General features: G+C 39.6%; 2 protein-coding genes across 2 annotated transcripts; one reads left to right on the top strand and one right to left on the bottom strand.

The window, feature by feature from the left end:
* The first annotated feature begins 20,194 nt into the window (after positions 1-20,194).
* On the top strand, positions 20,195-42,767 carry LOC131245681 (uncharacterized). The gene is made up of 5 exons (XM_058245285.1): positions 20,195-20,578; positions 23,071-23,227; positions 23,535-23,585; positions 30,124-30,216; positions 42,467-42,767. Exons 1-5 carry the CDS (start codon positions 20,430-20,432, stop codon positions 42,530-42,532), a joined length of 516 nt encoding a protein of 171 aa, XP_058101268.1. The 5' UTR covers positions 20,195-20,429; the 3' UTR covers positions 42,533-42,767.
* Positions 42,768-44,104: 1,337 nt separating this feature from the next.
* LOC131245680 (ribonuclease 3-like protein 2) lies at positions 44,105-71,106 on the bottom strand. The gene is made up of 2 exons (XM_058245284.1): positions 70,062-71,106; positions 44,105-44,547 (listed from the first exon to the last, which is right to left on the bottom strand). The coding sequence occupies exons 1-2, from the start codon at positions 71,003-71,005 to the stop codon at positions 44,373-44,375; spliced, it is 1,119 nt and encodes a 372-aa protein (XP_058101267.1). The 5' UTR covers positions 71,006-71,106; the 3' UTR covers positions 44,105-44,372.
* Positions 71,107-72,089: the final 983 nt, after the last annotated feature.

The following is a 72,089-nucleotide window of genomic DNA, read 5'->3' as shown; positions in this document are numbered from 1 at the left end:
TGGATCATGTCCAGTCCACGCGTTCTCAGGTACTTCTCCATTCAATGGGGTTGATGGAGACCTGTTTATCAGATACACTGTCGTGTGCATTGCTTCTCCCCAGAACGTCTTGGGCAACTTCGCATGTGATAACATGTATATGATTCTCTCAACAATGGTGCGATTCATTCGCTTAGCTACACCATTATGCTGGGGGGTCTTGGGAATCGTCTGTTCATGCCGTATACCTAAGAACTTACAATACTCATGAAAGTCGCCAATGTATTCACCACCATTGTCAGTATGGATGCACTTCAATGATCTACCTGTCTCTCTCTCAACCATAGCATGAAATAATTTAAACATACCAAAGACCTCGTCCTTGGATTTCAAAGTATAAACTCAAACCCTCCTAGATGCATCATCTATAAAAGTAACAAAATACAATGCCCTACCCAAGGTTTTTGTCCTCATAGGACCACAAACATCAGAATAAACCAAATCTAATACATGCACTTTATTAACATGAGAAACAGATTTAATAAATGAAACTCTGTGTTGTTTCCCTGATAAACAATCAAGACAAGTTTTGAGAGGCATACCTGCTACATCTGGAAGGAGCCGTTTCCTCGCTAGTAGCTGAAGCTCTTTTTCACTCATGTGGCCTAGATGCCCGTGCCACATGTCAATAGCTGAATCTTCCGCTGCGTTCAACCCACCCTTACACACAATGACACTTGCCTTGTAAAGGGTGCAACACTTCTTTCTTTTGGTTGCGATCAACGAACCCTTGATGAGCTTCCAGCGCCCACCGGCAAACCGACTTTCATAGCCATCATCATCCAACCTTCTCGTCGACATCAAGTTGAGGCGAAGGTCTGGGATATGCCTCACATCCCTGAGAACCAATGTACAACTCACATCGGTCTTCACACAAATATGACCGACTCCTACGATCTTCGATACGCCAGAATTTCTCATCTTCACGGTCTCATAGTCACCAGACTTGTAGCTTGTGAAGAAGTCCCTACGTGGAGTCGTATGAAAAGAAGCTCATGAGTTAATCACCTAGTCGGTGTCCTGACTCGTAGCCGTGAGACAGACATCATGATCTGCTGAAAGAATAACTACAACGTCACCATCTGAAGCGACCGCAGTGGAATCTGATTCATCTTCATTCTCCTTTCCTTTTCCTTTCTTATCGTTCTTCTTACCACGACATTCATGCTTGTAGTGACCCCTCTTGCCACAATTCCAACAATCAATATCCTTTCTATTACTCGACTTGCCTCTTGATTTATTTCGAGTCTTCCCACCCTTCTTGTTCTTTCCTCTCCCCCGTTCCTGTGTCACAAGGGACTCTTGCTGTGTAGACCCCTGAGATTTCCTCCTTGTCTCCTCATTGAAGAGACAGCTGGTAACCTATTCCATGGATATCTTTCCGTTTAACGCGGAGTTGCTTAAAAACACCACCAATGTATCCCAACTATCACGTAATGAACTAAGTAATAGTAAAGCCTGCAATTCATCATCTATGACCATTTTCATAGCAGAGAGCTGGTTCACTATATTGCTCACCTCATTCATGTGCTCAGCCACAGAACCAGCATTCTTGAACTTGAGATTCACAAGTCGCCTTATCAGAAAAATTTTATTACCGGCTGTCTTCCTCTCATACAACCCTTCTAATTTCAGTCATAGGCTAACGACTGAGGTCTCTGTAGACACATGATGGAACACAGAATCGTCCAACCATTGTCTAATAAACTCCACCGCCTTTCGGTCTATCTTTTTCAATCATCATCAGACATATCTTTGGATTTTGCTGATATACTTAAAATTAGAGAATATAGGTCCTTGCAATAAAGCAAGTCCTGCATCTTAGCCTTCCATATGGTCCAGTTAGAACCATTGAAGCTGATCATCCTTGATGAGTCACCTTCCATAATTCAAAACCGATCCTACCTGTTCATTGAACTTAGCTCTGATACCACTTTGTTGGGGGCCTTCCACAAAACCTTAGGATCTAGCCTCCCGAAACAAAGCAGAATTATGAAATAATAACGCAATGAAATAAATCAAAGCATAAACCACATTATACAAGAGATTTTTACGTGGAAAACCTTCAAAGAAGTAAAAACCACGGGACCTCTCCAGATCAACAATTCACTATGAAGTAGAATGTTATAACCTTTTTCACTCACGCACGAGTGGATAAACAATGAGAGAATAAAAGAAAAAAAGGAGAGATCTCACCGATTACGAGGACGTAGAAGCGCTGAGATATAAGTTGCACAGTAGATAATTTCCACGAGTATAACCTCCCTTTTACAAGCTTCCTCTCTTTCTTTCTTTCTTTCTCTCACACCCTTGATAACCCTCTTGTGTTTTTCATATCATTAGAAAAACCCTAGGATCCCCTATTTATAGTTTTAGGAAACTCTTTTCTGCATCCCAGTTGCGAAAGGACTCAGATTTCCGCAATCTGCAAAATCGTGGAACGAATCTGCGTAACTATGACCGGTCGAGACAAAGCCACGACCGATCGAGCACCACCCTTAATCGGTCAAGCACCCCGGAGAAAAATATCCCAAAGTCTCGTGCACCAGCCCTTGACCGGTCGTGTGAGGCTCACGACCGGTCGAGCACGGTTCAAAAAACCCATCAATAATTATATATAACTTACTTAATATATTATTTATATTATATATAATATAGAAAGGAATTCACCTATATAAAAACTAGATAAAAAAGCATTAGACTTACCAGATCGGATTCAAATTCAACTCAAAAGCTTGAGTTCCAACTTGACTTGAATTTGAGTAAACCTGAATTGCTATTTGAACAGAGCTGAAGTAGCTAGTTAGGCTCGGTGAGGTGGCCAATTAGGCTCGATGACCGAGCCAAGCTGAACTAAATTTGAGATAGGGCTGCTGGCCAAACGGAGTCAAGCTATGCCAAGCTCCACTTGGCTCGCGTACTGGTGCATTTGCCTGGCGTGCCTTTTAAATACGTAATGATCCCATTTCAACAAAATCTTGTGTGTCATACAATTGCGACTTTTTCCCATTTCCCCGTAATCAAAGTAGCACGTAGTGTAGTTAAATTAAACCATCCGCAGATGTAACATGAACTGAAAATTAGAGGAGTGTTTGATTTTCTATTTACCCGTTTAAATTGAGGTAAATAAATAATTATTATTTATCATTTGATCATTTGATGTGCTTGACCTAATTTGTGAGGCCCGCTGTCATATATGTGTCTGATCCACGCCATCCATTCATTTTAACAGCTTATTTTAGCATATGTGGTCAAAATTGAAGCAGATCTAAAGTGAAAGTGAACCACACCACAAGAAAGCATAGGGAGTTAAACGCCTACCATTGAAATTTTCTTGCGGGCCATAGAAGTTTTGGATCAAACTGATATTTAAATTTTCCCTTCGTGCATGTACGTGTGACATATGAACAGGTTGGATCACAGATACACATCGCAGTTAGACGCACGGACGGTTTCATCTTTTAATAGTGGACACCATTATCTCCCTTATTTTTAGTACTGTGGTCCATTTGAGTTTGTAATCTGATTCATTTTTTGGTTCATGCCCTGAATTTATCTGATACAATGGATGAACGGTGTGGATCAGACACATACATCACCGTGGGACCCACATATTTCATTAAGGCATTCTTGTACCTTTTTCAAAAAGACAATTTAAAAAGGGGCCCGTAAATGCTCCGTCGATTCACTGTCTTCTGAAATGAGATCATTACTTATTTACCACTACATAGACGGTGGTTATTAAAGAAAAAAAAAAAAAACTAATTATCAGTTTGGTGGACATTTATTGGACGGTTAAAATAAAACCAATCCAACTGTCCTATTACCACAAACAACCGTCCATATGAATCAAAGCAGCACATAGTGTTGGGATTCTTATTTGCAACGGTGGGGTGCACAATCTTAGACGGTTCTATTTAATTGTACACATGCCACCTTTATAATTTTCAGTGCCTGCGTATTAAGCGTCCTATGCACCCCGAGCATCATCCAGTTCCTCTTTTGTTTTTTGTTTTCTGTTTTTTTGTTTTTTTTCTTTTCCCTTCTCTGTTTCCTGGTAAGCGGGGCCTATAATTCCTCTGTTAGGTGGGGTGTACATGAGCTGGTGCAAATGGGTTTGATTTTTGTCACCCACTGGGCCCACATGCTGAAATGGTCGATGATCCAGACCATCCAGATTCTACCCTATGTGTCACCGTAAGTAAACTACGGTGAAACTATAATACGGACCGTCACTACGTGTAGATGAACGTACATCATTGAAAAGAAACATTTAAACGGCTTCAACTAAAACCGAAAAATCAAAGGTCGGGATCATTTTTGAAACATGACTGCTGCCTCCTACCTCATTTACACTAGTACCTGGAAGATGGAAGGTTCCGATCACCGGACTATTCTGCATGTGGGCCGGGTGACACGTGCAGCGATCCTCAGTCGCCACATCAGCAAAACCATCCCTGACGTGTCACCACGTCGGAGGGACGCGGATGGACGGGGATTGCGTACTACCCCCACCCATCCCTAGCTCCGAACGGGCAGGTCTGTGGGCGGGCCCACCTTGATGTATCTGTACATCCAAACCGTCAATCCCTTTTCTCATACTATTTTGAAGCATGCAAAAAAAAAATGAGGCATATCCAACGCTCAAGTGGACCACACCAAATAATTAGCTTGGTTGCATAAACGCACAAAGCATCAAATGTCATTTGCATTAAATGCAAGAGTCATCTGTTTTGTGGTCCATTTGATCGTTGGATCTGCCTCATTTTTAGTTTAATGCCTTAAAATAATATGAGAAAAGGGATAAACGGTTTGGATGTACAGATACATCACGGTGGGCCCGTTCACAGAACTGCCCGTTCAGAGCTAGGGACGGGCGAGGGTATAACGCAATCCGCGTCCCCTGATTGCCACGCAGATACGGACGCGGATTGCCTCTGCCTGCCCGGACGGACTCTTTGGGGCCCACTGTGATGTAAGTGTTTTATCCACGCCGTTCATCACTTTTCTCGGGTCATTTTAGGGTCTCTTCGTAAAAATGAAGTCTACATTTCTAGTAGACCACACCAAAGGAAGCGGCAGTGATAATGAAACCCACCATTGACACCTTTCTAAGGGCCACCGTGATGTATTTTTACCATCCAACCTATTCATAAGGTGCGGATGAAGCGAAAAAACAAGTATCAATTTGATCTGAAACTTCTCTAGATCCCAAGAAGGTTTTAATGGTAAACGTTCAATCCCCACTTTGTGGTACATTTAAGTCTTTACCTGCCTCATTTTTTAGTTTCCACATTAAAATGATATGAAAAAACTGATGAACGGCGTGGATAAAACACTTACAACACGGTGGACCCAACAGAGCCCTGCCCGCCTGGATTACCGGGGGCAGGACGCAATCCGCGTCCCGCATATACGTGCAGCACCGCAGGCGGTTTGCTTGCTGAGTACGCTATAAAATGATGAGTAAACCCTATGGGCCACCGTGATGTAGGTGTCTTATCCACCCCGTCCATCCATTTTACCAGCTCATTTTAGGCATGACCCTATATTGAAGCACATCAAAAGCTCAAGTGAACCCCACCACAGGAAACAGAAGAGATAATGATGTCCACCGTTCAAACTCTCCTACGGCCCACATTGATGCTTATTTGTCATCCATCCATCCTATTTAAAAAGCAAAATAATGATGTCCACCGTTCAAACTCTCCTAGGGCTACATTGACGATTATTTGTCATCCATCCATCCTATTTATGGTCCTTAATCTTGCCCGGGTGGTAGACTCTCCGGAGTTTCAACTCTTCCTAAGGGTTCGAATACGAGAAAATGACCACTGTAGACCAAACCTTTTACCCAGCGGTTTTTATGAAGGAATACAAACTTTAGTTACCAAGTTAGACTAGCACGTGCGGACAGCGACTTTGAGGACGAAACTACCCCCCTCCTTTCACGGAAACGGACTGGGTACTCCCCCTGCCACCAGCCAATGGCGGATGGTCGGTGGTCTGTGGGACCCACAATGATGTATTCTATTCATCCATTCCGTCCATATGTTTTTCCATATCATTTTATGATATGCGACCAAAAATGAGGTATATCCAAATCTCAAGTGTACCACATTACAGGAAACAGTGTTGAATGAGCGTCGACCATTAAAAACTTTTTGGGCGCCCACTGTGATGTTTGTGAGAAATCCTCCCTGTCTAAGTTCATTCATAGGTCACAAAGACCTGGATGAAGAAGAAAAACAAATTTCGTAATGATCCAAAACTTCTATAACCCCTAAAAGGGTTGCAATGGTAGGAGTTCAATTCTCCATTGCCTTTTACAGCGTGTTCTACTTGACAGTTAGATCTATCTTATTTTTCATCTCAAGCCTGAATATGAGCTCACCAAATAGATGGACGGTTTGGATATAACACAAACCTCATGATGGGACCCACAAAAGGCGGTGGGGATTACAACAGGAAAAGGAAAAAAGGGAAAAAAAAGAAGAGCAACCTATGGCTACGGTTTTTATAGCTACGGATTATAGCCGTAGCTATAATCAAAGCCCAGCGATCAATCACAACTCCCGCGATTCCACCGCAAGTCGCTGTCTGGATTTGGTGGTTCCAACTTCGATCTATGGCTACGGATTATAACCGCAGCTATAGCCATATCCCTATAATATTTGTTTGTGTTTTTTTTTTTTTTTTTTTTTAACATGGAGAATTTCATTCTACCTACATTTTTCTCTAACACATATTTATATAAATATGTATATATAAGCATATAAAATTTTTTTTATCTCTTTTTTCATTTCTTTCTTTATTCATATAACAAGAATATCTTCTAAACCAAAATTAGTTACTTGACGTACCATATTTGATTTTAGGGCTAAAAATTGGGTAGGCTTAACCCAACCAACCTATGACCGACCTGACATTGGGTTGGGCTTGGGTAGGGTGTATCAAGTTTGGTCTTGGGGTTGGGCCATACAAACACCAACTCGATAAAACTTGAGTTGGGCTCGGGTTGAGGTCTCGGGTTGCCTGACCCAAAGTGACCCGATTAATATATAAGTTCCTTATAAATTAGTTATAATTGAGTGCAGATCATTTGTGTTGATGGCAAAAGAAATTCCAATGCCTCCCCTCAAGCTAACAAGATATGTCAGATTTCCCTCTCCCAAATCAATTGCTCGATACAAAATGCGACTTGTAAAAATAGTTGTCTATATTTTAGCTTATTTGTTTAGAAATAAATGCACGGAAATGATCGTGAAGTGAAGGGAATTGCCAGTGAAATGAAACGAAATCACCAGATTGAACGTGAAATGCAGGAAATGACCATGAAGTGAAAGGAATCTTGACCGTGAAATACATGGAAATGACCGTGAATCAACACAATCGTGGATTGCCGTGAAATGCATGGAAAAATGACCGTGAAGTGGAGCGAATTGACCATGAAATGCTTTTATTGGTCCACATCATTTTCGGTGACTCATCTCACATGTAGACTCTTACATGTCAATGTTACATCTGGGGACAATATATACATTGACTTCCTATTCCAAAGTGAAATGAGAAACGGAATCGCCAGGATTGATTGTGAAATGCATAGAAATGACCTTGAAAATCTTTGAACTGGGGGGTTATTTTAAAAATCCAAACATGATGGGAACTTGAAAATCTTGAAATTTTGGATAAGAAACAAAAATTCAGAACATGATAGGACCCACGACAAGAACACATCATTATGGGCTATTGTGTTAAGCTCATAATGAGCGGGCCAGACTCAAAATTGAGCGGGCAAACATAGAAATAAGCTGGACAAACTAGAATTTCGGCGGGCCAAATTGAAAATTGAGCGAGACAAACCGGAAATTGAGCGGGCTAAACTGGAAATTGAGCGAGATAAACTGGAAATTGAGCGAGCCAAATTGGAAATTGAGCGGGCAAACATGGAAATGAGCGGGACAAAGGAAATTAAGCAGAACAAACTAGAAATTGAGAGGGCCAAACTGAAAATTGAGCGGGAAACATGGAAATGAGCTGGACAAAGGAAATTGAGCGAAACAAACTAGAAATTGAGAGGGCCAAACCGAAAATTGAGTGGGCAAACATGGAAATGAGCGGACAAACTAGAATTTCGGTGGGCCAAATTGAAAATTGAGCGCAAACTCGAAATTGAGCGAGCCAAACTGAAAATTGAGCGGGCCAAACTGAAAATTGAGCGGGATAAACTGGAAATTGAGTGGCCAAACTGGAAATTGAGCGGGCCAAATTGAAAATTGAGCAAGACAAATTAAAGTTTGAGTGGGCCAAACTGAAAATTGAGCGGGACAAACTGAAAATCGAGTGGGACAAACTAGAAATTGCGGGGCAAACACGAAATTGAGCGGGCAAACTGAAATTGAGCGGGCCAAATTGAAATTTGGCCGGACAAATTGGAAATTGAGCAGGCCAAACGAAAATTGAGCGGGCAAACATGGAAATGAGCGGACAAACTAGAATTTCAAGGGCCAAATTGGAAATTGAGCGGGACAAACTGAAATTGAGTTGAGCCACCAATAAATTGAGCGGGCCAGCTAAATTGTGCGACAAATTGAAATTGACGGCCGCTCGAAAATTGAGCGGGCAAACATGGAAATGAGCGAGAAAACTAAATGAGCAGGCCAAATTGAAAATTGAGCGAGCTGAAAATTGAGTTTGGCCCACTCATTACTAATTTGATTGCCGCCTTCCAATTTCGATTTGGCCGCTCAATTTCGATTTGGCTCGCTCAATTTTTAGTTTGGCCGCTCAATTTCTCATTTGTCCCGCTCAATTTTCGATTTGTCCCGCTCAATTTCTGGTTAATTTCCTTCACTTCATGGTCATTTCCATGCATTTCACGGTCAATTCACTTAACTTCACGGTCATTTCCACGCATTTCACGGTCATTTCTAGCGATTTTGCTTAGATTCACGGTCATTTTGATGCACTTCACGATCATTTCTAGGGGTGCACACGGGTCGGTTTGGTCCAGTTCTGGGGTGAAACCGGAACCAAACCGTTCCTGACGCTTCCACAGTTTTTGGAACCGGAACAGGACCGTTGGCACCATAGAACCGGAATTGGACCGTGAAAAATGGTTTGGTTCCGGATCAGTTCCGCGGTTCTGGTTATCAAATGGTTGGTCAAAAGCTGGCATCCCTTTGGCTCTCACCTTGGCTGGTTTTCTCTTCTCCATTATCATCAGAAGCAAAGCCCAATCACCTCAACAACATCAAATGAACGGTCTCAATGAAGAAGAAGTCGAAGAAGATCACTGCCTTCTACAAACTCAAGGTTCGAATTCTTTGAAAATCTCACAGACTCAATGTCAAGATGAAGCCAGGGAGGAGGAAATCAAACAAGTTGTTGGCAAAGACGGATCTGACGTGGAGGAGGAGATCGATGGCCTTAAGAACCAGGTTAGTTCTTTTCAAGATAGGGAAGGAGAGCTCGAGGCACGTTTCCTTCATTATTGTAGCTTGCAGGAGTATGGTTCTGCTCTTAAAGAGCTCCAAAACGCTTTGGAATTGGAGATGACCCACATCGAATTCTTGGGTATGAAGGTCGAGGCCATGGGAGCGGAAAACCAGAGGCTCCAGGCTGTGGTGCTTGTTAAATTTAGCGACGTTATCTATCATGGAATATTTATTCAGCGACACTTATATGAGATTTATTAGCGAATTTTCATTTTTAACTCTTAGTGCGGGTTTTAAGTTTAGGGAGTGCTTAAATTTGATCTAATATACAATGTAATGGGTAAGGAACTGCTTACAATGCCTAAACTTATTTCACCTATTGTCTACTAAGTGTCTTCACAATGTCATTTCAACTAAGGAAAATTGTGTGAAAATTAAAACTAGAAAATGAGTGGGCCTAACTGGAAATTGAGCATGACAAACTTGAAATTGAGCGGGCCTAACTAGAAATTGAGCGGGATAAATTGGAAATTGAGCGGGCCAAACTGGAAATTAAGCGGGCCAAACTGGAAATTGTGAAATTGAGCGAGACTAACTGAAAATTGAGCATCATTCAAAGCATTCCTTAGAAGATCTATACAGTATTCTTTTGGGACACCTCCATAGTTTAGTAGTGAAATTAAAGTCTTATTTAGGTACGTTTTCCTTGGATGGTTGCTAAAAAAGGGGAAATACAAAATGACGTGTGTGGGGTCTGTATTCTCAACCGGACAAAGGGGAAATACAAAATGAAGAAAATGGAGGGTTTTACTGGAAGGTGGACAGTCACAGAGGGGGGAAAAGTAATCAAAGAATCAGATTCGGTTGGCTAGGATGAAGGAGTAGGGAGAAGAAAGAAGAAAAATTCAGTGGGACAAACTGAAAATTGAGCGGGACAAACTAGAAATTGAGTGGGCCAAATTGAAAATTGAGCGGGCCAATCTGGAAATTGAGCGGGACAAACTCAAAATTGAGCGAGCCAACTGGAAATCCAAATCTCAAATAATCTATGTTATAAGAGACAGTGGAAATGAAAATAGATGCATTGTGATGCTTGAGTTCGAGTACGCTTGCCAACAAAGTAAGATTTTCTTATTTATTGCCATGTGATTGGGTTACATTATTACATCAATCAAGTTCGGGTTCGGGATTAGGTTTAGGTTAGAGAGTTGAGATTAGGATTATGTGTAGGTTTAGGTTTAGGGATTTGAGAATACATTTAGGTTTTAGATTTAGGTTTAGGTTTTAGGTTATAGGTTTAGGGAATTGAGAATAGGTTTAGGTTTAAGAAATCGGGTTCGGGTTTAGGCTTGGGTTTTCAAGTTTAGGTTTAGGTTAAGGAGTTAAGATTAAGATTAGGTGTAGGTTTAGGTTTAGGGATATGAGAATACATTTAGGTTTTAGGTTTAGGTTTAGGAAATCGGATTCAGATTTGGGATCAGGTTTAGGTTTGGGTTTTCAAGTTTAGGTTTAGGTTTAGGTTAGGGAGTTGAGATTAGGATTAGGTGTAGGTTTAGGTTTAGGGATTTGAGAATACATTTAGATTTTAGGTTTAGGTTTAGGTTATAGGTTATAGGTATAGGTTTAGGTTTAGGTTTTAGGTTTAGGTTAAGGTTAGGTTATACGTTATAAGTTTAGGTTATAGGTTAAGGTTTAGGTTATAGGATTTGGTTTAGGTTTAGGTTTAGGTTAAGGTTATGGGTTTTGGGATTTGAGAATAGGTTTAGGTTTAGGTTATAAGTGTAGGTTATATGTTTAGGTTTATGTTAGGTTATAGGTTACAGTTTAGGGAATTGAGAATACGTTAAGGTTTAGGTTTAGGAAATCGGGTTCGGGTTCGGGTTCAAGTTCGGGTTTGGGTTTAGGAAATCGGGTTCGAGTTTGGGTTCGGGTTTAGGTTTGGGTTTTCAAGTTTAGGTTTAAGTTAAGGAGTTAAGATTAGGATTAGGTATAGGTTTAGGTTTAGAGATTTGAGAATACATTTAGGTTTTAGGTTTAGGTTTAGGTTTAGGTTATAAGTTTAGGGATTTGAGAATACATTTAGTTCCAGTAAATTCCCTTCCCTTCACTTCACTGTCATTTCCATGCATTTCACAGTCAATTCACTTGACACTTGCAGAAACAAGTTGCAACAGGTAGCAATGACAGTCCAGGACTAGACAGAGGGATTGGAACAGAGCACATTGCAAAAAAGAGACTTCACCTCAAATTTACATTTTAAAACTCAAGGGATATATTTACCTGTAAAGTATTTCTGCAGAGGTAGCTTTCAGACATAACAACTTTGGCAAGATGTGATGGTTGATATATGTGGCATACAAGTAACTCAAATTAATCTGTCAGCACCAACTTAGATGATCAATCTCAAAGAAAGCCTTTTCTGTGCAAGAATGCAGGAAGGAAACAACCTGTTGATCCTGTATTGTGTTGTTTTGTTCCATATAAACAATGACAATATGGTTTGAGGCCGCTTCATATTGCTAACTGTTCAGAGGCATAGCAAGGGTGTCTCTTGAAAATTCCCCTTTGATCATTTGAGTTATAGTTGAGCTGATATAGTATTGCAGATAGTTACAAAATGATGCAGCATTTTCAGAACAAAGCCTAGGAAATGTTCTTCAATAATCATAGTTACTCATGGTTTTAGACCTCCCATTCTAAAAAATAAAAAGAATATTTTGAGTTGAGTATTCTGAGGATCCTCCTGGTTGTTGAGTAAAGTTATCTTAAAGAAAGATCAAGCAACTTGTTTAATGTTGCATTTTTTAATTTTGTTTTATTAAAAGCCTTACTACAAATTAGTCAGTTTGTTTTATCTACACTCTGTAGTCAAATGTCTTCAACATCAAGACTTTCAGATTTTCTATTATGCCTAATGAGCATGTGTTGCATTGCATGCTAGAGACCTTAATTGTTTGCAAATTTCCCTTTTTTGGATAATTTGCCATAGTTAGACTCATGTAATAATGGTGTGGGGTTGATCATGTTTGCATGTGAGTTGAGTTGGTAATCAAATGTGGGCTTGATCATGTTTGCATGTGAGTTGGCAATAATGTATCGGTGGGTTCTGTGCTATTTTGTGCTACCAACTACTAAGCATGGCATATCTTGTGTGTGGGTGTTTTCTGGTTGGCCGTTTGTTTGGCAACTGCTGTTCCATGATCCTACTTTGCTTGCTTGCCCTCACCCTTTCGACAATCTGCCATTTAAAGGCCAATCCCAAATCACTATGAGAAGGAATAAGATAATGATGATGCCGATGGCAGCGGCAATGATCAAGAATAACAAAGCACAGATAAAGACTGGGTTAGAAAGTCCCAACGAACCAAAACTAGGAGATTTTCCATCCAAGCTACCTTTTATTTTATTTTATTTTATCTATGCATACACTTGTGCCACTATATTCATGAAAGTCTGGGAAAACCGTAGAAGAGTCTAAAATCATGTTTTAATTCCCCATGTTTTTCACTCCCCGCCTAGAAGTTGGGGCAAGATTTATGACCAAAAGGAATTCATAGGAAATGTAAAAACCAACCAAGAACTGATTTATTTTTTATTTTGCCCATAAACTAAGGAATTACTAAGCTAAGAAATGTAAAACTCAACAACCAAAAATTATCCTCACATAATGAATGTATTTTATTCAAGCCCACCATTCATCTTTTCAACTCATTTTCAAGCTTGAATCCGAAAATGAGGCAGATCCAAATCTAAGGTGGGCCACACCATAGTAAATTACGTGATCTAAGGTGGACCCCTGACTCTCCTCTTTTATGTAGTAATACTTGGTGGCCTTATCCTGTGTCGATTTTCTTTTGGACTGTTGGAAGCTGGCATTCTGAATCAGGTCAAGATGATCTCTTACTTTTTTCATACACCTTCTAATATTTGGTCATCTATGACATTGATGCAACAGCTCATTGGAAGGATGATAATCATCTACAGGAAATTAAGGATAGCATTCGTTCCTTGTAAGTACTGAAAGTATTGAACGATGACAGACTATGGTAAGTTTTCGTAGATGCAACATGCTAGTGTCTTTATGTGTGCACATGCATGTATAAGTGCTTTTGTGGTGTGCATATGTAGCACTTACACGAAATTCATGTTTATCTTGGGGCCGTTTGGTTAGCCTTAAAGTTGTATTCAAATAGAACTTTTTGAATGCATTTGTCTACCTACGCTTGTTCGAAGTTTCTTGTATGGATAAGCAAATCTTCAGTTTTTAAAGATGCTGGAGAACGAGATGGAGGAGAGCAGGAGTGGCACCATTAAGACAAGTGATGTATACTATGACGTTCTTCCCTCCTCTGTACACTACTTGTACACTAACACCATTTTGTTGTTAGTGAGTCCATACATATTTATGTTGAAAGCACTAAAAAATGAGAGTACCAAGCTTCTTTAAGCTACCTCAATAGTATGTAGAAAACGGGGACATAAAACATGCATATGAAAAAGATTTTGGTTAGTTAAGGTTCTCCCCAAGTTGATGAAAGAAAGAAAATTGATGGATTCTTGCTTCTTCCAAGCTGCATTTGCAGTTCTACAGACAGTTCTTGGCCTTAGCACCATGATCTGATGAACATTTGCATTGCATGGAGTCTGCAATACTTATTCATTTATGTCGTCAAAGCTGTACTTTTTTCTTTTAAGTTGTTTCTTTATTTCTTAGCATATACTTTGAAGGACAAAAATCCTACATATCAGTGACCTTGCTTTGATTTTGTATTATGATTCAATAACAGTCACTTGAATGGGTTGCTTTCGAGTTTCAACATTTGATGTAAAAGTGCATTTGGATTTCATAGTTCCCATGGTTGTCATAATTCATTGCAGAACATACTGAGATAGGATGGTCTTGGTGGTGTGGGCTGTTTTTCGCCTATTTTGCATCTTCTATTTCTCTTGATTTGGTTATGTTAGGTTACTCTTTTCTAATCTTGCTGGCTAGAAGATAGTCTCTTCTTTGTTTGGTTGAGCTATCAGTGCTAGCAACAAAGAGGTTCATTTTTTTTTTTACTGGATTTCATGATTTTGTTCATCATCCACATGATTTAGTGATTATGTTGTTGTGGTACAATGCAGTTAATAGAGAGGGTGAAACTCTCATGGCATAAAGCATCAACAAGTCTATTTTTACGCAAACAAGCATATGGTTTTAGTGGAGGTTAAACACATTGAACCAGATTTCCTAAACCTAAACCTTAACGTATTCTCAATTCCCTAAACCTATAACCTAAACATATAACCTAAAACCTAAACCTAAATCTAAAACCTAAATGTATTCTTAAATCCCTAAACGTAAACCTACACCTAATCCTAATCTGAACTCCCTAACCTAAACCTAAACCTAAACTTGAAAACCCAAACCTAAACCTGATCCCGAACCCGAACTTGATTGATGTAATAATGTAGCCCAATCACATGGCAACAAACAAGAAAATCTTGCTTTGTTGGCAAGCATACTCGAACTCAAGCATCACAATGCATCAATTTCTATCTCCACTATCTCTTATAGCATAGATTATTTGAGATTTGGGATTTATCTCATTTTTAGAGTCATGTCCTAACACAATATAATAATATTAATAGGCAAGGTGGATTTGTCCCCAACATTATTCCAAGACCCATATAACTTCTCCTTATAAGAAGTTGGGTAGGGCACATGCAGCTTGAACCATCAAAGGAGATAAGGATCACCTCTCATATGTTCTCTCTCTTTTCATTTATTTTTTCCATAGGATTGTATGTATATGTGTGTGTGTGTGTGTGTGTGTGTGTGTGTGTGTGTGTGTGTATATATAAACTAGATTAGGCTCAACCTAGACTCAAGTTGATTGAACCCAACCAATTTTAACTACATCCAAGGTGATGGACTCATCTAGCCTCAATTTCGAGTTTGGCCCCGTTCAATTTTGAGTTTCGGGTCAAATTGGAAATTGAGCGGGATAAACTGAAAATTGAGCAGGCCAAACTGAAAATTGAGTGGGATAAACTGGAAATTGAGCGGGCGTCACTACATAATTAACAAAGAAGTGGTCACGGATTTATCGATGAACCAATAGGGTTGGTTCATAATGGAGTATCCCAATATTATTCTGATTTTTCATACAAAAGGATTTGAATCAGAAAAGATTGGATGTTTGGTCCCTCTAAGACATCCAGCACCAAATTGAGAGACCATTCAGAACTGGTTTCTCAGCAATCAGGTGATATTCTTGGCATTCTAGAGGCATGCAGCCTCAAGAGGATAAGCTAGGATGTTCGCTTGAGGAACATTTTCATAAAAATTGAGTAATTTGGTAGATATACCCTGGGTTGTTGGAAACTTATATTAGGTGCATCCCCTATAACTGATGAAGAATCTTGGATATACCCTAGCCCTATAAATGTGGGATCCACCTTAGGTGGTCTAAATAGTTCAAATTTTGGTTTCATTGTGTATAGAACATCCCCACAATGTTCTATGTCTTCTACTACAAGTTTTATGGGTTTATATCGAAGAGCCATTGTTTTATATTATGTTTGCAACTTTTCAGCTTTTCATTATTGTATGTTCAATTGCTAGCAGTTACGCTATCCAGGCATTGCAATGCCTGGTAATTGAAATATCCAATGCATCTAGATGCCCCAAATTCAAATGATCCTGAAGTAATCTCACATAGTTTTGTTTCTTAAAATTCTAAAGACTTACCTTTATAATTGGTAAAATTGGAGAAGCTATATTGCTGGGTATTTTGAAAGTGACTTATTTCCCAGGGTATTCATTATGTCAAAGCACAGATCTAACGTACCTAAAAAAATGCTATGATCAGTCTAATATTTGTCATGTTTCAGGACTTGCATATTTGTGTAGGGACAATGGATTTTCAATCTTTTAGAGTTTATTAACTACTCCCAAGAGCAGTTGAAGTTGGCAAAGCTAGCCCTTCTCTCCTTGTTCAGGTCTGTTCATGGCTCTAGAGGTGGATGGCCCGCTCATTTTTCAGTTTGTCCCACTCAATTTCCAGTTTGGCCGACTCAATTTCCAGTTTGGCCCGCTCAATTTTCAGTTTGTCCCGCTCATTTTCATGTTTGCCCGCTCAATTTCCAGTTTGGCCCGCTGAAATTCTAAATTTTCCCGCTCATTTCCATGTTTGCCCGCTCAATTTCCAATTTGTCCCACTGAAATTCTAATTTGTCCCACTCATTTCCATGTTTGCTCGCTCAATTTCCTGTTTGTCCCGCTCAATTTTCAGTTTATCCTGCTCAATTTCCAGTTTGGCCCGCTCAATTTTCAGTTTGTCTCGCTCATTTTCCAGTTTGGCCCGCTCAATTTCTAGTTTGTCTCGCTCAATTTCCAGTTTGGCCTGCTCAATTTCCAGTTTATCCCGCTCAATTTCCAATTTGGCCCGCTCAAATTTCCAGTTCGGCCCACTCAAATTCTAGTTTATCTCGCTCATTTTTCGGTTTGGCCCGCTCAATTTCCAGTTTATGTTTATCAATAGCCCTTCACCTTGAGTCAAAAATTAAAATACGAAAAGATTTCACATACACCAAAGTTGGTTTTTGCCTTATTTTAAAAACTTGTTTCTCCTTGTTTCAATTATTAGAGGAATAAAAAACGATTTCAAATGTTTGGGGTGTAAATGCCATTTGAGGGGTCGACCGGGTTTCCTCGCTCATTTCCTAAGTTGTCTCGTTTAATTTGTACGTTGCCTCGCTCAATTTCTAGCTTCCCTCGTTCACGATCAATTCGCTTCACTTCACGGTCATTTCCATGCATTTCACGGTCAATCCCGGCGATTTCGTTTTAATTACAGTCATTTCCGTGCATTTCACGGTCAATTCCCTTCACTTCACGGTCATTTCCATGCATTTCATGGGCAATCCCGGCGATTCCGTTTCATTTCACGGTCATTTCCATGCATTTCACCGTCATTTCCTTTCACTTCACGTTCATTTCCATGCATTTCATGGTCAATCCCAGTGATTCCATTTCATTTCATGGTCATTTCCATGCATTTCACGGTCAATTCCCTTCACTTCACGGTCATTTTCATGCATTTCACAAGCAATCCCGACGATTCCGTTTCATTTCACGGTCATTTCCATGCATTTCACGATCAATCCCGGCGATTCCGTTTCATTTCACGGTCATTTCCTTTCACTTCACGGTCATTTCCATGCATTTCATGGTCATTTCATGGTCACTTCCATACATTTCATGGTCATTTCCATGCATTTCACGGTCATTTTCCTTCATTTCACGGTCATTTCCATACATTTCACGTTCATTTCCATGCATTAACCCAAGCCCAACTCAAGTTTTATCGAGTCGCTGTTTGTATGGCCCAACCTCAAGACCAAACCCAATACATCCTAACCAAGCCCAACCCAATGTCGGGTCGGTCACAGGTTGGTCGGGTTAAGCCCGCCCAACTTTCAACCCTAAAATTATATATGGTACATCAAGTAACTAATTTTGGTTTAGAAAATATTTTTTTTATATGAATAAAGAAAGAAATGAAAAAAAAAAGAGAAATTTTTTTTATATGCTTATATTTACATATTTATATGAATATGTGTTAGAAAAAAATGTAGATGGAATAAAATTCTCCATGTAAAAAAAAAAAAAAAGAAAAGGAAGTGCATAGGGATACGGTTTTAGCTACGGTTATAATCCGTAGCCATAGATCGAGGGGTCGAATCCTGGATTCCACAATAAATCGCCGGCAGGAACAGCACTTGCGGTGGAATCACGGGATCCAATCGCCGAGCTACTGTAATGGCTACGGATTATAACCGTAGCTATATCCGTATTCCTCTCCAGACGCCATTACCATTCTGCTTGAACGTCTACCGTTGAAATCCTTTTAGGGGCCACACAAGTTTTGGATCATTATGAAATTTGTTTTACCTCTTCATCCAGGTCTTTGTGACCTTATGAATAGATTGGATGGAAAATAAATGTTATGGTGGGCCCTACAAAAGTTTCAACGATGAAAATCAATTTTCCGCTGCTATGTGTGGTGTGGCCCAGTTGATCTTTGGATATGATTTTATTTTTGTTGATAATGCTCCGAAATGATCTCGAAATATGGATGAACGTTGTGGATATAATAAATACATAGCCGTGGGCCATTTAACTTTGATCTCTTTTAAGCCGTTCGTAGAACTCTCAGTTGGCGCTCGTCTTCGCAGTGAAAAGGAGGGGTAGTTTCGTCTTCAAAGTTGCTGTCCGCACGTGCTAGTCTAAGTTGGTCACTTAAGTTTGTATTCCTTCATAAAAACCGCTGGGTAAAAGGTTTTGCCTACAGTGGTCATTTTCTCGTTCGAATACCCGTAGGTGGTGAAATTCCAACAGTGTGTGCGCGGGGTGTGTGCGCATGTGCAATAAAGAAAAAAAAAAAGTCAAATTAAATGATGTCCACCGTTCAAACCTTCCTAAGGCCCACAGTAATGCTTATTTGTCATCCATCCACTTCGTATGGTCACACACATGGATGAAGAGAATACATAAATATCAGCTTGATCCATAACCTCCATCGCCTTTGAGAAGTTTTCAACGGTAGCCATTGAATTCCCAACGTGTCCTGGAGTGTGGTCCACTGAATCTTTGGTTATGCTTCATCTTGGGGATGATGCCTTAAAAAGAGCTTGAAAATGGATGGACGGCGTAAATAACATACATGCATCACGGTACGCATTATGTGTCCTGCGACACCAAAAAAAACACCTGGATTGGTACTCCCCCTCTTATCTCGTCACGCGGTGATATATGTGTTTAACCACGCCGTCTATCTGCTTTTCCATATCATTTCAGGGCATAAGTACAAAAAATTAGGTCAGCTCCAAGCCTCATGTGGACCACACAGTATTGATTAAACGCTTACCGTTAAAAACTTATTAGTGGCCTCGAAAGTTTTGGACCAAGATGATATTTTTGTTTTCCCCTGGCGCAGGTCTACGTGACCTATGAACAGGTTAGATAGAAATAAATATTACAGTAGGCCCTGGGAAGGTTTTAATGGTGGGAGTCATTATTACGACTTGGATGGGCCTAATTTTTGGGATTATATCCTTAAAATGATACGTAAAAAAGGATGGACGGTATGTATAAAATCCAAACATCACAGGGGTTTCTAACAGCCCCTGCCAGCGCCGAGCTTGCGTTAGGCAGGGTAGTACCCAATCCGCGTCCGCAATTAGGTGTATCATGTAGGTTGGTGTTGCCCTGGCCGTGGCCCACTTTGATGTATGCGTTGTATATCCACGCCGTACATCAATTTTTTCAGATCATTTTAGGTAGCATTCTCAAAAATGAAGTAGATCTAAAACTCAAGTGGACCACACCACAAAATGTCTTCGTAAGGTCCACGGTAATGTTTATTTTCCATTCAACCTGTTAATAAGGTAATAAAAACGTACGTGGATGAAGAAAAAAAACAAATATCAATTCGATCCAAAACTTTTGAGGCCCGGGAATATTTTAACGGTGATAATTCAATCCTACTGTGTGGTCCACTTGATAGTTACATCTGTTCCATTTTTGGGATCATGCCATAAAATGAGCTGAAAAAACTGATAGACAGCGTGGATATATAAAAAATATATCAAGGTGGGCCCCACAGTCACGGAAACACCCGCTAACGTGTTACCCGGGTAACACGTAAACCACTCCACCTCCGCGACGGTCTAGCCAATGGCAGCTTGGTGAGCAGAGAAAGGAATAGTGGATTCCTCCCTCCCTCCCTTGCTGCGAATCTTTACACCATTCTAATTGTGTATAATCTCTGTCAATTCGCACCTCTCCTTCTCTCCCTCTAATCGCATCACACCATTCTAATCGTGTATAATCTCTGTGTCATTCGCTACATACGTCGATTGAAAAAAAGGAGAAGAAGAAGAAGAAGAAGAAGAAGTAGAGTGATGGATGAGGTGTTGACGGTCGCAGATGTATCATCCTCCACCAGATCGACGGCCTCCATCCCATCATCCTCTTTCTCCACCAATTTTCCTCTCATCTGCGCATTCCTCGCTTTCGCTCTCGCCCAATTCCTCAAGCTCTTCACAACCTGGTCCGTACTATCGTCTCGCCGTATAGTTATTTCCCTTTTCTTTTCATTTTTCTCCTCATCTTCTCCTTCTCTTGAAATGAATTCCAAAACTGATATGATTCTCGGATTTTGAACGGCTGATCTTGTGCGGATTTGGTGAAATAGGCAATGCGAATCATGTAGATTTCTTCTTATTTTTTCTTTTCTTTGAATGTCGAGTTACCGTCCAGCGTGCGTATGTCGCATTTTACTGAATTGGGTATAAGTTGTGAGGATTGCAATTTGTAGAATTGGGGGCAAGTGGGGCCCGTGGTTCAGTAATTCAAACAGTTGATGTGCTTTGCTCTGGATGGCCCATGCATCCAAAATTCCCCCAGATTGGGAGAATCCTAACCCTTCAATAGCTGGTCAGCGAATGGACGGTTAAGAGAGAAAATACAGCGGGGGCTTCATGTAGCTTGATTCTTCCAATTTGCGGATTTTTTGTGCATGGGCTGTGCATTGTGAGGTCCATTATGTATGTGGTCTGGATCATTGGATCATGGGCCACTCATACAAAACTGAAAATCTGTACAGATACCGAACAATCTTTCAGCCCGAACATTGTATAATTCCGATTGAATGAAATTGTATCAGCTCATCTGCACTGCATGTGGCATGTAAACACGTCAATCCGGACTGTAGCATGGCACTGGAACCGAATTTACCCTCTTAACCATCTGATTCCGGCTTTTGAATTCGGACAACTGGTCATTTTCCTTTTGGCCATCCATTTCGAAAGTCAGCTGGACATTAAGATCATCCAAGCATTGTGATTCTTGGAACATGTCCATGCATGATGGAGACTGTGATTTGGGTGGCCTGGATTGTACGATATGTCTACGGTTGATGAGTAGCCACAATTGAAATGTGGCAAACACCCACCTTAGTCTAGCAACCGGATGTTTGATATTATGTATAAATATAAGAAACTCATCCCAAACATATGTTCTCATGCTTTGACATGTTCTCTTGTCGATTGCCTTTGTAACATGACATGATTTTTTCATAATGTCCAAATGCAGATTCTACATACAGGACATGGGATGCAGTACGAAACGAATTTAAATTGCTTCAACTTCATTAGAAGCTCTTAGAATCGATAGGTGTAATGAATCTTGATCGCTGTTGCATGTCTTGTATTCATTTGATTAAGCAATTTAATGCTGTCCTTTCATTGGATGACATACTCTGGCTCCTGGTGTTACATTGGTCACTAGTGTTGAAAAAGTCTATTGCCTCTTTACGCTGTTTTTTTTTGGAAATTGATCAATTGTAAAAACCGTAAAAGGTGTTAGTGATAAGACATGATATATCATAGCACTCTTCCATCTTGACTCGATGAAGACTTCAATCAGCTAATAGAACTTGTTGGGCACAATACCTAAAAGCATTCGAATGGTCAGCCCCTCCTGGCGGCAGCTTCAGAATATTTCGATGGATGTTCACTTGGCAATCTCAGGCCATCAGGGGGTGGGTGGGGTTGTTTAGTATACAGTGGTGCTGTGCTGGTTGACTTCTCAGGTCCTGTTGTAATCAAAGACTCCAATTTTTGCAGAAGCTGCTGCTATATTGCCAGCAATTAAAGAGGCTGTTTATTTTGAATTTTTTTCCAGTAATCATAGAAGGGGAATTCTACAATGCAATCTCTTGGGCTAGATTGAGATCATGTTTGTGGAGGGTCTCAGGCCTGATTGAGGGAAGCATTGGACCTGTGCGGAAATTACTCATTGATATTCTATTAGGTCTAGAGAAAATGAATAAGCTGATGCTTTAGCCAAATTAGGTGTGGTCAAGGACGCCTTGTTTGAGACAGAAGATAGGAGCTTCTTGCCAGCGTCTCTATGCATTGGCTGCTGTGTTTTCTAGCTGTTTTCCCCTTCTAGGGCCCTTAGTGTAGCCCCTCTTTGTATTTGTACTTTTTAAAAACCTTTTCTCTTTCCTTACGATAAAATCTCAAATCGACCATTAAAAAGCATTCAAATGGTCTTGACTCAGATACTACATGGCAAGATGTGATGAAAAAGAGATCGATGTGTACATTGGCAGCATGGAATCTACCAATCTTTAGATGTTAGCACAAATGTGTTATGAATATAGATAGAAAAATATTTTAGGCCTTCCAAAAGCATATATGAAAAATATTTCAGGCTTTTAAAATACACGCATATCATATAATTGAACTGGTATCATGTAAGTGAACTTTATTTTTTCCCCCATTTCACCACAATGCTATTGGCAATTAAGTGTTGTTTCTCTTTTTCTTGGCGCTTGCATAACATCATTTTCCATTGGAAGGGATCCTGCTGTAATTTTCTTTTTGAGAATGCTTCCGAGTACAACTTTAGAAGTTGACTTGATGGTTTGCACATGAACAGCAATGGTTTTAGTTTTTTTTTTAATTCTAGCGCATCCTCATGGTGTTTTCTTTGCTTCCGGCTGAAGCATTCAATATGTTTATCCTAGACATGCAGGTTCAAGGAGAAGAGATGGGATTCTAAAAGGCTGCTTGGATCCGGTGGAATGCCATCATCACATTCAGCAACTGTGACAGCTCTTGCTACGGCTATTGGTTTGCATGAAGGGACTGGAGGATCCTCATTTGCCCTTGCTGTGATTTTGGCAGCTATTGTATGTACCGGATAACCAGTGTTTTTTCATTTCTTTTGTATGGATGTGTTTCCTTATGTATTCTTTCTTGCCAAGTTCTTGGGTTGAGGGCAAACTGTCTGAGAACACCTTAAAGAATTTAATTCCTTACTTTGAAATAGTTCCTTTTGTTTTATTCTCTAACAGTAACTTTTTCTGCTTTCATGCATCCATGCATGTATGTCCAAGTAGTCATTTATGGTCTCATTGTATTTGTGTTTTGTTTATTATTACAATGCTAAAGCTGTGTTCATGCTTGTCTGGTTTAATCACTTTAAATTTTTTATAGGTGATGTATGATGCTTCTGGGGTTAGACTGCATGCTGGCCGACATGCTGAGGTAAGATCTTCCATGGCATTGGAAAGTGTTGCAATTCTTTATGGCCATTACTTTGCATAGTTTCTGAAGCATGTAGCATGTTTTCGGGTTTGGAATTTTTTAGAGGGTTTGCTAGTTTATGTTATACCACTTAACATGTAAGATTTTTTTTTTTTTTTTTCGTTTATTATTATTATTTTTTTATCATGACTAACCCAAACTTCAGACAACTATACCTCTATACGTTTTGTGCATTTGCAAATGCAGCCAAACATTAAGGTACTCTCATTGCTTTCATTGTTTTTCACATGTTATGATTTGAAGTTACATACAAGGGAAGTTTGGTGAGTATTGCCAAGATACTGATCACTGGTGATGATGCATCTCCTGTAGTTCACTTTTCTTTCGTCTTTTTTGCTTTCCGAAGCACCTTCATGATCTCCAATACGTTTTGGTGTTGAGATAGATTATTTATAATATGGTTTATACATGTTGTCCTCGCAAGAATCTGCATTGTATCTTGTTCAACATGCCCACATACATAGAATAATATGGTGGAATGTGGATACACCAGTAACACTGCTGCATCCTTTTGTTGGATGTGAAGTATTCTAGATATGATGGCAAGCTTCATCCTAATCCTATAATCACGTGCTGATCATTAACAAGGGGCTAAATCAGGAACTCAGCCTTCTTTTTTTCTTTTTTTTTTCTTTTTTCTTTTTTTTCCATTTTGTACATTATAGTTCTGGTACATAGAATGTGGAGAATTGTGGAGAATGGTAGAAGGGTGTAAAATGGTATTGAGATCTCTAGAGAGTTCTTTAGTGGATCTTATAGATAGAGTAATGGAGAGTATTCTAGAAGGTTTCTAGAGTGTTCTTCAACCGTTAGATGATTGAGACATGATGCAATCCTAGCCATTTATGGAGGGAGTCTATAATGTTCCTAGGTCTATAAAAGGAGGGGTTCTCATTTGTAACCATCCACCAAGAGTTGTAAGCTTTGGAGCACTAGTGCACTAGAAGCATTCTTCCATTTCTTTTGTTTCTCTCTTGCATCCTAATGGATTTAGTGCATAAAACTCTGGGTTTGCACTTGGAGGATAGACCAACTCGTTCATGATGGGACTATGAGTCGAGTGTCGCATGGTCTATGCTTAGGGGAAGCACTTGGGTCGTGACACTCCACTTTGCTGTGGACTGTAGTCTCATGCCCATTCACCTCTTGATTAATAAATAGCAAACATGCATCTGTTTACATTTTCAGTTCATGAATGATCAAGATGACAACTTCGCAAGTGTGAATTTTCATGCTTTCATGGTCGGTTCCAAGTCTAGGTAACAGAGGATGGTCGTCTCAGGTAGGCAGCTGCGTGAAACTTTTGCCATATCTTCTCATGAATCTTGATACGATGTTTCAAGCTCATGTTAGGCTTTCCCTGCAAGCGACATGCTGGATCGGCGCCCGAGTGCAATGAGAAATGGGCAACGTTGGCTAGGGCGTCCCCTAGAAACAATGCATCACAATAGCGTTTGGTTGCAATGAAGAGTAGGCGAGGGTTCCCGCACCATTTTTAGGCGACTACAGGTAAAGAAGCTAGTCTAGGAGAATAGGATTCATTTTGCCACATAAAATGTAGGAACTTCAACGGGTAAGTCGCAGGACAACCCTAATTATGATGCATGCTCATGGAGATAATTAAACAGCGGAAATAAAAGGAATAAATGATATAAAATTCTAACAGTAATCATCATAACTGAGAAAATCATAAAGGAAACATGCAATGGAGCGGGCCATCACTACAACCATGGAGTATGGAATTCAATTACTACTTAGGTTGGATCCGGCGAGGGATGAGACCTCCCGATTTTGCATGGTCGCACCCAATCGATCAATGAAGATCACTAGTCCGAAGAACCAAGAAGTTTCTCGGATTAGGGATTTGAGAATTTGGGGATTTAGGGTTTAGATCGGTTCTCAAGATTTTGATCGAAGAAGAATTAGCCAAAACTGAAAAATAGAATGAAGAAAGTTATTACCTTGAGGAAGTTGGAGGGGCATAAGAAGAAATTAGAAGAAGAAGATCAAGGGGAGAGAAGAAGCACCATTAGAGAGAAGAGAGGAAGGAGGCAACCAAAGGGTTTGCTTTTCATTCATCAATAGTTGAAATTCGTGTTTAGGTCTTTACCCCACTTAAATAAGTAAATAAAGACATAAAATTACTAAAATACCCCTAGGATAAGCAAATAAAGATATAAGATTACTAAAAGACCCCTAACTAAGTCAAAAAACGCGCAAATAACATAAGTATGGGAAAGTTTGAGCGCTCGGTCTTCTTTCTCCAATCTTCCTTCACATGTGTCTTCCCTAAGTGGGGTCTTCTATATGTCCAATCACATGTGAAAGGTCTTCAGCTCCTCAATATTCGTCTATCCACAAGGACGGCACTTGTGGTTGGCGCTTTCTTCGTTGGTACACCTTGAATGCACCTGTGTCCGCATCAGTAAGAGTATGGAGTTAGTGGATACGATGAAGCAAAGGAGAGTTAGCTTGCATACAAGAGACCAAGTGAAAAGGAACAAAAGCTAAGGAAATTGATGGATATAAACTTTGGTATATAAGAAAGGACGATAGTAAAAATGGTGTAGGATTAGTTGTACACAAAGATTTAACAGAGTAGACAATAGACGTTTTATTAATAAGCTTATGTGGGAGGGGAGATAACATCATTAGTGCATATGCTTTGCATGCAGGGTTAGAGGGGAGAAATAAGAGAATTTTGGGGAGAGATGAATGGACTAATACACGTAATTCCAACTAGGGAGAGGATATCTATAGGAAGGACTTTTCACGTGGGAAAAGATAGTGGATCACATACGTAATTCCAACTAGGGAGAGAAATTATTATAAGAGCTTGTTAAATGATGATTGCGTTGAGAGCTTGGCAATAGAAGGAATCACGAACTCAATTGAGGCTGTAGATTGTAGATAGGAACAGGAGTCTGACTTATTTCTCTTCACTAAGTTGTTCAACAAAATTGTAAGAATGAAGAAAATGCTAGAGATAGAGGAAAAATACCGTGTTACCTACTTACAAGAATAAAGGAGATTATCACAAGTTAAAACTTATGAGTCCTACCATGAACTTTGGAAGAGAATTAATAAGCAAGGCTTGTGACAAATGTATCAAAAAACAGTTTGTATTTATGTCAGGGAGGTAACCATCGAGGCTATTTTCTAAGTTATCCATTTTGAAGTTTAGGGAGAGGAGAAAGGATTACAACATTGTCTTTATTGACTTACAGAAGCACATGATAGGCTTCCTAAAGAGATAATCCGGTGGGTATTGGGAAGGAAAGGAATCTCAAGATGATATATTGATATGGTTAAGGACATGTACAAGCAAGCGGTATCTAAATGTGAGGACCACTAATAGAGAGACAAGTGAGTTTCCAATTACAATAGGCCACACTATGGGTCGTACGTAGGGGTCACCATTGAGTCTGTATCTCTTTGCATTGGTTATGGACGAGTTAACTAGTCACTCAGAGAAAGAGGTCTTGTGGTGTATATTGTTTGCAGATGACATAGGTTTGGTTGACGAGACAAGGGGGTAAACACAGAGAATTCTGGAGGAATGTTTTAGAATATGAAGGTTTAAAATTAGCCGGACAAAAAAAAAAGTATATTATATGCAAAATCAGTAAAAATAGGACTGGAAACAAGGAATTAATTAAGATTGATGACCAAGAAGTAGCCCAAAATGATCACTTCCTGTTTCATGGATCGATGATTCATGAGAATAGAGGGACTAAGAAGGATGTTATTAATAGAATTAGATCTGAGTGGATGAAGTAGAGATGTGCCTTTGAAATTTTATGTTATTGCCACATACCAATCAAACCAAAGGAAAAAAATGTAGGAGCTATAAAACCAGCCATTCTTTATGGGACAAAATGATGGATAGTCAAAGGACAACACATCCACAGAATGCATGTAGCTGAAATGAGGATGTTGAGATGGATAAGTGGCAAGATAAAGAAGGTGAAATGAGAAATGAATATGTTGGAGGGTACTTAAGAGCAACCCTAATAGGTTTTTCTTTTTTTTTGAACAATCAGCCCCAATAGGTAATAAGATGAGGGAAAGTAGAGTTAGATGATTTGGCCATGTGTATCAAAGACCAATAACTGCACTAGTTGGAAGGAGTGAGTTGGTTCAAGTTGAAGGCTATAGAAGGGAAAAGGGAAGGTCCAAATGGACTTTGGCAGAGGCAGTAAGAAAAACATTGATGACCTGGTTAACTGAGGATATGGTCCTTGATAGAGTGGAATGGAGAAACAGATTCATGTAGCTGACCGCAGTTAGTTGGATAAGGCTGAGATGATGATGATGATGATGAACGATCAAGATGGCCTCACCATTGGTTATTCATCTGTTGGTTAGATACCTTCGATCACTCATAATTATCACTGAATCATTTCCATTCTTTGCCTAACTGGTTTGGCATAGATGGAAGGCTCTTTGTTGGTTGCTTTTGTCTTGGGACATCTTTGATTGCAGAATAATATGTGATTTGTAAGAGTTTCCAATCCTGTGCTGGATATGAGCTATCTGATACATGGATAAGATTGTGGAATCTGTCCTCAACTCCAATCCTGCTGACCTGGTCATATGAGTTCCTCTCGACCAGGCTGTTGTGGTGATATGAGGAAGCACCGAAAGTAGCAACGCTGGCATTTATGAGCCAATATTGCAGAACGTTTCCATTATATTGAAAACTCTCTTGGCTTCCAAAGATTTTTTTTTTTTTTTTGAAAACTCTCTCCTTTCCTGCTGCCTCGTGATCTCTGATGTTAGTGCCTTTCACTAAGGGCATGACCATAAATATCATTAATTCTCTGCTGGCAAACTTAGCCATAGAATTCAAACTGCTAGTCCAACTGAGAGGGTTAGTATAGATTCGTATATATATATGAATGGTCGACTATCTGTGAAGGACTGCTATGCATCTAAATAGGAAGGGAAAATGAAATGTTGCATTTGGCTGAAATCTTCCAGTTGTTGCTCCTATGGAATGTTTTGGCATAGCAGTCCTTCACAGATAGTCGACCATTCCTTTTCAAGGAAAGAACCTTTGAATTCCTAATGGTTTGCTTGTACTATTGTTCCAACCCTCCCACTCATTGCCAGTCTAGCTTGCATAGCTGTGTTTGTCATAACGTGGAAAAATACTTTTGTTGCCTTTGACTCCACCAAATGGCTCTAGACATTTTCCTCATCTGGTTAGGGCGGATCTCTTCAAGTGGGTCTGAAACAGGAACCTTATGAATGGATTCTTGTATGGCCTTTTATGTTTCCATTCGTGGCTTAAGGATGCTCTTTAGGATTTAACACCTTGAGAGAACAGCACATTAGGTTTCTTGTGAAATGACATTTTCCCACCAAAAAAACCTGCAGGAATGGTGTCTGTTTCACCAAATACTTTGCCCAGAAGGAGCCTCTACAACCCTTAGGTGTCATTACTCTAGTTTCTTGCTCTCTATAGGTTTCGTTCAGTTATATATTCCGATGCAAGCACAGTTTACATTTCAGATATCTGCGGTATGGGTAACAGAGACTAAAATCAGTTCGAGGTGATTGGATTATTTATTGCTTTTTCTTTGTAAATTTCTCAAGGAATGTATATTAGTTGTTTCTGTTCCTTTGTTGTTGATATGAACAAACCAGAGTCAACATATGGCTCTCTTTGTGCCATGAATCCATTTCCTTCTCTTTCACCTGTTTTATAGGTCTCAAGCTATAGCAATATTTGACAACAAAAAGTTCATTAGATGGAAGCCACTCGATAGCAGTTGAGGGAATCAGCACAAGATTTTGTTGCCATTTATCTTCCTTACACGATTCGCTTTGTGGAGTTTGTCTTGGGACTGAAGGATCATTGATGACAGTCACCATCTAGATGCTTATAGGATCAATGATCAAATGCCTCATGATCTCCATATGCTTCTCTTCTACTAATTGTGTTTTAAGAACTCTTTTTAACTGCAATATTTAGTAGTACTACATGGAAATATTTGGAGTGACATGCGTAATATGAATCCGAATATCCTTCTTCTTCTCCTTCTTCTTATAGTCAAGCTGGGGCTTGAACCCAAGACCTAAATGTTGAAACGCAGGCTATCTACCATTTACCTACAGACTCGAACCCTAAATGCCCATCTTGAAATATTTAAATTTAAAGATTCTGCCTAATGATTGTTGGTTCAATATGATACTGTGTGACAGTGTAGATCAGAAAATTAATTGAATGGATGCAATTGAAAGTCTGAAATTGATCATCTGTCAACAATTTGAATATTGTTGATTGGTCCCAAGATGGTTTTTGTATTTGTTATTCACAAAGGTAAACACCCACTTCATAATAGGGCTCACTGCTTTGGCTTTGGGATGTACTAATCTAATATACACCAATATTTTCCTTTGTGTTTGAGCAATTTTCTTATTATTTCTTGTGTTTTGCATTGAGGTTAATTGTATATGATGTTAATTGCAGTTGCTGAATCAAATAGTTTGTGAGTTGCCTGAGGAACACCCTTTATCTAATGTCAGGCCTTTACGTGAGCCACTCGGTCATACTCCACTTCAGGTCTGTTCTAGACAACTAATTTTGATTTTCATTTTGCAACAAGGTTTACAACGTTATGAGTAATGTTTCATTTCCAAGGAATTTAAATATGATTGTTCCATGTTAAGATAAATCCATTCAATCTAAGTAACTGGATTTATAAAAAGTTTTTTTTTTTTTTTGGCACTTTGTTTGCTTGGTTGGATGATAAATTCAACAAGTACTAGGGTCATTGTTCTAAAGTAGTGGTTGTATAAGTTGGATTTGAGAGAGTTGAGGTGTAGAAGGTTATAAGAAGAAGAAGGAAGAAGTATGAAAGTGAGAGAAAGGAAGTGGGAAAAGTTCACTGTTGTGTGTTAGGACCAAAAACCCTATCACACAAATATTATTCACTTAGAAAATAAAGGAGAACATGCTCCAAGGGAGCACACAATACAGTGCACCCAAAACATAGAATACATGCTTTGAGGGAGCACCGAACACCCTAAACACCCGATACATATAAAAGTACCCACTCTACATACTGAACTTTCCCATACACCCCCTCAAGTTGGAGCATAGATGTTGATCATGCCCAACTTGTTGGTAAGTTGAAGAAGAGCATTCCGGTTGAGTGACTTGGTGAGCACATCAGCCAAGTGCTCTCCGGAATGAACAAATGGAGTGGCAATCTCTTTGTTAGCAACCTTCTCCCGAATGAAGTGACAATCTATATGTTCATGAAACACGGGATTGTTAGCGATATGAATGGCAGCCTGATTATCATAGTATAATGGAATTGGGCTTGGAGGATCATAGAGTTCGGAGCCACACAGTCCCACAGGCTGCATGGGCCATTGCCCTATATTCAGCTTCAGCAAAGGATCGAGCAAGAGCAACCATTGACTACTTCTTGTTCTTCTATGTAACAAGGTTGCCACCGACAAATGTGCAGTAACCAGAGGTAGACCGTCGATCATGTAAACTTCCCGAACAGTTAGCATCAGAATAGCCAGCTGGACGGAGATGACCATGCGACTGAAACAACAATCCCTTACCAGGAGTAGACTTGAGATATCGAAGAATTAGATACACCGCTGTTAGATGTGTAGCACGAGGAGTATGCATGAATTGACTAACGACCCCCACGGCATAAGAGAGATCCGGCTGGGTAATAGTGAGATAAATCAGTCGGCCAACTAACCGATGATGCATCCCTGGATTAGAGAGAAGCGCGCAATCATTGGGACTGAGTTTCATAGTAGTATCCATAGGCGTGGTAGCAGGCTTGCACCCCAGCATTCCTGTCTCGGAGAGCAAACCAATATCATATTTCCTCTGAGATAGCATGACTCCCGACTTCGATCGTGCAACCTCAATCCCCAGGAAGTATCGAAGAGTTCCTAGATCCTCAATCTCAATCGAGTATGGAGGGAGGCTTTAACTGCTATCATCCCTTCAGTATCATCACCAGAAAACACAATATCATCCACAGACAATCAGAACTATAATCCTTGTTGGTCGACGATGGATAAATAGGGAATAATCAGCTTAGCTGTGACTAAAACCAAAGTTTAGAAGGGCATGACTGAACTTATTGAACTAGGCACATGGAGATTAAATAGATTTCTTTAGACGGCACACCAAGGGCAAATAATGGGAGCTATGGTAAATGGAAAAACTAAGGGGTTGATCCATATAGACCTCTTCAGCAAGATCACCACGCAAGAATGCATTTTTCACACGAATTGAGTTGAGTTTGGCCAATGGTGAGAATGTCTCGAAGTAGTCCACACCATATGTTTGAGTGAAACCCTTTGCAACCAATCGTACCTTATATCGGTCGATGGAACCATCTAAACGATACTTGGTAGTGTAGACCCATTGACATCCAATGCTCTCAGGTAAGGAAACCAAGTCCCAAGTATTATTTTTCTCGAGCGCTCGCATTTCTTCTATCATTGCCTTACTCCAATCAGGACTACTCATGGCTTCCCTTACATTGCATGGTGTAGTGGAGGAGGATAAGGATTAATGCGGGGGCATTTTCACACCGGGCTTGAGTGGGGTGGCCTGTGGGATGCAAGGGCACACTCGGGGTGGGTGGCCCGCATAACCCATGGATGCGGGGCCCGTGTGAGGCAGGTGGCTCGTGTAGGACGGAACCCATGGATTTGGGGTCCATGAGGGGGCGGAACCCATGGATTTGGGGCTCATGAGGAGGGTTCGACGGAGGACTTAACCCATGGACTTGGGGCCTGGGCTATGAGATAAAGGGATTAATTCATCATGCTCTAACAGTTCGAGCTTTTAGAGCAACTGGTTAATTATCCTGCATCAAGGAGGCTGCAAAAGATTGGAGTGAAGGCGAGAGATGCTGATATGATACAAAATTACTAATAGGATGCCTGGTGCATGAGCGGGAAGGTTTTCGTAAGCCAATAGGAAGATCGTCATGGGGATGAGAGAGAGAGAGAGAGCCTATACCTGAACCTTCAGCTGAGGCAAGTGGAATGGTAGAAGTGTGATCCTTAGAGGATTTATTTCGCTGATGATACACATGGATAGGCTTAGAAGTAGGAGGAGGAGAAGATTCATCATTATCATCACCAGGATATACAACTAGAAGAGGTATGGAGTGATCATCAGAATGTGTAATCTCCCCCTGATTAACAAGAGGATGGCACAACGATTTCCCTTCAACAGAAAAGTATGGGACATCTTCAAAAAATGTAACATCAATTGACACATACCTCTTACTGGTCAGGGGATTATAACACTTATGCCCCTTTTGAGTCCAAGAGTAGTTTAAGAAAACACACTTTATGGCACGTGGACTTAACTTGTCATTACTGCCATCAATAATCTGAACAAAACATGTACACCCAAATACTTTAAGAGGTAATGGAAATGGTTTGTCATGAGGATGCAACATTTCGAATGAGGACTTGTGTGATAGTATGCAAGAGGGAATGTGATTTATCAAGAAAACGGCAGTAAGTAACGCATCATCCCAAAATCGTTTTGGAAGATTCATACCCAGTAAAAGAGTACGAGTGACTTCAAGAAGATGGCGATTCTTCCGATTCTTCCGCTTGGCTATATTCAACCCCCCCGTCAGAGTGTAAGACCTTGGTGGGGCATTGAAATTGGTTAACCACTTCATTGTGAAAAAATTTGAACATATAAAAAAATTCATGCTTGGATTTAAGAAGGTAAACCCAAGTCATTCGGGTGCAATCATCAATAAATGTCACAAAATATTTGTGTTCAAAAGAGGATGTAGCAGGGGCAGCCTCCCTCAAACATCAAAGTGAACTAACTCAAAAGGTGTGTGGGTACTGGGTTTCCTCTCAGATGAACTAGGAGTAAACACAGCCCTGTGATGCTTGGAGAACTCACATGTTTCACAATTTGAGGATTCGGATACAGATATGGAAGGAAATAAAAGTTTCAGTTTAGACACAAATGGATGCCCTAAGCGGCAATGCCATCGAAACACCGACTCTTTCTCTAAGGACATGGCACTCGATGCCATCACAGGAGTATCATAAAATTAAAAAAAAAAAAGATTACTCCATGCTCATATCCCCCACCAATCATCTGCTTTGTCTGAAGGTCTTGAAACACACAATAAGAGGGAAAAAATTTATTGAACAATTCAGGGATTTTGTAAGTAAGCTAACAAATAATAAATTGAGAGGGAAGATGGGTTACATGTAGAATTGAGGACAAGTGCACAGTAGGAGAGAGCTTCAGGGAACCAGCTTCAGATACTGGAGTTTAATTTCCATTAGCCACGGTGACAAAGTGAGACTGAGTAGAAGGAGAATATGAGATAAACAGATTAGGCATACCCATCATGTGTAAGGTAGCTTCAGAATCAATTACCTAGGACATAGAAGAGGTAAGGTGAGCAGTACCTGACTGAGCTATAGAGGCTCTAGAAGTGTTAGGGATCTCATGTACATGAAAATGCATTAAGGCCTCGTATGCCTCACGTGACAAGCGAACAGAATCACCTGCAGTGGGTCTCTCAGCCAATGGCTCTTGAGTTTTTTCAAAACCAGAGGCAACATTGCCAGCTGTTAATACACCCACCCAGGATGGGCGGCCCACGAGTTTCCAGCAACGATCTGCAGTATGATTTGAGCCCCCACGATGAGTGTAGATGTGAGATCCATCACATCCACGTCTTTTGCTATGGCCACGACTCTCACATCCCCTATCAATATCATGGCCTCTGCCTTGAATACTTGACCCAGAATGTCGCCCACGTCCTGTAAGCACCCCATGCCGGATTTATAGATTCATGGCTAAATGAGGGTTGACCTCCAACATGGGCAGTATAGGTAGATTGATCGGACGAAACAAAGGGAGAAGCGAACGATGCCATGGCCTTTTGGCACATGGCATGGATAGCGGTAAGAGGAGGGAGACTAGGTCAAGCCCTATTACGTAGCTTAGTCACTATTACTCCATCTCATTTCTTTCCCATCATCGGCCGAGCATTAGGATCAACTGGATTGGAGAAACCATTATCTACAACTGGAAGCACATTAGTAGCTGCGTAACCATAGGAGCTTTCTATCGGTAAATTGTTCTGTCCCATCACCTTCTTGGGACTCCATGGACCAAGATCTGCTTTCATTATATGGGCAATACCGATCTACTTTAGTAGATCATATGGATGTAGAAAAAGCTTCTAATTTGGAGGAATTGGAAACATCTCTTTTCCATATCCATATCCATTTAGGTTCATGACAATGATTTGTCTCCAAACGCCATGATACTTAGGATTGAGGCCAGAAAGAAACTGCATGCTTCTAGTCTCTTCACGCTACTTCCATATAAGCTCATAGGCTGTCGTACAATTGGAAGGGAGAGGATGATAGAGGTCTAATTCATCCCACATTCCTCGGAGACCTGAAAAATATTCCATCAAAGACTTAAATATTGTTGAAATCTCCCAATGTCTGAAATCAATGTGAATATTCTTGATATATTTTGAGCTTCCGAGTACATATCATAAAGAGTATCCTAAATCTTTATTCGCAGAAATTAAGAACATGACAAAATTGCTCACAGTTGGTTCCATGCTATTAAGGAGTCAAGCCATGACTTGGTAGTTTTCCTTCTTCCAAGTCTTGAAGTTCTCATCTATTAAGTCTAGAGCTTCATCCATTATATATGAGAGTCTACCTCTTTCCCCCCATAAACAATTTAACTGATTGAGCCCGTTGTAAATAGTTGTCACCATTCCGCTTGCCAGTAGTGATTAATAGGGGATGAGCATCTGCCGAACCCATACTAGTTTCGGAAGGTATCTTGTCTTCCATGGGGTCCACACACACGAAACCCAAGAGCAATAACTCAGACTGGGCTAAGGAGGTCTACAGACATATGAAAGGAAAGAAAACACACAACGAGGATCACCACAGACTTGATACAGGCATAAACCATGCCTCACATGAAATGATAACCCCCCTGGACATATACAGACGATTACGATGCATTGCTAGACCTTTAAAAACCCAAAAACTGGTATTGTGGTACCCTGATATGGCTCAATAACACCTCCAACTCTCCATTTCATCCAAAGATAACTCTATGAGAAGATGGATAGAGCAAAACTGACCCAAAATATGTCAATGTTCGAAATATCGGTATCGTGTTACGTATCGGTTATCGCACGGATATATCATTTGTATCGGATAATTTATCACACTTTTTGGGAAACATGGGGAAACATTGGGAAAATAGTTGAATTTTTCAATGAAACTTTAGGGATTGTTAAAAAAGACCTTAATACACACTTTCAAATCATAACATCTCAAAAAAGAAGTGCGCATAATACGTTTCCTTTGTATAGGGTCCTAAGCTATGTGTTGTCTAACTAAACTAATGCAACTATATTCAAATTGAATGAATAATATTTAGAGTGTATGTGATGATCATTTCATGAAACATTCCTAAATATTTTGAAATTAGTCTCAATTGACTGCTGGTTGAAGGAAAACTTCGAAGAGAAATTAATATTTTTTTAATTAAAAATGAATTTTATTTTCTGAAAATCGACAAGGACTTAATAAATCAGTAGATCACACATCATAGATGCTTGATTGCATGTTTGAAGGGCAACATTACAAGCAATTTGGGAGAAATTGGGTAAATTTCGAATTTTCCTTTAATCGGACCACCTACACTCAAATTTCAAAATTAGAGTGTTTGTGATGATCATTTTATCAAGTACACCGAAATACTTCTAAATTAGCCTCAATTAACAGCTGGTTGAAGGGGAAAAAAAAAAAAACATGGAGAATGTGAAGAACCAATGAATATCGAAATCAAAGCTCTAACTCCATGATTTTTCATGCAAAACATGAAGAACCAATGGATTTCTAACCATTTGACTCTGATTTAACATAATTTCAACAAAAAAAGGGATCGGAAATTGAAAATATTTACCGGATCAAACATGTGGGATATATCGGCACTACTTGTGCGTTTTGTATAGTATAGGTGGGATACAAGATATATCGTGGGATATATCGGCCGATATCGTCGACATTTAAAACATTGACGTATGTAAGAAATCTGATGAATAAACTACCGATTTGAGAAAATTTGACAAAACCTTGAGATTTGGGATTTTCCGGCCAGAAGGAAGAAGTGACTCAAATGTACTTCAGATGAACTCCATAAATCTTGTAAAAATCACCACAAATCTTCTAAAATCGGGATCTATCAAACCATGTTCTTCCTGGAAAAAGAAAAAGAAAAAGGCCATACGATCCATACCTTTGCTAATGTTAGTCGTACGGTTGCTAACGTCAACAAATTCCAGTGTCACCGATCAACGTGAGAAACCACACTCTGATACCAAGTTGGATTTGAGAGAGTTGAGGTGTAGAAGGGTGTAAGAAGTATGAGAGCGAGAGAAAGGAAGTGGGAAAAGTTCACTGCTGTGTGTTAGGACCAAAAACCCTAACACAGATATTATTCACTTAGCAAATAAAGGAGGACATGCTCCAAGGGAGCACACAAAACAGTGCACCCAAAACATAGAATGCATGCTCTGAGGGAGCACCCAACACCCTACACACGCAATACATATAAAAGTCCCCACTCTACATACTAAACTTTCCTATAGTACAGTCGATGCTTACAGTCTTCTTTGCATGCTTCTTGTAACTGTGGTATGTGAGAATTAAGTGTTTCCAATTATCTTTTTTCCATGCCCCTTATCCTATGGATGCAAAGATAGTTTTCCCACATTAGGTTACCCATAAGTAGCATACAATTTCAAGAAATGTTATTATACCATATTTTTTGAATGGCAACTGCATTTACCCAACAGTCTTTTTTTCTTTCAAAATGCTCCTGCCAATGTTGAACTGCTATTTCAAATAAATGTCTTTGCATTAAATGATTGATTTTCACCTCAGATAGTAACTTGATTGGTCATGCTGATTTCTTTCATGAGAGTTCCTGGCAAAACAGCTTCATTAAAGCTAATCCCAAGTATCTGCAACAAGGTATGATCATAATTTCATCGAGTTGGAAAGCCAAAAGCTTAATGCAATCCCCATGGATGGGTAGATAATAAAGCCATACACAACTAGATTATCTCCAATTCATTCTGCTGTAGTTGGGAGACCAAGAAAAGATGGAAGTTGGACATTGCAAATACAAGTGCTTCAAAGGCTGCAAAGACTAATGACATATCCACGTAATCACACTAATAGACCATTTGGATTGAGCGCATTCATATTCCTGGGAATCCCAATCTCCACTTGGGATGCAATTTTTGCTTTTGGGGCTGCTGAATGCTGGAATACCCAGATGTTCAAGTGCTTGATGGGCATCTCAATACCCCAAAATTAGGGAACCACAATGCTAAAAAAAACTCAGATTTTTATTCCCAATTTCTACGAGCGATTAACCCCTCTTGAAAGGGATGAACAATCAAATGCCAGAAACACGTGATGGTCAGGATCACCCAATCAAAGTGATTTTTTAAGAAGGTGGGCAATTAAATGTGGGACCCATGTGTTGGAGGGTCGTAGATTAGATCACATCATTTTTATTATGGTGAACATGAACAGTCCATTTTCCCTAGCCATTGATTGGACGAGGATCACTCGACCAAAGGGATTTTTTTGTGTGAGAAGGATAGGCAACGGAACACACATGATACATGGATCTATGATTGGACTGTTGTAGTATGATCAATATGTATGGTCCATTCCCCTAGGCACTGATTGGACGCTTAGGATCATCCAACCAAAGTGATGTTTTGAGAGGGATGGGCAGCGAAGGGTGGGACGCACATGATGGATGGGATAATCGTTGAATGGACAGTTAGAATCATCCAAGAAAAGTGGTTTTTGAGAGGGATGAGGTCAGAACCACGTGTTACATGGTCTAGATCAATGATCATTCATTTGTAATACAATTGATATCGGACGTCAATTTCCCTAACCATTGAATGGATGGTTAGAATCATCCTATAAAAGTGATTTTATATTGATGGAAATCAAGGATGGGACCCACATAATGGATGTCTAGATTAATGATGGTATTGCATGATTAATATGGACAATCTATTCCTTAGGCATTGAATGGACGGTCAGGATCATCTGACAAAAGTGAATTTTTGAGAGAGATGGGCAGTCTAGGTTGGGATCCACATGGCAGAGGGTCTAGATCAATGATTGGACCAGTTTTAGTATGATCAAAATGGACTTTCCATTTCCCTAACCATTGAATGGATGGTTAGGCTCATCAAACAAAACTTGTACCAATGGGCAATCATGGGTGGCACCCACTGACAGATGCTCTAGATCAAATGATCAAACCATTTGTAGTATGATCAATATGGTCCGTGCATTTTCTTAACGATTGAATGGATGGTTAGGATCATCCACAAAATTTATTTATTATAGTGATGGGAAATCATGGGTGGGACCCACAGATGGATGGTTTAGATTAATGACCGGACTGTTTTCTAGTATTGTCAAAGACCAGCTATTACTTGCAAGTTATAATTGAACCAAAGGCAAGTATTATAAGTTCTGGGAATGATACTCACCTACTCCAAGACACTATCCAAACATGATAACATTCATTCTGAGCAATTACAACACTCCAGTATTGCAAATATTGAAATATCTTGGTCATCCATATGCCCCCAATCCAAACTGTCTCTAAATCACTGTTAAGTGATTCTGAAATGGGTATGAAAATACACATGCTGTTGATCTGACCAACATGGTCATTACAAGTACATAATTCATGCTTGAGATTCAAACTGAATACAGATTTTAAGTTCGAAGTGGTTACCCATCTTCCTTAGTATTGTTCTAGTCATTGGAGATGGATTTGAGACTATTTCAATTTTAAATCACAAAATCTTCACGATTTCATAGCACAAGGTTGATGCACATGCAAACTATAGTAATCCCTTTCTATTTAGAGTACCAGTCCGAGGAGCTCCACCATCGGATTAGTTTCCCTCAAGTCAACATTTCTGCAGTTTCATGTCCTTTACCCTTTTATTTTTTCTTTCTTTGTGTGCGCAAGTGCGCGCACTTAACAACTTCTTACTGCTACGTTTCCAGCATAACCCTCACAGTTTGTCAAGGGTGTTTGCTTTTGAGATGTATTTACTTGTGGTTGGAAGTTTCCAGGATATGGTCTGCGATAGAGTGCAGAGGTGGAACAAGGCTATTTAGCTGACCCCAATTAGTTGGGATAAGGCTTAGATGATGATGACAATAGAACTTTCCAAGGTCCCCATCTGTTCGATCTCTAGAGCCCTCATATGCCTTCTACCCTTTCTATGGGTCATCATCACTAGGGGTGTACACGAGTCAATCCAAGTCGAACTGGGCTCAACCTGGCCCGCCCCGGTCACTAGCCACACCCAGCCCGAACCCGGCCCTGTCCAACCCGAACCCAACCTGGTTAGCAATCGGGCAAGTTCGGGCCACTTTCGAACCTTATAGCAAGTTCATGGGAAGGGCTTTGACAGGTAATCCGCGTCCCATTACAAGGCCCTCGAGTATTTTTTTTGTATTTGGATGAATCTAGGCCGTTCAAGTTATACGTCTGTGAGGTGGATGAGTCATTGTCACTTCACAGATGGGCGGTGAACTATCCCAGAAGGGTAAAGGGGAAAGGGACGGGTAGGGTTTTGAATATATATATATATATATATATATATACACACACACACCACTTGACCGAGTCAGGCCGGGTCGGGCCAAGTCGAGTCGGGTTTTGGGCCGGGTCGGGCCGAACTGGTTCCTATCTGAACTCGGCCCGAACTAAGTTCCGGGTGGGGCCGAGTCAAGCTTTTTTGGGCCAAGTCGAGCGAGTTAACCGGGCTAGCCCGGTTCATGTACAACCCTAATCATCACCACTCTCATTATTTTATCAGTAAAGATGACATAACTAAAAGGGAGAAAACATACAACAAACAGACAGAACAAAGGGAGATCTCCAACCACAAGGAGTCCACCTTCTAATCGGCATCTTAAGATAAGTGACAAAAGGAAACCAGAGGATTCCTAGGTGTCTTTTACCTTCTCAACCCCACCTTTCCAATCTCCATGGATAATTTCTCTAAACTACTCACATATCTAATTACATTAGAATAGTTGCAGGAACCTACTGCCCATGGGTAGTTGGCAGTTTGAACTCAAATCTCCCTCTCCCACCTTCGGTGTGCCGTAAAGGCCATTACGTAAAGGTAACAGTGGCAACCGTTACATGTTACGAGGTCGTAACAGCTGTTATGGAAAAAAAAAAATGACTCGTAATTGCCGTTAACGGCATGTTACATCCCCTATAAAGGCCATAACAGCCCCGTAATTGTTTGTTATGGGGTAGATACAGGTTTTCCATACCTTTTAATCAACATTACAGGGAAAATACAGGTTTTTCAAGATTTTTTTTTTCAATAAAAAAAGAGACTGTAATGGCCGTTACGGGGGTCGTAACAGCCGTTACGACCCGTATCATAAAGGTAACGGTGGTGGCCGTTACGGCCACCGTTACCGTTACAAAACACCTGACCTTCCTGATTGTTTATACTTTATGCTTGCTACCATTTTGAAACATAAGCTTCCCCACTACTGCACCTGAAACCAGCACGGCTTCCTCTCAAAATCCTATGATTTACGATTTACAATTTGAGTCAAATCTTAAGCAAAATGATTTGAATCCCTTATTATATGAATCCTATGATGATTTGAATCCTATGATTTACGATTCAAATCCCGATTTCCATTTTAAATTATGCCTATTTTCATCTATTTTAAGCTTCACTTGGCTTTTATTCTATGTTTTTAAATTGATGGGAGCTTTAAGAACCATTTAGAAAAAACCTTTCAAAAAAAAAAAAAAATCTTTTAGAAAAGGTAAGTTATTTTATTTGTTCTTTATGATATTTAATCTCTTCAATGTTACATCGTAGAGTTTTATTTATTTATTCATTTATGATTTCTTACTTCTTAACTGGTCAAAACACTAAATTGATGTATGATTTATTTGGAATATTGTTATGGATGGTTATGATCATGTTGACTTATATATATTATGGAATGATGGTTAAAAATCAGAGTATCTTTTTTCGTCGGTCTACAAAATCAAGAAAGGTAACAAGAACATAAATTATTGAAGGGTCCTTGTATGTTTTTTAAGGAAAATTTCTTGAAATACAAGAGAGAGAGAGAGAGAGAGAGAGAGAGAGAGAGAGAGAGAGAGAGATAAGAATCATTTAAGTAATACCATGTCATGATAGTGTTAAAGTTTTAATTTTTTTCTGATTTATATATATATATATATATATATATATATATATAAAAGAAATCTTATGATTTGTGATTCGCTACGATTCAGCCCCCATTATGATTTGTGATACAATAATGATTTTGACAACATTGTATCAGACAAATACCCTTCTCCAAAAAATGTGCCAAAACCGGGACTAGTTCATTCTCAGTGATGAGGTTCCCGGTGTTGGGGTCACATATCAACAAGACTATGCACTTGGAAGAGAATTTATATGTTCTTGTCAGTGGCTGAGATTTCAGATGGTTAGGTTATCATGAGGAAATAAAAGTGGTTGAAGATCTACTATGAATGCTCCTCCCTTGTGTATGATAAGTGTGCATTCTTCTTTTTTCTTTCCTTTTTTTTTTTTTTTTTTTTTTAATTTAAATTTGTTTGTTTGTTGCAAAGATGTCCTTGTATGATGCGTCCTCATATAGGTGCAAACTGGCAGGTTGTGGCTGGTGCCATCTTGGGATGTATAGTATCCTTCTTGATGAGAAGTTCTCGGCCCACTTGAAAAAGGTGATATTCAAGGTCTCAGTGGAGGGCAGTCATCACGTCATATTATATCTTTAGGCCCAGGTTACCTACGAGAAGAGGGAGGAAAAGGTAATGATCAAAGACGATTGGATGGTCGCCATTAATTGTTCTGTTTGGCCTCGTCATGGCACAAGTATTAGCTTTTCAATGTATATTTTGTGCTGCAGGGATTCCGTTCATCAAGCAGTAATGGTATTTGGTGTTAAGATACACAGGCAATGATCCTTTACCTTATTCCGGTGTGGGGCCCTGATGGGCCCGCCTATGATCACTAATGGTATCGTAATATGAGGGTTTCCTATGGATTGCATGTGGCCTTAAATTCACCAGGTTTGATGATCAAGACCATTCGGTTAAAGGCATGCAAAATGGATGGTAAGAGTTAAAGAAGGCCTTGCCATCGATTTTGAAGGCACATAATTGAATTTCTTTGATCATCCAATGGATGATTCTAGGTTTGTCCAGTGTGGACCCATCCTGTCCAATGGTCCACCATGATTGTTAGGTGGGCCACCAAGGTCCCCCAGGAATTTCATAGTAAGATCAGCAGAATAGGCAGGCACCAGAATATCAGATTTTCCTCGCACTAGCATGGAAAAGGGGTGTTTTTACCACTTGCTGCCTCCGTATGGACCTTGTTTACAAATACGGCTCTCAAGGGAAAGGGCGGGGCTGGCTCATCTAGCTTTTGGGCCTGGCCTGTTCAAGATGGGCATGAGCTGGAATACATGTCTGCAGGCTCCCTTTAGGGTGTAAGGGCATTTTTCATATGTTGTAGGTGTGGGGACCACACCTTTCACAAAAATGGGTGACCGGGCTTGGGCCTGTTTGTTTTAGTCTGTCCGGCTCAAGAAGTTGACAATGCCATTTATCAGGAAGGGACCCACAAGTTAAAACACCGGAAGCATTCTGCCCAAGGGTACCATGGAAGTGATGCAACACTTGCAGTAAAACCACTTGGGCTGGACTATGGCATTTGTTGAGATCTACCTTAGATGGGCCATACACCAAAAATCACGGTAATTGGACAGTTCTAAATTCATATTGGAGGACATGAAGGAATATCTATTGTCATATAGATGTCCTTTAGCCTTGATCTTTCCTTTTCAAAAAGAAAAAAAAAAACACTCTAATTCAACCACTAGGATTGCCTGGCCACTCTGGACTCTGGCGTACCCATACATGATAAGGGCAGGCCGATCATGAATTGAGATCTTGTACATTTCTGCCCAGGGAAAGGAATCACTGACAAATTGGGCAAAGGGAAAAGAAAGTGATCATAAGTTTCAGTCCTAACACAGTAGCTAAGAGGGCTCTCATATGGCCCCACAACATGCATAAATCTAAAATTCTCCAATTGAATTGGCAACAACTGACAGCTAAGTAAAAACATGCAATAAAATCCACATCCAAAGGGGGTACGGATGAGACCATATATGAAAATATTTTTGGACATGATCCCTCCATGGTGGGGCACAGATCATTGGCCAAGATCACCAAATGACTGGTCCTACCTGTATGGATTAAAGACCAAGCATCATAAAATGACTGCACATAAATGCCTCTTCATACATCACCACCAAATCTAGGATAGGACTGATAAGGCCCACCAGTAACCTATCAGTGTCCGAGCAACAATAGTCTGTCTAATCCATTTGAAAGAATCACATGATAAACGATAACAAGTGGTCCAACAGCAGTTTCAGTAGCGCAGAGAAGAAACACACATGACTGTTGACAGTACGTGGTAGCAGGAACGGACAAACAGATTGAGCGCAGGTATGAGTACTGAGTCTTCAAATGCTAATTCCAATCAATTATGCAAAGTTCAACTCAAGAAGAGCATTCAGTAAACAGGAAGCGGCTGAGTTTTCAGCATCCTTTACCCTGGACTTCAAGTCTCCACTCGAGACATATATGTCATTTGATATTCCGATTTGAACCGAACACATGAATAATTTCTCATGGGCGGGCCCGACTTCCTTCTCCACCCTGTAGTTAGGACAAAACAAATATCAGTGCATTTATTAAGTTTAACCCTAATAAAATCCCGAGGTTCTGTCCCATGAATACTGGTCATTGCTACTTAGGGCTAGCAATGGGCTGGCCTGGCCCAGGCAAAATCAGTATTTTGAATAGGCCGAGCTCAGTGAATAGCCCTACCAGTTCAAAATCCAGGCCCAAGACCCACCCATTGCCAGGCCTATTGCTACTTATCATATGCATACACAACTGGTCAGATGGCGCCAGTTCAGTCAGGGAATGTCCATCTGATGGGCCTCACAATGGACGGTCCATGTTCCAGAAATCACATGATCCAGACAACCCTGGTGATTACATCAGAGTTTTCTCCACTGAATGTAGATTGTTGCAGATTCTCTCCTGTCCATTCACATGTCAGAATTGGATATATACGCTAGTTAGATGGAGTTATCTTTGGGCGGAATGGCAGAAAAGGATTCATGTAGCTGACCCCAATAGTTGGGATAAGGCTTGGATGATGATGATGACAATGAGATCTTTGGGTGGTTCATGCTGGGGCTCCACCAGATGTCCAGGCAACTGAACCATGCACCTCGTATCCAATTTTTGCAGGAGCACAAAATAAATAGCCTGGGCAAGGGCATAAACCCCCTAAGACCTATTTGAAATCTGCGGTGCAAAATATATGTAACTGATGCGCAACCAGATACGCCTGTAACTGGTTGCTTTCATCAGACCCGACGCATTTTCCAAGCTAAAAAACAATAGCATCCAACAAAATAGATTTCCATGAAATCTATTTACAAATTTATGGTGAAACATCATAAAAACATAATTATAGCATAATTGAAGATTGGAAAACCTGTGAGATCATTCAGTTTAGATTTATTTATTAAAAAAAAAAAAAAAAAAAACAGACAAAAAAGAAACGGGTCTATAAATTGGGGGTGTAATTAATTGGTGTTTAAAGAAACGGCTTAATTTGGTTCTATTTTTTAAAATGAAACAAAATAATTGGATATATATTGTTTATTTGTGCATGTGCATGCATTTTTATGTTGTTTATTTATGTGCATGTACATGCATTTTTTCTTAACCATGTTTTCAGTAATAAAATTCTGGTAGAAATATCCCTTACATCCCAAGAGTAGCAACAATAGAAATGTGTTAATTAGTAATCATTTTTAATTTCACAGGAGTAAACAATGGTAATAATAGAAGCAACAGATTTATTTGTTTCACTTTTTAATTTTGAAAACTTAAAAACAGGTTTATCCTGAATAGTTTAAATCTTAAAATTCTTGAACTTAACTTTATGGATGAACCAATATTGTATAGCTATTACTTGAAAGAAAAAAAAAAAAAAAAACATACAGATGGATCCATCTATAATTGGACACTTCAACAATAGCCATCCATGTGTGCCCCAAATCGTAGAGAACTATTATAGATAATTCAGTGGCATGTACCAAAGACTAATGGGAATGACCATAATCAGAACACATGTTCAATCTCCAGGAACTCAATCAGTAACTTGTACAAAAACTAGAGGTAATAATGATACGACAAGTGGATAATCTACAAAATATACAACTTAAGGCAGTTGGCCGATGAAAGATGAGCTTTTTGTTCCTTAGTGACCTAATTCGTCAGTGCATACAGTTATGGTTCGCATAAATTTCATAGTTTGTCACTTGTTGTATTGGGAACAGGATAGTTGGAGTATTTTGCTGGGCTTTTGCACTAAACTAAAAAGTGTTCACCAATTTGTTATGCTCTGTTGGCTACAATACAGTTTGCTTAAGTTAATGAGCACTTTGCATGCGCGAGCAAGCACACGTGCACACCCAAACCCACACATATTGATGCTAAAAACCTCATAACATGTGTACCACCACGGCATGCATGTGTGGATCTGGAGCTTTCATTAGATGAAGCCACGGAGAATGCCCAGTAACCTAACAAGGTTTAGCAAGACATACAACAAACTCCATATGAAGCCACGGAGAATGCACAGTAACCTAACAAGGTTTAGCAAGACATATAACAAACTCCATATGAAGCCATGGAGAATGGACAGTAACCTAACAAGGTTTAGCAAGACATACAACAAACTCCATATGAAGCCACAGAGAATGCACAGTAACCTAACAAGGTTTAGCAAGACATACAACAAACTCCATATACGACACATACACATGGCCCATCACATGAGTGGATAGGCATGACGAAGAGAGAGAGAGAGAGAGGTGTCAATGGGAAAACAATTATTATTATTATTTTTTTTGTTTTTTTGAGAAATTGTTCATTTAATTAAAGAAGAAAGAACAAGCAAAGTCATCATCAAAGCCCTCACAAGTCACAAGACAACAAAACTTCCAGTGGGCAGGTGATTGATGTCAATGCAAACCTCTGCAAGGGTGAGTTTCAATATCCTGGGTAAAAGAGAGGTTGGTTTTAGTGGGGCAGGTAATCACATAAGACCTTCTATCTTATACTTCATGCAATGCTTATGTCAAAAAATCATGCCAAGACTAACTTCCACCCATGTTTGAGAAAGCAGACCCTGATTTGCAGTGCTGATTTCGATATGCCCGTGATATAACTGCCCCCTTGTGGATGTCCTTAGTCATGTCAACAGACTCCTCTAGGGACTATTTGCATGCTTCTCCAAGTCAAGAAAGACCATGTGGAGATTGATCCTATATTTCTTGATCAACTAAGTAGGAAAAGCCCCAATGGTTGACCTTCCCAGCATAAATCCAAACTTGTTTTCTGATACATTCATCTCATGCCTAAATCCTTGCTCAATCACTCTCCCAAAGTCTCATGCCTAAATCCATTGATCATCTCCTTCTGCACTGCCCCTTCATTACTACAATTTGGTCCAACTTTTGTTCACAGTTTAATATCAGTTGGTGTGTCCCTGGAGCAGTGGATCAATTCCTGCAAGCTTGGCATGGGGTCAATATAGGCAAGCATAGGACCAGGTTATGGAGGCTGGCCATCCTTGCTGTTTGGTGGTCAGTCTGGGAAGAAAGAAACGGGAGATGCTTTTCGGACGTCTCAAATTCTGTTCATGTTGTTATCTCTTAGGCCAAACGTCTCATGATAGAATGGGATTCTCAAGTAGAGCTGTTAAAGGGCTCTGATTTTATTTTTATAGGAGTTTAGTTGAGTCTGCCTCCTCAACGGACTCTCTCTCCTTATCTTGTCCCCCTTTTGTTTTATTAATATATCATCAATTTTCAAAAAAAAAAAAAACTTATTGTTGTAAATGGGTACTAAATACTTTTCATCTTGTTTGTTGGCATTTTCTTCAATCATACAATGCTGTTGAACAACTTTATTAGACAAATAAACCAATCTCTCTTGCACACTTCCGTACCTCTATTGGTATACCATCTGGTCCTAAGGCCTTTCCTGTCTTCTTCCTTATCAAAGCTTCTTTTACTTTAGATATCCTAATCCTACGAAAGTACCTTTGGTCTCTGGCCTCATTATAATTCTTTCTATTTCTCAATTCTCCTACGGTCGTCATTTAATAAGTTTTGGAAATAGCTTCTCCACCTTGCTCAATCACTCTCCCAAAGTTTCATACTATGACTCATAAGCTCAACCCCCACGATAATTAATAAAGCTCCATGACTCCTTATTCTTGTAAATGGGTACCACAATACTTACCTCCATTTACTGGTGCATTTTCTTCGATCTTACAATCTTGTTGAATAACTTCATTAGCCAAAAAAAAAAAAAAAAAACCAATATCTCTTGAACACTTCCATACCTCTACTGGCATACCATCTGGTCCGAAGGCCTTTCCTGCCTTCATCCTTCTCAAAACTTCTTTTACTTCAGAAATCCAAATCTTACAAAATTTTACATGGTTCTTGCCTCATCATAATTCCTTCAATCCCTTAACTCTCTGCGTGGCTGTCATTTAACAAGTTTTGGAAATAGCTTCACCACCTTCTGTTGATACCATCGTCATTCTCCCTTCCTCTCTCATTTTTTGCAATCTTGAAAACATCCTTCTCACCCTCTTATAAACCTTTAGTGAGCCTCATTACTTTCTTAGCATTCTAATTGGTGTTTCTACCTTCTTCTACATTTTCCTCATTTTTATTCTCTTACCAAGCATTGTGGCATGATTGTTTCTAGCTAATAGCCTATTGTACTTCATCGTTCCACCACCAAGTTGTCATTAAATGAGGACCACTAATGGAGATATAAGTGAGTTTCCAATTATTGTAGGCTTACACCAGGGGGTCAGCTTTGATCCCATACCCTTTCGGGGGTTACCTTTGGAGATTGCGAGGAGGATTATGCAGTGTTGTTCCAAATGATCCATGAAGGGGTTGCTCAGAAAAAAAAAAGGAAGCTGCCCTGGCGAGCCAGTTAAAATCTCCAAGAGGTCTTAGAGAGATGAAAGGGCTTGAGATTTCAGTTAATTATGATTGGGTGTCATTATCTAAGGGAGGGGTCTATGAGGATAATAAGTTGGAAAGTGAGAAGTATGGGTTGTCCCTAAAAACATGTTCAAATAAGGGATATTCGTAAGAGATATAAGGCTTAGTTGATTGTTGTTCAAGAAATGAAAGTGAGTTTAATGGAACAGAGAAAAGTGGATGACATTTGGAGAGGTAATTCGAATGATTGAGCAGTTAAGGATGTTGTGGATACTGTAGGGGGCAATCTTATAATCTAGAATTCATCGCTCTAGCTCAAGGAAGACTGCTTTATAGGGAATTTTTCCTTGAATATGGTGGTTTGTGATAGGGCATCAGGCTTTAAGTGGGTGCTCTTAGCAGTGTATGGTCCAAATGTCCTGGGTCTAAGGGTTCAAGGTTTTCTTTTTTACTTTTTTTTTTTGGGGGGGTGGGGGGGCACGGGCAAAGTATGGCTGACTTCTCTAAATGGGTGTGAAGAAATGATCTGATAGATTTTCCAATGGGGGGAATTGGGGGAATTAGATTTATGTGGTCAAGTGGCCAAGCTAAACCTATTCAATCGGTTTTTAGTATTGAGAAGTTGGTTTGATAAATTCCCGTTAACTAGTCGGTAGGGTTACATAAGCCTACTTCTGACCATTGTCCAATTCTACTCAAAGTGGATATGGGAAGTTGGGGGCTGAGACCTTTCAGATTTGAATTAGCTTGGCTCGAAGTGGAGGGTTTTATTGATCTAGTTAAGGGATGGTGGGCTTCTTTTCATATTGCAAGCCATCCGGCTTTTGTCCTTTTTCAAAAATTACGCATTCTAAAGGGGAAGATATAGAGGCGAAAATGGAGAGTGCATTGGAAGAGATTCGACTACTCGATATTAAAGAAGAAAGGTCAAGGTTATTAGAAGCAAAGCAGGGTCGGAGGGATATTCTTCGGGTTAATTATAATAATCATTTAAAGGAGGAAATTAAACGGAAACAATGGACGGGAACAACTTGGCTCAAGGAGGGGGATATACTAAGTTCTTTCACGGTTAATCTAGTGCAAGAGCTCGTTCTAACAGAATTGAAAGTGCAGTGGTGGATGGCGTTACATTTGAGGAGAAATTGAAGGTTTATGAGGCTATAGTGAGTTTTTACAAGGAATTACTCACAAGTTTAGAAATTATTAGACCAAGGTTAGCTAATTTGCAATTTGAGGTGTTGTCCGAAGAAGAGGCTACGTTGTTGGAAAAGGCTCTTTCAGAGGAGGTGAGGATAGCAACCCAAGATTTGGGCAAAAGGATAAATCGTTGGGGCCCGATGGGTTTCCTATCGCTTTTTTTCCAAATCTTCTAGGAAGAGCTAAAAAAGGATGTTATGGGCTTCATTTGTGATTTTTGCAAAAATAGCAAGCTTTCTTTGGAATTGGGAGCATCTTTTATTGTGTTGACTCCTAAGAAAGGGACAGATGGTCTAAAAAAAATTGGCCAATCAGTTTGATAGGAGCTTTGCATAAGATCATGGCTAAGGTTCTTGCTTCTAGGTTTTGGGCCATACTAGGTCAAATCATTTCCAAGGTGCAAAGGCTTTTGTGAAAGGTAGGCAAATTTTGGATACCTCATTATTGCCCATGAAATTATTAATCTGAGTCAAAGGGAGGAGAAAAGTAGCATTGTTTCAAGTTGGATTTGGAAAAGCATATGATCATTGTCAATTGGCCTTTCTGGATTATATGTTGAGCTAGATGAGATGTCGAGAAAAGTTGAGAAGTTGGATTTAGATGCGTGTGAGTAGGCCAAGTTCTCAGTTTTAGTGAATGGTTCTTCAAGGGGTCTAAGACAAGGGGATCATCTATCTCCATTCCATTTTGTAGTAGTCGTGGAAGCTTTGAGTTGGATGTTGAGCAAATAACGAAAAGTCATTTTAGTGGCTTTAATGTGGAAAGAGGGGAATTCCAAGTGTTTCATCTTCAATTTATGGAAGATACAATTTTATTTGACGAGGCAAATTTCTCCCAGTTAGATAATCTTTGGAAAGCTATATTTTGTTTTGAAGTGGTGTTAGGCATAAGAATGAATATTCAAAAGTCCAAAATGTTGGGAATAGGGTTAGCTAGGGAGGAAGTGTGTGCTCTAGCTCAAGTGTTTGGATGTAGGTCGGGGTCATTCCCATCAACTTATTTGGGTCTTCCTTTGTGTATTGGGAAGGTGGCGAAGCATTTATGGGACCTGATGATTGAAAGATTCGAAAGGAAATTATTGGCATGAAAGAGAAGGCATCTTTAGGAGACAGAATAACTCCGATTAAAGCAGCTTTATCAAATCTTACTTTGTATTTATGTTTATTTCTAATGTCCGAAGGGGGTGCTCAACAAATTGGAAAAGCTTTGATGGGATTTTAAGCGGCAAGGTGGGAAGGAGAAAATTAAATTTCACTTATGAAGTGGGATGATGTTTGTAGGCCGAAAGAGGAAGAGGGAGTTGGGATTAGAAAATTTGGAGCTATGAATCAGACACTTTTGCGGAAGTCGATTTAGAGATTTGCTTCAGAGGAGGGTGGTTTATGGAAGGAAGTTATAGTAGAAAGTATGGGGTGGAGCGGGAGGTTGCCCAAGAACTTTCAAGGCGATGAATTTGAAGAATTAGCGGCTCTCTTTACGTAGTTATCAAGGGTTATTCCTTTGGAGGGGGTCGATTAGGTTTGATGGAAAGAGGTCGAATCGGGAAAATTCTTAGTGAAATCTCTCTATTATATGCTCTCAAGCGGTTTTGTTGTAAGTGACAAAGTGCGTACTATTTTCTTTGGTCCTATGGTGCCCCCTAAAAGGTGATGGCTTTCGCATGATTTTTTTATTTTTTTTTACGATGATAATTTTATTAAAGACCACAGCCAAAAAGAAAAAACAAGACTAAATTACAAGTCAACTCTCAGGGAACTGCACAATTGACTTTGACGCATACACCCACTCCTTAATCAGAGATTTTGCCTTTAGAAAGACTGCTTGCATCTTCAATTGCTTATTCCTAAAACAACGGTCGTTTCTTTATGCACCAATGCCCGCTAGCAACAACATGCACCATACAAATTTCCCTACCTTTCATTTTCCCCCACCGTGCCACGCCTTGAAGCTATCAATTGAGCTTGGGATCACCAAATCCACTCCAAAGAGATTGAAAAACCCTTCCAACATCCTACCCACAAAAAAGCAATGAAGGAAAAGGTGATCCACTGATTCCACATTTTGATAACATATTACACACACACATTTGGAGAACCATTGCCCTTTTTTGAAGATTATCCACTTTTAGAATCTTCTTGCAATGTGCTAGCCATGCGAACGCAGATACCTTCAGGGGAATCCCATAATGCCAAATGCCAAATATATTAGGTCAGACTTGCCTCGTCCACCAAGCTGCCACTGCTTAAGGCCTTACAGAAAGACTTGACCGAAAATCTTCCAAATTTATCATACAAACATTTCAAAGAATCCGTTTCTAAGGGGATCGGCCAAACTTTAGATAGCATTTGAACCAAACTAGATAGCTCAGTAAATTCTTCACCGTCCAAATGTCTCCTGCACGGCGGAGCCTAAGTAACTTGGTCCCCTCGAATCAACAAACATTTATCAACGAGCATTCTTTTGTCTAACGCAACACCTGCTAAACGCGGAAATATATCCATTAGTTTTTTGTTCCCCACCAAAATATCCTCCCAAAACAATATGCTTTTTCCATCTTCCAAATAGAACCCTACCCCTTCCCATACTTTTCTTTCCAAAGTTGCCACCATTCTCCAAAGATATGAAGCCCCATACAAAGAAGACGATCTAGTCCACCGTCCACTAGCATCTACACCATATTTCCTCCCAATCACCTTCCTCCACAACGTTCCTACCTCATTTCCAAATCTCCAAGCTCGGAAGACCCACTCCCCCTTGATCCCATGGTTTGCATACTTCCTCCCACTTCATTAGATGAAATTTGTGTCTACCATCCGCCCCGTGCCATAAAAAATCTCTCCACAGTTTTTCCAATTTATTGAGCACCAATTTCGGACATTTGAATAACAACATGAAGTACACCGGAAGATTAGACATTGCCGCCTTTATAAGAGTTAACTTACCACCCAAGGATAAGTATCTTTGTTTCCAAAGCGCTAGCTTGTTTTGAAATCTCTGTCCCATAATTGTTTTGGTGGCCTACCAATGCATAACGAAAGGCCTAGGTATGTTGTAGGAAAGGATCCTTCTTTACATCCAAACAAACTAGCAAGAGCTTTAACTTCCTCCTTAGATGTCCCTACTCCCATTAATCTGCTTAGATATCCCCACTCCCATTAATCCGATTTTACTTATGTTCACCTTCAAACCCGAAACCACTTCGAAGCTAATGATGATTTCACGGAAGAAACTTACTTGAGAGGAGTTGGCTTCGCAAAATAACAATGTGCTGTTTGCAAACTGAAGGTGTGTGACCTGAAATTCGGAATTGTCCACCCCAAATCCTTTGATCAAATTAGCCTCTGCTCTTTTTTGAATCATTAGTGGGAAGGAATAGGGAATTAATGGTCCACAATCTGAGGAAGAGGGGTCTCGTCATTACTAATGTGTGCCCTTTGTGTTGGCAATGCAAGGAATTGGTTGATCATCTTTGCATGCATTGTTCAATCTCAAGGGAGGTGTGGGAAAGCTTTTTGGCCTTTTTGGTGTATCGTGGGTTATGTCGAGGTCAATTGAAGCTTTCTTTAAGCAATGGCATGGCGGGTTATTGGCAAATTAAGTAGAGCTGTATGGAGGATGTCTCTTCTTGCAGGGCTTTGGGCTCTGTGTGGGGAAAGGAATAAAAGATGCTTTCGGGACGTTTCTGGAAAGCCAATGAGTCTTTTTACGAGCAAAATCTAATGTAATAAAATGGGTTGTGGTCTCTGTTAAATTAGATGCTTGCGGTTTAGTAGGTCAAGTGATGCAGGACAATTAAACACTTGCTCTAAAAGCTCGAACTGCTAGAGTATGGCGAATTAATCTTTTTATCTCATAGCCCAGGCCCCACATCTAATGGGTTAGGACCTTAGCTGAACCCCCCTCGTAGGCTCGTGGGCCCCAAATCACATGGGCTGCCCACCCCGAATGTGTCCCCGCATCCCACGGGCTACCCCACTCGAGCTCGGTGTGAAATGCCTCTGCATTAATCACCCCCGGTGAGGAGTCTCGAACATGGGACCTCCCCCGTGGACCGCAAATCACATGGGTCACCCACCCCGAGTGTATACCCGCATCCCACGGGCTACCCCACTCAAGCCCGGTGTGAAAATGCTCTTGCATCAATCACCCCCGGTGAGGAGTCTCAAACACGAGACCTCCCGCTCTTATACCAATTTGATGCAGGACAATTAATCACTTGCTCTAAAAGCTCGAACTGTTAGAGTATGGTAAATTAATCTATTTATCTCATAGCCTAGGCCCCACATCTCATGGGTTGGGACCTTGGTCGAACCCCTCTCGTGGGCTCGTGGGCCCCAAATCACATGGGTCACCCACCCCAAGTGTGTCCCTGCATCCTACGGGCTACCCCACTCGAGCCCGATGTGAAATGCCCCTACATTAATCACTCCCGGTGAGGAGTCTCGAACACAAGACCTCCCCCGTGGGCCCCAAATCACATGGGTCACCCACTCTGAGTGTGTCCCCGCATCCCACCCGCTACCCCACTCGAGCCCGGTGTGAAAATGCCCTTGCATTATTAGATGTGGGAAGCCTGTAATGTTTTTCTTGTTTTCCTTCTTTTTCTATGTGTATTCTTTCGACTTTTCCATTCGATTAATAAAATTTAATCGTTTAAAAAAAAGTTTCATGATAGTGTAGAATGGTCAAACCCAATTAATTAGGATAAGCTTTAGATGGTGATGGTGATGGTGATGGTGATGATGATGATGAGGATGATGATAAGTATTTGTATAAGGCTTCACATGAACGACCACCTTATCACTCATGATTTTTTTAAGAACAATTGCCCTCAACGTTTAGCCTTGAAGTCCCACATTTTCCAGAACATGGTATGTTTGTGTAAAATCCATTTGGGCACTTCCATCGCTTTCTAAGCCAACTATGACAATTTGCTCAGCCATCTTTTCTAACAATTAAATTTGTAAGGAAAAAATGCATATTTGGAAAGGAAATGCCTTGCTAAGCCACATCATTGGAGCCTATCGGAGTGAGATATAATGGGCCTCAAGGCAACGTGACAGTGCAAGATTCACAACATTCACCAACTGGGGCCCCCTAGTGAACATGACATGGTCATATGATCATACCAATTCATTCATTGGGTAGGACATACTTGTATGAAAAAAAATGGAGGTATAAAAGAAAATAGTAACATCCATATCACACACATGTTTGGCAGACCTAAGAAATGACATTTTGTCTTGAACAAATGTGCTCCATCGGCATGTTAAGACAAGGTCCCTTCTCCATATCAACTTCACGTATCCTATTTATGTTCCTCTCTAAGCACAGATGGAGAACTATTAACGAAAATGGACAAATATACTGATAAAGAGAGCGAGAGAGAGAGAGAGAGAGAGAGAGAGAGAGAGAGAGAGTGGGAGGAATGCGCAAGGGGAGAGGAAGGAGATGGGATCGAAAGTGACATGGGAAAGCTGAGAAGAGTACTAATTTAGGGCATGTTTGTTTCATTGATTTCCATAGTAATATAACATAAATAAGCCATCATTACTATTTGACAGTATTTGTTTAAATAAGTATTATGGTACATAAATCGATGGTCAAATGCAAATGTAATAGGGAAACAAGTAAAGGAATTTGTAATCATTACAACATTTCATTGCAAAATTGTCATCTTTACAATTTTACTTGAATAAAACAAACAATATAAGCAATGCCATTATTACAGTCAAATGTCGTTGATGTCACTAGACAAGTAAAGCAATTTGTAATCTTTACCTATTTTCTTTAACAACATAATTGGTGAAACAAACAGGGCCTTAGATTAAAAGTGTATTTTCTTCATGAAATATTATGTGAAGAATGATGATGGTAAAAAATCGTCAACAACTTCTAGAATAACTAGAAAATGAACATAAAGTATCATCTCACTTACTATGTGCAAGCTGCATCCAAGAAGGTTCAAGGTATGCATCGGTGTATGCATAGAGAGGAGAGAGGGCCCTTTGTGGAACCATCTTCAACAATTATGGCAAGTTTGTTTTTCTAATTACACTAGTAAATATCTAGAAATGGGTAATGATTACTTTCTATTTTAATTTTCTGATGACATTAGATGAATTTGACAACAATAACGGCATTACTTAGGGTGTTTGTTTTATCCAGACATCACTGTAAATATGGTAGTTTTATAATATAAAATTGTAATGATTACAATTTCCTTAACCCATCTCCTATTACAAGCGTATTTGATTATCAATTTATGCGTCGTAATTCTTGTTTTGACAAATATTGTGAAATACTAATGATGACTTATTTACTTTGCATTACACAAGACATTGGGAAGAAAAAAACACGCCCTAAGGGGCCCATCATATGCATCCTTGAGAAGTCCAATCCATGCCTAGGTTGTCTAACTTTCCACAAGATTAGAATCCATGACGTCTGGGGTTTGGAGGTCCAATATGATTTAGGTGGGGGTGGGGGGTGTCAATGGTCAAATTTTGGAAGGATGTGTGGCGTGTGATAATTGGAATCTACAAGATTTATACCCAAACTTAGCTCAAGTGGCGGCGGATTCAAATATAATAGTTGATGTTTCTCGCCCCATGAGACTTGTGGGGGTTTGGACTCCATGTCAAAGGGATCTGCAAGACAATGAATTTAAAGAATTAGTAGCTCACTTTAAGGGCCTGTTTGGGCGGTGGGATTAGAAGGGATTAAGTGGGATGGGATTCAAAAAACATAATTATTACCCATGGCAGGGATTTTCCCCTGTTGCCATGGGATAAGATTAATGCCATGCTTTGTTGGTAATACGGTGGTACATTGAATGGATATACCCACCATCATTTGAAATTACTGAGAATAACACACGTGTTATATCTAAACCGTTCATTTGTTTTGTAACCTCATTTTATGGCATGAGCCTAAAAATGAGGTAGATCCAAAACTTATGTGGCCCCAAAGAAGTTTTCAACAGTAAGTATTCAATCCCTGTTGCTTTCTATGGTGGGGTCCACTTGAGCTTTAGATTTACTTGATTTTTTAGGCCATGCTCTAAAATAATCTCGATAAATGGGTGGTCGGTGTGGATATAGCCCACACATCATGGTAGGACCTACCCAACTTGCTAACATTGAGTGAAATTGGCACGGACCCAATGCAATTCCATTTAATGTAATTCCAAGCTTTTCCACTCTTCCCAAACATGGAGTAGAATTGGCACAAAACCAGATGAATCCCATCCCACCTAATCCCTTCTAATCCCACCGCCCAAATAGGCCCTAAGTAGTTATTGGGGGTTTTTCTTTCGGAGGGGGTTGATTCGGCTTATTCCAAGAGGTCAAATCGGGAAAGTTTTCAATGAAATCTCCTTACAATATGTTCTCAAGCAGTCTTGTTGCAAGTGACAAAGTGCATACTTATTTTCTTTGGTCATATGGTGCCCCCCTTAAAGGTGGCAGCTTTCCATGGTTAATGATATGGAATAGGTGGTCAACGATCGACAATCTAAAGAAGAGAGGTCTTGTCATTATTAATGTGTGCCCTTTGTATTGGCAATGTGAGGGATCAATTGATCATCCCTGCATGCATTATCCATAATCAAGGTAGGTGTGAGAAAGCTTTTACAGGCTTTTTAGTGTGTCATGCGTTGTGCTAAGGTCACATGGGGGTTTCTTTAAGCGCTGGCGGGGCGGGGGAATTGGCAAATTGAGGAAAGCCATATGGTGAATGTCTATTCTTACAAGGCTTTGGGCTTTGTGATGGGGAAGGAATAACAGTTGCCATTAAGACGTTTCTGGAAAGCCAAGGGGAGTCTTTCTAAGGGCGAAATCCAATGTAATAGAAAAGGTTATGGTCTTTGTTAAATTAGGTGCTTGAAGTTTAGTAGGTTAGATGTGGGAAGCCTCGCAATGTATTCTTTCGACTTTTTCATTCAATTAATGAAATGTCGCCCTTAAAAAAAAGTTCCTTAGTAGAGTAGAATGGTCGAACCCAAGTAATTGGGATGAGGTCTAGATAGTGATGATGATGATGATAAGTAGTTGTATAAGGCTGCACATGAACAACCACCTTATCACTCATGATTTTTATTTTTTTTTTAGAACAATTGCCCTCAACGTTTTGCCTATAAGTGTCACATTTTCCAATACATGGTACATTTGTAAAAAATCCATTCGGGAACTTCCATTGCTTTCTAAGCCAACTAAGACAATGTTCTCAACCATCACTTCCACCAATGACATCTAAAAATAAAAAAAAATAAAAAAATGCTGGTTTGGAAAGGAAATGCCTTGTTGAGCCTCATAGAACTTGTGGAAATGAGATTTAATGGGCCTTAGTGCAAAGTGACACGAGTGCAAGATTCACAACATTCACTAGCCAGGGCCCACAATGAACATGCCATGGCCTTATGATCATACCAATTCACTCATTGGGTGGGACATGTATGATAGAAAATGGAGGTATAGAAGAAAATGATAACCATCCATATCCTATGCACATGTTTGGCTGACCTAAAAATGGATTTTTGTCTTGAACATATGTGCTCCATTGGCATGCTAAGACAAGGCCCCTTCTCCATATCAATTGAACAAATCCTTTTTTTTAGAGATACCAAATCCTATTTAATGTTCCTCTTTAAGCATGGATGGAGAACTATTGGCAAAGACAGGGAGAGACTGATAGAGAGAGAGAGAGAGAGGAATGCAAAAGGGGAGGGAGGAGATGGGATTGAAAGTGACATGTGAAAGCTGAGAAGAGCATTAATTTATGGCATGTTTGTTCCATCGATTTCTATAGCAATGTAACATAAATAAGCTATCATTACTATTTAACAGTGTTTGTTTAAGCAAGTACTAAGACACATAAATCGAGGGTCAAATACAAAAGTAATAGGAGAGTTAAAGAAATTTGTAATCATTACAATATTACATTGTAAAATTACCATCTTTACAATTTTACCAAAATAAAACAATATGAGCAATGTCATTGTTGCAATCAAATGCTTTTGATGTTATCAGACAAGTAAAGCAATTTGTAATCTTTAACCATTTCCTTTACTGATATAATTGGTGAAACAAATAGTCCTTAGGTTAAAAGTATATTTTCCTCATGAAATACTATGAGAGAAGAATGATGATGCTAGAAGAATTGTCAACAACTTCTTGAATAACTAGAAAACCAACATAAAGTATCATCTCACTTCCACAAGCTGCATCCGAGAAGGTTCAAGGTATGCATTGGTGGTATGCATAGAGCTAAGAGAGGGCCCTTTATGGAACCATCTTCAATAGTTCGGGCATTTGTTTTTCCAATTACGCCAGTAAATGGCTAGAAATGGGTAATGATTACTTTCCATTTTACTTTTCTGGTAACATTGGATGAATTTGACAACAATAATGATGTTGCTTAGGGTGTTTGTTTTATCTAGGCATCACTGTAAATATGGTAGCTTTATAATATAAAATTGTAATGATTACAATTTTCTTTACTCTGTCTCTTATTACAAATGTATTTGACTCTCGATTTATGTGTCATAATTTTTGTTTTAACAAACACCGTGAAATGCTAATGACAGCTCATTTACTTTGCATTACACAGGAAATTGGGGAAAAAAAAAACGTCCTTGGGAGCCCATCATATGCATCCTTGAAAAAGTCCAATCCAAGCATGGGTTGTCTAGCTTGCCACAAGATTAGAATCTATGGCACATGGGGTTTGGAGGTCCATCATGATTTAAAGGAAATGGTCGAGGGGGGACAATTCAAGAGTCAAATTTTGGAGGGATGTGTGGCTTAATGATTGGAAATTGCAAGATTTATACCCAAGTTTAGCTCAAGTGGTGGCAGATCCAAATATAACGGTTGCTTGATGTTTCTCGCCCCATAGGGCATGTGGGGGTTTGGACTCCATGTCAAAGGGATCTTTAAGACGACAAATTTGAAGAATCAGTGGTTCTCTTTAAGCAGTTATCAAGAGTTATTCTTTCGAAGGGAGTCGAATCAGTTTGATGGAAAGAGATCAAATCGGGAAAGCTCTCAGTGGAATCTCTCTACGATATGCTCTCAGGTGATCCCATTGTAAGTGACAAAGTGCATACTTATTTTCTAGGGTCCTATGGTGCCCCCTCAAAGGTGGCGGCTTTCACATGGTTAGTGGAATGGAATATGGTGTTAACGATCGACATTATAAGGAAGAGGGGTCTTGTCATTATTAATGCATGCCCTTTGTGTTGGCAATGCGAGGAATCAGCTAATCATCTCTACATGCATTGTTCATACTCAAGGGAGGTGTGGGAAAGCTTTTTTAGGGTTTTTGGTGTGTCGTGGATTACGCTGAGGTCAATTGAGGGTTTCTTTACGCAATGACATGGTGGGGATATTGGCAAATTGAGCAGAACCATATGATATCTCTTCTTGCGGGGCTTTGGGCTTTGTGGAGGAAAAGGAATAACAGATGCTTTCGAGACATTTTGGAAAGCCAATGAAAGTCTTTCTAAGGGCAAAATCCAATGTAACAGAATGGGTTGTGGTCTCTGTTAAATTAAGGGCATAAGTTTAGTAGGTCAGGTGTGGGGAGACTTGTAATCTTTTTTACTTTTTTGATGTGTATTCTTTCGACTTTTCCGTTGAGTTAATAAAATGTCATCCTTCAAAAAAAAAGGTTCCTTGATAGAGTGGAATGGTCGAACCCAATTAATTGGGGTGAGGTTTAGATGATGATGATGATTGGTATAAGGCTTCACATGAACAACCATCTTATCACGCGTGATTTTTTATAGAACAATTGCCCTCAACATTTTGCCCTGGAGTGCCACATTTTCCAATACATGGTACATTTGTGTAAAATCCATTCGGGCACTTCCATCGCTTTCTAAGCCAACTAAGACAATTTGCTCAACCATCATTTCTACCAATTAAATTTGGAAAAAAAAAAAAACATAGTTAGAAAGGAAATGCCTCATTGAGCCTCATCGTTGGAACTTGTGGGAGTGAGATATAATGGGCCTCAAGGCAACATGACACAAGTGCAAGATTCACAACATTCCCCACCTGGGCCCACTATGAACATCCCATGGTCTTATGATCATACCAATTCACTCATTGGGTGGGACATACTTGTATGCGAAAATATAGAGGTATAGAAGAAAATAGTAACAATCCATATCCTACGCACATGTTTGGTGGACCTAAGAAATGGATTTTTGTCTTGAACAGATGTGCTCCATTGGCATGTTAAAACAAGGCCCATTGTCCACATCAATTGCATAAACCCTATTTATGTTCCTCTTTAAGTATGGATGAAGGGCCATTGACAGAGAGAGAGAGAGGAATGCGCAAGGGGAGAGGGAGGAGATGGGATTGAAAGTGAGATGGGAAAGCTGAGAAGAGTACTAATTTAGGGCATGTTTGTTTCACTGATTTTCATAGTAACATTATGTAAATAAGCCATCATTACTGTTTCACAGTGTTTGTTCAAACAACTATTACTGAACATAAATCAAAGGTCCAACATAGATATAATAAGAGTTAGGTAAAGGAATTTGTAATCATTATTATTTTACATTGTAAAATTGCCATCTTTACAATTTTACATGGATAAAAACACAATATAAGCAATGCCGTTATTGCAGTCAAATGCGGCTAATGTCAGCAATTTATAATCGTTACATATTTCCTTTACTGATGTAATTGGTGAAACAAACAGGCCCATAGGTTAAAAGTGTATTTTCATCATGAAATACTATGTGAAGAATGATAATGGTAAAATATTATCAACAACTTCTAGAATTACTAGAAAATCAACATAAAGTATCATCTCACTTACTACATGCAAGATGCATCCAAGAAGGTTCAAGGTATGCATTTGTGTATGCATAGAGAGGAGAGAGGTTCCTTATGGAACCATCTTCGATACTTAGGACGTGTTTATTTTTCCGACTACACCGATAAATGGCTAGAAATGGGTAATGATTACATTCCATTTTACTTTTCAAATGACATTAGATGAACTTGACTGCAATGATGACATTGCTTAGGGTGTTTGTTTTATCCAGGTAACATTGTAACTATAGTAGCTTTATAATGTAAAATTATAATGATTATAATTTCCTTACCTATCTCCTACTAGATGTGTATTTGACTCAACTTGTGCACCATAATTCTTATTTTAACAAACACTATGAAATGCTAATGATGGTTCATTTACTTTGCATTACACAAGAAATTGGAGAAACAAACATGCCCTTGGGGCCCATCATATGCATCCTAGAATAAGTCCAATCTGCACCTAGGTTGTCTAACTTTCCACAAGATCAGAATTCATGTTGTCTGAAGTTTGGAAGACCATTATGATTTAAAGTGTTGGGGTTTGGAGACGATTCAAGGGTCAAATTTTTTAAAGATGTGTGGCTTAATGATTGAAAATTGCAAGATTTATACCCACGTTTAGCTCAAGTTGTCACAAATCCAAATATAACATTTGCTTGATGTTTCTCGTCGCATGGGGCTTGTGGGGTTTGGAATTTGGGCTCCTTCATGTCGAAGGGATCTTCAAGACGACGAATTTGAAGAATTGGTGGCTCTCTTTAAGCAGTTTTTGAAGATGTCGGCACCAATGCCTCGAATCTTTGACTTAGAGGTTAAGAAACCATTACATGGACCAGCCTTGCAAAGAAGAATTAGTGGCACTCTTTAAGCAAATATCGGGGGTTATTCTTTTGGAGGGGGTCAATTCGATTTGATCGAAGAGGTCAAATGAGTAAAGTTCTCAGTGAAATCTCTCTACAATATGTTCTCAGGCAATCCTGTCGTAGGTGACAAAGTGCATACTTATTTTCTTTGATCCTATGGTGCCTGCTCAAAGGTGGTGGCTTTCACATGGTTAGTGCGATGAAATAGGGTGTCAAAGATCAACAATCTAAGAAAGAGGAGTCTCGTCGTTATTAATGTGTGCCCTTTGTGTTGGCAATGCAAGGAATCGGATGATGACCTCTGCATGCATTTGTTGTTCTCAAGGGAGATGTGGGAAAGCTTTTTTGGGCCGTTTGGTGTTTCGTGGGTTATGCGGAGATCAATTGGGGGTTTCTTTAAGCAATGGCATGGCAGGGGTATTGGCAATTTGAGTATCCAATGTATGAGAATGGGTTGTGGTCTCTGTTAAATTGGGTGCTTGCAGTTTAGAAGGTTAGGTGTGGGAAGACTCGTGATGTTTTCTTTTTCTTTTTGTTTGTGTATTCTTTTGTCTTTTCCATCAATTAATAAAATGTCATCCTCCAGGAAAAAAGAAGAAGAAGAAGAAGAAGAAGAAGAAAACAAACAAACAGAGTGTTCCTTGATAAAGTATAATGATCGAACCTAATTAATTGGGATAAGGTTTAGATGGTGGTGGTGGTGAGTATTTGTATAAGGCTTTATATGAACAACCACCTTATCGCTCACGATTTTTTCTCTCTCTTTTTAGAACAATTGCCCTTAACGTTTTGCCTTGAAGTGCAACATTTTCCAACACATGGTGCATTTATGTAAAATCCATTCAGACACTTCCATCGCTCTCCAAGCCAACTAAGACAATTTACCCAACCATCATTTCCACCCATTAGATCTGAACACAAAAAATGCAGATTTAGAAAGGAAATGCCTTGTTGAGCCTCATCGTTGGACATTGTGGGGGTGAGATTTACTAGGCCTCAAGGCAATGTGACACAAGTGCGAGATTCACTAGCTAGGGCCCATGGAGGACATGTCATGGTCTTATGATCATACCAATTCACTCATTGGGTGAGACATACTTGTATGAGAAAAAAAATGAAGGTATAGAAGAAAATAGTAACATCCATATCCTACGCACATGTTTAGCGGACCTAAGAAATGGCTTTTTGTCTAGAACACATGCTCCATTGGAATGTTAAGACCAGGCCCCTTCTCCATGTCACTTGCACAAATCCTATATATGTCCCACTTTAAGCATGGATGGAGTACTATTGAGAGAGAGAGAGAGAGAGAGAGAGAGAGAGAGGAATGCACAAGGGGACAAAAGTGACATGGGAAAGCTGAGAAGAGTATTAATTTGGGGCGTGCTTGTTTTACTGATTTCCATAGTAATGTAACATAAATAAGCCATCATTACTATTTCACAGTGTTTGTTTAAACAAATATTACAAAACAAAAATCAAGAGTCAAATGCAATTGTAATAGGAGACAGGTAAAAGAATTTGTAATCATTACAATTTTATACTATAAAATTACCATCTTTACAATTTTAGTTGGATAAACAAATAATATAAATAATTCCATTATTGTAGTCAAACACAGTTGATGTCATCAGACAAGTAAAGCAATATGTAATCATTACTCATTTCCTTTACTAATGTAATTGGTGAAACAAACAGTCCCATAGGTTAAAAGCGTACTTTCATCATCTAATAGTATGTGAAGAATGATGACGGTAAAAAATTGTCAGCAACTTCTAGCATAACTAGAAAACCAACATACAGTGTCATCTCAATTACTACGTGCAAGCTGCATCCAAGAAGGTTCAAGGCATGCATTGGTGTATGCATAGAGAAGAGAGAGGTCCCTTTATGGAACTATCTTCAATAAGTTAGGACATGTTTGTTTTTTCCAATTACACTGATAAATTACTGGAAATGGGTAATGATTGCTTTCCACTTTACTTTTCTAATAACATAAGATGAATTTGACTAAAATGATGATATTGCTTAGGGTGTTTATTTTATCTAGGCATCATTGTAAATATGGTAGTTTTATAATATAAAATTGTAATGATTACAAATTCCTTTACGTGCCTCCCATTACAGGGGTATTTGACTATCGATTTATGTGTCGTAATCTTGTTTTAACAAACACTGTGAAATGCTAACGATGGCTCATTTACTTTGCATTACACAAGAAATTGGAAAAACAAACATGCCCAAGGACCCATCCTATGCATTCTTGAAAGTCCAATCCCCAACTAGGCTATCTAACTTTCCACAAGATCAGAATCCATGGTTTTGGCTGGACTAGCAAAGACCTAGTCTCACTTTTATCATCTCTAATATTCCGCCCATGTTGGAATCCCTAGGATTACCAATGGAGCCAGCATCCATAGTTAAGTTCCAAGACCCCATGAATAAGTGTTCCATAGAGCCACTTTTTCTTGATCTTTCCACTATCTTAGATTATTGAGTTCCAAACTCTATCAAGGTCCATGGTTGAGACTCCTTAAAAATCTTCACACATGAGGCTCCAAATCATGATAAGGAATTTAACATTTTCCTTCAACTAAACAAGATTCTCTTGAAGATTCCTTAGTTAAGCTCCTTCCAAATGGCTGACATTATATGGCATGAGGAATCATATTCCACAAAATTTAACCCCAAGGCTTAAAAGGACCTATTGACCATCCACTTGAAGATTCCTTAGTAGGCTCCTTCCAAATGCATCACATTATATAGCATGAGGAATCATGTTCCACAAAATTTAACCCCAAGGCTTAAAAGGACCAGTTGACCTTCCAATTGAAGATTCCTTAACTAGGCTTCTTCCAAATGCCCCACATTATATAGCATGAAGAATCATATTCCACAAAATTTAACCCCAAGGGTTGAAAGGACCTATTGACCATCAACTTGTGAGGTCTAACTGCCTCCAAAATATTTCAAGCCACACTGAGCAAACTTCAAAGAATGACCTAATATCCAAGGCGGACTCACAAAGGAGAGTTGTTTTTGCCATTGCAGTCAGTGCCAGTCTTAGGGTGTTGTTTCACCGTTCATTCATATCTAAGGCCCTATCCTCAATAAGCAAACCAGCACAGATCCATCGCCACGTCATCAATAAAGTCCTATGGTTCACCTCATCCTTCCTTCAAGCCCATCAATCCTAATCAAAGTTCCCCTCCTTACAAAGGGTCATCTCTAATTACCATAACACATTAAAATGATGACTCTATTAGTTGATATGATTGATCTTTAAAAAATATCAATCATATATGATTGATAACTAACAAGTTACAAAAGTGCCAAAATTTACATCCGGTACACCCATTTTATCCAAAATTGACAGTTCGGCTATAAAATGATCTTTAGAAGTCAAAGCATCACATATGGAAACACCTTTATTCATCATTTCTTTTTCTTTTTTTCATAAGATTATCAAATTATTCTTCTTTGCAAAGGATGCAAAAGAGTTTGCCGTATAGCCTTTACTTCTAGCATAAACAAGGAAAGGCCAATGACTCCCTCTAAAGAAGAAAATTTGGTACCCTAGAAGAAACAAAAAAGAAGAGGAATCTCTTTGTGATGCTTAGATTCATAAAAGATCAATTTCTAGTGAAAGAGACACTTGGGATCAAAAATCAATACACCACTTAGTAAACATGACACTTGATAACTTTATATTACTTGTATACAAAGTAGGTGTAACTTGATATATCTACTAGAAGTGGGCTATCACTTCATGTCATGTATAGTAATGAATTAGAAACTAGATTAACTGAAACAAACATGGTGAATATAAGTGGGTGCAACTTTATAGTTCATATTTACCAGAAGTGTGATGCAACCAAGCTTTCCCATGGAGGTTTTTCTTGACCACACATGTGGGCCCCACGCGATCACGCATGTGATCCATGGCCACTCATGTAGGTGGGCCATAATTATTTTAGTTTTTTTAGTTGTTCTTGTTGTCATTGTTATTGATAAAATGGGAATAACCAAAATGCTCTCATCTATGAGTGTAGTAACTTAAACAGGGGGAATAATTTAGTATTTCCCCATTATTAGGGTTTTCTCTCTTTGTTTAAGCCTATAAAAGGCACAGCTCGAACATGTGATCTATGGAATTTGATAATAAAGTTGACTTCTCTTTTATGCAGTCGCTCTTAGAAGATATTAGAGAGAAAGAAGACGAGAGATCTCTAGTCTTGGCTAGAGGGCTGTCAGCTATGGGATATTCCCACAATCATATTTCTTGTTTGTAATTCCATAGTTTCCCTTTAGTATATTTATTGTTCTTGATTCCATGGCCGCCCATATGGGACTACATTAAAGTGAGCATTCACCTTATGTCTGTATAGAAATGAGTTTGAAACTAGATTGACTAAAATAAACATAGTGACTATAAAGTTTGAGCTATAATATGGACAGTTGCATAGTTTCAAAGTATTAAAGCCAAGAGGATTAGAGGGAAAATAACAAAAAGCAAATTGCCATCTCTAGTGTTGACACACATGACACAACTTATGGATTTTACAGTAAAGTCTCCAGCTTCTCCATGATAAGTTGTTGTGAAACCATTGGTCTCAAAACAAATTCAATTTGAGAGGTAAATTCCATTTCCCATAAGTTGCATAGTTTCAAAGTATTATGTATAATCTAACTTGAAAGGTTCAAAAGTTTGCTCGACTCCACTGCATGCTGCCAATGTGATTAAATAACAGAAAAATAATCTCAAAAACTCATTGGTCACAGAGCTAGCATCCTCTGGAACAAGGGCATGATACTTGTTCAAAATTGTCCTATGCCAACTCATCTGTGTCCATGTGTTTGACACTCCGGGACATGGCTAATATAAGAAGAAATTAAATTATGTTTAATTGTTATTATATTTTTGGGATACCTTTTTACAGATAAATAATTGATTTCTTGATTTTATTATTACAATTCTTTATTTTTGGCATTTTCACGTATAAAAAATTACAATGTAATAAATTAATATTTCTTGTCTTAAATATTTTTAGGGACCAAGGTTTGAAAAACCCTATTGCATTAGCATAGTATAACAATAACAGAGTCTATGAAATGAGGGGAAAAGGGGGAGAAAAATGGAAAACCGCCATCCCACATGAAATAACGGTTGTTCTTTGCCTAAAAAATGACATTAAAAATACATAAAAAAGCCTTTATTCCATTATATAATGGCTGTTATTGAGAAAATAACTACGTCTATTTTGGATTTATAGGCAGTTTTCATTACATAAGGGAGGGTGACTGTTTGCATATAATCGGTGTTAAGAGGATAGTGATTGTTCCCATTATAAGGGCTTTTATCACTTCTTCTTTTTTACCTTACGATCGCATCAAGGCATCTGAATTCCAAGGGCACCATGTCCAACATGATGTGTCCGTGCCTGACAACAACACGCATCCATGTACAATTTACACAGTTTACAACTAAACCAATACCACATGACGATGTCCAGTACTACCTTACACCACAATGACAGAGCAAAAAGAATACGATGTAGATTCTACAAGCTGTAATAGCATCATCATCATGATCTACGATTCTACATGTTTCCATAACACTCAATAACAGATAAAATGCAGCATAATCCACAAAATCATAAACATAATCACTTACCAATTTCTGGTTACAAAATAAGAAACTTATATATATATATATATATATATATATATATATATATATATATATATATATATATATATATATATAAAATCACATATGAAATAGTGAAACCATAACTGAATTGCTATGTCTAGAGCTCCTATTCTTTGCAGTTTAGAAAGAGTAGAAAGAGCACTGTTATTCTTCTCTAATGATTATCAAATATGTCACCCAATTAATACTGCAGTTCACCATAGTATAATTACAGAAAAATAAGACAGGATTCCTTCATTTTTGCATGCTAGTAAATGATGATTGAGTGTGTCATAGTTTTGAAACTCAAAAATAGTGACCCAAATCAAATGTCTATCAGTTCAAATCAATTAACTAGTTTGGTTCTTTTGAGTTTCGCACACCAAGGGTCAATAATATTTAATATTTAAATTTTAAAAATCCTTCGTAGGTTGAATCAAGTTTTTCTAAGTCGAGTCAACCAAATCATGAGCAAGTAGTGAATGAATGACGACCAAATTGAATTTTTTTTTCTTTTTCTAAATCTTTGACAAATCCGATGGACTCTGCCGAGACTTCTTTTCTTTTTGGAAACATAGACTCACATAGTACTAAACGAAAAGGCTTGAGTGCTAGCAAAGAGGAATGCTACTCAGTGTTTTAAATAGCCACATTATGTAGGGTGTAGCTTACACTACATTCCATAGCTTAGCCTTAACGCTACAAACTCATGAAAATAGCTTAAGTCACATGTAGCTCACATTACAAGTTACTTTTCATTACAACATTAAAATCGATTAATGTTTTCAACGATTTGTTACACTTTTCTATTTTCAATGAAAAATAGTTAATCTTATCAATGCTTTTAGTAAAATATCTAAATAACAATATTAAAACAGTTTTGTTGCTCTTTCTTTACCTTTATACTTAATCATTGGTCATTGCCCTTTCCCATTACTTTTCAGGTTGTGTTTCTTTGCACCAAATATCATGAAATTTTGTTAAATTTCATTATTAATCAGTCTAATTTGGTGCAGAATATCATGAATTGGTGCAACCACATGCAACCTCGTTAAAAAATCTAGAAATAGCATGTAGTTTACACCTCACCCTTCAGAGTGGTGAACACTATGCTACACACTATTGGCTAATACACTGATGCTAACATGAAGTGCACACCAGAACATCTCCACCGAATATGTACCCTTTGGATTCAGGACTGTTGCTTTTGTCGACCACCATGTGGATGCAACGGCCAGAAAAAGGAAGGCAATTTTAGTGGCAGTAGTTGGCCAATCATCGGCCTGAGAAACAGGAATAACTAACTCAAAACTGAGCAATGAACCGGCACACCTTGTGACAATGAGAAGGTCAAAATTGCCCAATTACCACTAATTTCAGCCTAAGTTCAATCCACATGGTGGCCCACTAGATCAACGGTCGGATCATGATACACTCTTGATACATGAAGATCTTTTCTCTGATAGCAGAAAGAGAGACAACGAACAACCAATAGCCTAATACTAGCTGTAGCAAAAAACCTTACTTATAGAATGGCTTGGGCCAGCGGTTCTTGCTGCAGAGCTCATTCAACCTCTGTTTCGCTCCTTCCTCCTGCGTTCCACCAAACCTCTGGCTATCAGTATCCATAGACATCGGCTCAGAATCCAGCAGCTTCTGCAGCGCCTCCTTGGCGGCATTCAGCTTCGCAATCTCCTTCTGCTCAGAGCATCCAGACCCCACCATCTTCCCATCAACATAGACGTTCGCAATGTTCTTCACCCCCTTCTTCCAATGCCGGATATCAACCCGCCTCCCGTGCTTCTGGCAGTACTCAAACAACATTGTGACGGGCTGCTGCTGCAGGGTATCCAACGTGACGATCGGCTCCAGCAGCGCGCGGAAGACCAGCCAGAGTACCTTGAGATCGAAGTTGCAATCTACATAGACAGCAGCAGCGATCGACTCGACAATGTCGGCGAGGACCTTGGGGGCCTTGACAGTGCCGTCATAAGGGACCTCATCGGCATCGTAGCGGATGGCGAGTGAGAACTCGCGGACCTTTTCATCGAGGGCGGGAGCGTTGCGGCGGAGGTACGAGTAGAGATTGTGGCGGACGGCAACGCGAGCAAGCTTCTCGGTGCTGATGTTGGCAGCACGGAGGCTAGAGAGCTGACCGGGGTCGAGGGTGGGGTAGGTGAGGAAGATATGGTTGGTGAGGGCGAGGCCGAGGACGGCGTCGCCGACGAATTCGAGCCGTTGGTAGGATTCGGCCTCGGTGTAGGAAGAATGGGTTAGGGCTTCGATCAAGAGGCTTTGATCGTGGAAATTGTAGCCGAGGAGGTGTTCTAGGGCGGGGATTGCGGTTCTCATGTCCATGTCCACCAAAAGGGGAGTGTCTGTATGGACTACGATTATTCCGTAGTCTTCTTCATCAATCTCCTCTTCCTCCGATTTCTTTGAGCGTTTGGATTTTGATTTGGATTTCATGGCGATTGAGGGAAAAGAAATTGAGAAGATAGCGTCTGGAAAGATGGGAAGGAGAAAGAGTGACGACTTCGAGTGAGAGGGAAACGGGCTTTAGAGTCGGGAGTCGTAGTCGTACTAGGATTACCCGCGTACGTTGTTGCCCCGTGCGGCCACGTCTATGGATGATCGTGAAGAGTCTCGAGTTTCCTGAAATAACTGGTCCTGTGGGACCCACCGTGATTTGTGTGTAAAATCCACTCCGTCCATCAGTTTCTTCAGATTATGTTACGGGGACAGATGTAAATTGAGTCTGACGCAATACTCAAGTGGGGTGCAACACAGGAAACGGTAGAAATAAAAACGCCCACCATTGAAACCTTTCCGGTGGTAAGCGTAATGTTTACGTACCATCCAGACCGTTCATAAGGTGATTACTACGAGGATGAAGGTAAAAGAATATTACCAGTCTGATCTAAAGTTTACGTGGCCCAGATAAGCTTTGAACGGTGGGCATTTGATCTCCACTGTTTCCTGTGGTCTGGCCCCCTTGAGCATTGCATCTGGTTTACTTTCATTTTTTGGGTTCATTTTGTAAAATAAGCTGGCGGCCATTACGGGCGGAGCAGATTTCACACAGACATCGGAGTGGCCCCTACAGGGCTTTCTGTTTCTGGTACTCCCGTAAAAAAGGAAGCGGATTGCGTACTGAGTAGCTGAGTTCGCTAAGCATGCTGAGAAAACTCGGTGGGGTATGTCATTCATGCGTTGCATCAAATCTGTCCATCCATTTTATCATATAATTTTAAGGCTCTGAAGCAAAAGTTAACCATATCCAAACTTCAAGTAGACCACATTATCTGAAACAGCGTGAATTGAATTTTACTGTTGAAAAGTTCTTGGGGCGTACGTAAGTTTTAGATCAAGATGATATTTATTTTTTCCCCTTTATCTATGTTAGTGTGATCTTATAAACAGTTTAGATGATAAATAAACATCACCAGGGGCCTTAGAAAGGCTTCAATGGTGGAAATCAATGCTTTTACGTATGGTCTACTTGGCCTTTTGATGTACTTCAGTTTTTGATCTCTAACTCCCGAAATGATAC

Source organism: Magnolia sinica, chromosome 5 (genome assembly GCF_029962835.1).
Source record: "Magnolia sinica isolate HGM2019 chromosome 5, MsV1, whole genome shotgun sequence".
Classification (NCBI taxonomy): domain Eukaryota; kingdom Viridiplantae; phylum Streptophyta; class Magnoliopsida; order Magnoliales; family Magnoliaceae; genus Magnolia; species Magnolia sinica.
Note: the sequence above shows the minus strand (reverse complement) of the source record. Positions and strands in the feature narration are given on the sequence as shown.

Coding starts and splice junctions, on each gene's coding strand:
- LOC131245681 (XM_058245285.1), top strand. CDS start 20,430: ATGGATGAGGTGTTGACGGTCGCAGATGTATCATCCTCCACCAGATCG. Junction 20,579..23,070: donor CTCAAGCTCTTCACAACCTG/GTCCGTACTATC, acceptor CTAGACATGCAG/GTTCAAGGAGAAGAGATGGG. Junction 23,228..23,534: donor CTGTGATTTTGGCAGCTATT/GTATGTACCGGA, acceptor AATTTTTTATAG/GTGATGTATGATGCTTCTGG.
- LOC131245680 (XM_058245284.1), bottom strand. CDS start 71,005: ATGAAATCCAAATCAAAATCCAAACGCTCAAAGAAATCGGAGGAAGAG. Junction 44,548..70,061: donor TGGCCCAAGCCATTCTATAA/GTAAGGTTTTTT, acceptor TCCTAACTACAG/GGTGGAGAAGGAAGTCGGGC.